This window comes from Homalodisca vitripennis, chromosome 1 (genome assembly GCF_021130785.1).
Source record: "Homalodisca vitripennis isolate AUS2020 chromosome 1, UT_GWSS_2.1, whole genome shotgun sequence".
Lineage (NCBI taxonomy): Eukaryota > Metazoa > Arthropoda > Insecta > Hemiptera > Cicadellidae > Homalodisca > Homalodisca vitripennis.
Genome location: NC_060207.1, coordinates 133,368,112 through 133,438,383, shown reverse-complemented (window position 1 = coordinate 133,438,383; position 70,272 = coordinate 133,368,112). Strand labels below are relative to the sequence as shown.

Genomic DNA, 70,272 nt, shown 5'->3' with positions numbered 1-70,272 from the left:
GGGCTACAGGCAGTTATATAGAGGTATAAAATAACTTTAAAAACTATAAAATAATATTTACAACAAGAATTTTTATTGTTGTTGTAACACACACACACACACACACACACACACACACACAAGCACCCAGTACAAACATGGTTTCCTGAAACTTCCATGAATCTTTATGGCCAATCAAAGCGAATACTATCAGCTAAATAGATTTTTGCTTTGTATTCATCCTTTCCAGAATATAAAAAAAAATATTTGGTCATCAACATTTAAAAAACTAAAATTAATAATATGAACATTTTCACAGAATATACATAAAATAAAGCAAAACACGAGACGTCTTAGCCTTCTGAGGGGTTTTCGGAAAGAAATTATTGTAAAATGCGGTTTACAATAATTACAACGCAACTACCTAATACTATAAATATATATACGAATGCATACGGCAGGTGTAGTAACTATGGCCATTATTCCAGTGTGAAATCGGTGTCCCTCCCATAGAAGCACTACCGTCTATTACTGACTAAGTTATGCTTACTACGTAATACCAACTACGTAACATCAGTACTTCTCTCCTCCTCGATAGCATGAGTTCCCTTCCTAGTCAAAATGTACTTGTTTTCTGATTAATTTTATGATTAAAATTGAGTGTTATTTACTTTGAGGTATATATATATACATTAAATTGTATAAATAGCAATAGCAATATATATATATATATATATATATATATATATTATATATATATATATATATTTATATTGCTACAGTAAACCAATGTAAATCCTGTCTAAAGCACCGTGAAACAATGCATTTAAATTCTTTTGAAATAATCCGCAAATCTCTATCTAAAGTACCACAATTGTGTCTACATATGTAACAAATAAATATCTTTTTGGCCTAAATCTAAATCATTCTAAGCAGTTTTATTAAAATATTATTGTTAAAAGTTTTAAAATCTGTTTGGAATCAATACCAAATCTGCTTGGAATCAATGTAAAATTTGATTGAAATCAATATGAAACCTCTTGGTATATATACAAAATCTGCTTGGAATCAATAAATCTAAATCTATATATCTTTAATCTTTTAAAAAGAAAAATTGTTAAAAAGTGTTAATAAAATAATTGGAAAATTTATGAAAACCGCTAAATCGAAGTGACATCATCTAAAAACCTAATACAAAATAAAAGCGAATTCTTTATTCTGCAAAATTAATTGTAGCCCATTCTTTATATTTAATTATCTTCTTTTCAGTAACAATTAAATGTAAATTTATATTTCCATTCCATATATTTCATCCTAAACATATACATACACATTGATTCCAAGCAGATTTCACATTGATAAATTTTACAGCAACAGTATAAAAAATACCTTATAGTTTTTGTAAACAGTTTTATTACAATTTAAAATACATTCTAGGATTATGATATGGTTTCTGAGGGCATAATCAGAGAAAATTACTATCATAAATTGGCTTGGTCCAATTAACTTCGTGTAGTAACGCCCTAGTTTACTTCAACCTAATCTCTTATAGTTCTTTTATTTCTCAAATCAGGAATATCCATATTAAGAAAATTACTTTGTAAAAAGATTGCAGATTTAAGTTTGATACGGGTTTCCTATTAAACTCGTCTAAATCTTGAAGTAGTCTTATTGCAGAACGAGATTACTGGATGATTGAAGTGAAGATACCTCGCCTTCTTGACGACACGAAAAGAACACGATATTTCCTACCCCACAACATTGCCATTTACTATATTTACGATAGTTGTGATCCTAATACATTTTTGCTTCAACCAAACAGTCTTTTCCATTAAAATGTTGCGCAGTTGAATTCATTCCAAACTCGTCTAAATCTACTAGTGGGCCGTTCACAAAACGAGATTGCTGGCTTGTTGACAGAAAGATAAAATGCATAAGCGTTCAATAGAATAAAATATTCCTTTATTGATTTTATAGCACTTAATGTTTGTATACATTGTGTCAAAAAGCGACAAAATCCCCACACTACATATTACGCACATACACAGCAAGTGGGAGGTGGTTGAGTTTACAACGCGGGAGCCGACCATCCCAACCCCCACTACATATTATAGAATTGCAGGAGAAAGGACTAAGGACCTGCTACCCTTGATGTAGATAGAATACGGGCCTCAGCACCCGGCTGTGGAAGTTCATAAGACGCAGGGGAGGCATATTTTGAGCAGATTGTCATTTATAAAAAAACATACAGCTATAAAAAAATATTTGCACACCAAGCAACAGAAATCAAAACATTTCCATTCTCAGCCATTCAAGCAGTTATCAAATGCCATCATCAACTCTAAAATGGTGTTTAAAGAGACGTAACAGGTGAAACAGTTAATCGTGTATTAATGCCACTTTATAGTAGTCTGTAGAATGAGTAAATGTTAGAAAATGAATTTTAAAAATATACTTAAATTTTAAAAATAGAAACAATTAAAAATAATATTCTTCGTTTATTCGATATAACTAGTTTCTGGTCCTCCAGCCAAGCATATATTCTCAATTCTGCATATTCCTAAAGAATAAATTCACTGATTCTCTAGTGAGTTTAAAGCCCCGCCAAAAAGTGTTGTCTATCTTCCAGTTATGTCAATCCCACTTCGCTGTCTAGCCTGCCTATCTGCCCACCCATAAATAGTATTAATATACAGTTAGAGTTACATCAAATATAACGTATTTCCAGTGGACACCTCGAGAACGAAATGAGCTGCAGACTTTTGATTCAACCTCAACGAAGCCTATTATGTGGTGTGGCGAACTCCTACCTTATACTATAGGCAAATATAGGGCAAATATATGAGATTTATATAGGGGTTTTGAAATTAAATTTCTAACTCATATGTGTAGACCACAGCTGTAATAATTCGACCTAAGTTATAATGTAGAGAGATCAATATATAAGATTCTAACTAGTAGATTCAAAATTTATATACACAATGTGACATAAAAAAACTGAGTAAATATTTTTATGCCATACTTTAGACAATCAGTCCGTCAGTAGTGAGAATAACAGTCTGACATTCGTCGTTAATCGTCCCAAGCAACCTGCAAGACGCTCGGTATTTTTTCAGTTCCGTTTTATCAACCTAATGTATATTTAAAAGAAACCAGAAATATGTACTTAATCTCTGCGAGTACCAAATGCAGAAATTGACGGAAAGATGACGTTATTAGGTCTAGTCTTAAAATTACACATCCTAATTACACATGATTTACTACTTTTATACTTTTATCAACATATTCTCATAATATTTTTTTTTTTTTAAATAAGCCTCGATATGAGGAAACAAACGAAAAAAGTTTCAATGCGATCATGAAATTGACCCTTATGTAATACAACAAACTTTTATTCATTAAACACTGATAGACTGAAAACCCTCTGCTTACTCCAGTATTTCGTCAATCTGTTATGCTACACATAAAAGATACGTATTTAGAAGGAATGACAGTCTAATTTATTGTTAGAGTCTGGATTCTATTATACTAATATAAATACTACACATATAATTAATTTAATGTAAAACGTTTCAAATGGTTGATACAAATGTTTTATCAAGAACTTATTCTTCACTTACCAGCTTGACATTTTCCGACGATTATCGAAACATTTGTGCTTGGTGAGGAACTATGTATATAATAAGTAGATAGGTAAATAAAGCTATTGCTTTAATGAATCTTTAAAACAAACACAGAAACAACATCAGACGAGTTGGAATGTGTAATTAACAAAACAATCTCCATAGCCCCGACAAGCGCTTAGCTGGATTAAGGAAATATGTTGTAATTCCGCCTACTCTAATTACGCCAGAACTAGTTTAACTTTGTGGCATGAGATTGAACTAGACTTTGGCAAGACTCCAACAATTCCACGCTCAGAGATGGAATGAGTCGGAGAATCCAGCATTCTTTGTAGCTGGCCTGACCTTCTATACCGTTGAGGTTGGGTGTAGATTAGGAGTTGATCAGGTTGGTTCAGGTCACGTCTATCCTGGACTTTTCATTGCTTGAACAGTGGACCTGGGGAACATTATGACTTGTGAGATGTTCAACAAGCAACAATAGACAAGTAAGGAATTCCTTATTGATGAGAGAGGTTTGGATGTTTTCGGTTTCAGTGGTAGGATGTACCCAACAATTGATTCCTGGATAGACTGAGAAGGTAGTCGAATAGCTTGAGAGGAGTATTTTTAAACAACAGCTGGCGCGAATTGTCAGACACCTCTAGGAACAGGAGCTTCTAAGTGACAAATGGATTGAGAATCAAGCACCTCTTCTTGACATATCGCATGAAGTAGCAAGTTGCAATATGTTTTAAATAGGTGTAATGAAAAATATAATACTATAGCTTGTCAAACAGTTACAAAATATTGTTGATGTTTAGAAACAATCGTTTCATAATCAGGTGGTTACTTAAAAAAATGTTACTCGTGAGATTTTCAACGATTAAAAACGTAAAATAACACAAAGAACAACACAATATAAATAAGGACACAAGACATACGGACGGTACAGCAGACCGCGCACACACCAACTCTACCGGTGACTACCGTCCTCCCGGAAGGTATACTTTTGTGACAAACAGTGAAGATTTGAATTCAATGCCTTTTATTAAATACTTAACTGGTCAGTTTCTTATAATATTTATTCATATATTCAGTTAATTCATACATACTTTGAATAAATAAATCTAAGATAGAAAACTTGCTAGAATGTCATTCACTATAGAGTGCGTGTTTGATCGTAATTGTTGTGCAATCTACTTTTATTTATCTTTATTTTTATTTTAACTGAAAGTATTGACTTCTACAGGTTACTAACTTAAGCCTACTTCATATATAATGAATAAGCTGTAAAGCGCTCGATGTATACAGGCGATGTTATGAATTTGGCAATGATATTATTATTTTAGAACGTCAAAAGTCAATCCAATTTACATTCATTATTTCAATAATTTTGAAATATTTTCCTCGGTTTCTTTTGTTTTTCGGGAATAAAGATCTGACAAACAAGCTGTAAATTCTTTAAGACTTTAGTTTGAAAAAATTAATGTTTTGTTACCCTGCTAAGTTTTCTCTTCGCAAAGTTACACCACGACAACAAGAAAAGTAAAACTACTTTATTTACCACTATTATATCGAAATGTCTTGGGTAGATCAAAATATTCACTTTTTACACTCTTCTTAACTCTTTATAGGGCAAAACTGTGGGAAGATGAAATTTTTAATTTTTTTTCAGAAATGGCTTCTAGTGGGACAAACTAACATATAAATAATACTTTTAACAATTTTGTGTGTTATCTTATATGATTTATGGGGTGGGAAATAATTATCCCACAACACACTTAATGAATAAGACGTAATGAATAAAAACCAAGCCATCAAAATTATATGGAGTTTATTGTAAAACAAATGTGGAAAACTAAACCTAACGCTTGTGAAATGGTGTAAAGCACAGTTTGCAAAGTGCTACACCACATGTTTCACACAACAAGTTACTCCTTTTTTTCTTTTGCTTTCGTAGAACAAAAAGCACACCTTCTGTATTTGTCAATAATAGTTGGCAAATGATCCCCAACATTGCTCAGGCGTACAGTGTTCTGAACAGGTCCTTGTCGGTTCGGATTACTCCTTTTTTGGCTGTACCCTGCGGCAGGTGGTGGTCCTCTTCTTTTTCTGGATGAGTATGAATCAATCAAGCCATTTACTAATGTAGATCTAAACTGTAAGTGTGAAACCCCTTTCACTTTATTCTTTTTGCAATACTGTTCTTGAAGAATGAAACTGTTCACTACAGCAGTTTCAATAAAATAATAGAACAGTTTTATCCACCATTTTCTAGATTTCCTAGACATGGAATAAGGAGACATATGTTGGTCGAAAAGATCCACTCCGCCCATGTGTCTATTATAATCAGCTACTGCTGCAGGGCATTTAACATTTTCTCTAACGCCTTTAGAGTTGGTCCTGAGGACAACTTCGGTCTTACTAGGGTTGTGCATATTCGAAATAACTGAAACAGCTTTGGTACCTCGGTCCTTCCATTTGACCACACTTATATCTGTGGGGTTTTGGCATTGAGCAAAGTCATGCTCATGTTTTTGCAGCTCATTATTGGCTTTCTGTAATTTAAGAGGATATTCCGCCCTATCCCATCTGATGGTAACACATGCAAAAGTTTTTTTTCTAATAAAGAGTCAAAAAGATGGACAAAACTGAAAAAGTTATCAAAATATAAACACCTGTTTTGTTCAGTGAATGGCCCGGATAAAAAGTTTACAACATTTGCTCCAAGTCCTAATTCTGGGTTGCCATCTTTCCTACCAGTGTATACTTCAAACTTCAGTAAGAAGCCTGAAACAGCACATGCCAGAGCCCATATTTTGAAACCACGTTTTATTGGTTTCTTTGGCATGTACTGTTTCAACGTACTCCTGCCTTTGAAAGCAGCCATACTCTCATCAATCGCTAAGAATCTAAAGGGGGCAAACATCTCAGAATATTTTTTGGAAAGATGGTCAAGCAAAGGTCTTAGTTTGAATAGTTTGTCAAATTCAGGAGAGCCAATTTTTGGCATTTTGTTGTTGTTGATGATGAGAAATTCACTCGAGAAATTCTGTCCACGTGAAAATTTTCATCTTGGGACCAATACAAACGAATCGAAGGCAAATGTTGGAATCCCATAAAAATTAAAATGCCAAGGAAAGCATAAAACTCTTCAACAGTGAGATTAAGTTCAGTTCCGTTTTTTTGGGCATAATTATTTGATTCCTGCACAATCAATTTACAAATATCAGCATCAATTATATTCTGAAAAATCAATGTTGAATTATTGTAGTCTAGATCTAGTATTACACCAAAAGGTTGGTCATAGGAACTGCTTTGAAAATGTATTGGTGTATTTGAAAATTTTGACCAATAGTATTTGGGAGTATTTTCCTGTTTTTTCTTGGCTTTAGTAGCTTTTTCACTTATTGCCTTCCTTTTGTTTTTGTTTTGTGATGGCTTGCCTAACACAGAACATTTCTTAGTAGTAGGCCTAGATGGAACATTTAGAAGTAGGCCAGTACAGCTCTGTTTTATATTAGCCTGAGGTAGATCTGCATTAATTCTCTCTTTATTAGGTCCACTGATACTTGCTGTTGGAGGAGGACTATAGGACGGATCTTCGTCAGTATCATATGAAAACAAGTTCTCAGTCTCCTCAAAGTCTAAAACTAAGCGGGGTTCTCTTGGCCTTAAATTTAAGACAGAAAAATCAGCCTTACTAGTTGTAGGGAGCAATAACATTGGGTCAGCGTTACTTGTTGGAGGTGCGGACATCAGGTCTTCATCTGAGAGTAGGCTAGTTGAAAGGTCGTCTTGTTTTGGAGTAAGAGGAGATGTACTGCTGTCTATATTGTGAGAGTAAGAGTTATCGGACCTGGTAGAAGAAACCGAAGCGGAGTCCACTTGTAAAGTTAAACCATCCTCTGCACCAGAGTCCCCTCCTTCATCTGAGAAAATAGCCTGCTCGTCCGTTATTTCTGCTCGTAATAATAAGATAACAAGATAAAATACACATCGGGGAAATTTGATTGTTAGGGCCAATGAAGAAACCACCCACCTTATGATGTTTATAGATAAAAACTGACAAAATGCCTACTTATTTCCATTAGGCTTGGCATATATTCTTGGGATGATAATTTCGCACTTGAGGTATGAGCATTGTGGTCAGTGGGATAATTATTTCCCACCTCATAAAAAGAGGTATAACATCTTAGCCATAATCAAAATACTAAATCCAAGTATATATACTAAAATATAGACGAACTTATATTGATAACAAGTATTTATTCGACCTAAAGACGAATTTATTCATTTCGTAAAAAAATTCTGAAAATATCAAAACAAACATAACCTAACCATGACTACTTGTAGCGTGTTGATCAACAGTATATTATCTGGTAATAAATCCCAAGTAATATTATAACTTATTCTGATAGTAAAAAACATAGAGAATCTAATACTTACTTCCAAAATATGCTGTATTCTGAAGAACGCAGTCAAAATCCAAACAAAGTAGAGTCGAAGTAAGCAAGCAATTTCATAGTATACGGCAACTGGCAGTGGGATAATAATTTCCCACTTTACTACATGCAGTTCATTCAGACAGAAGTGTCTGCGAACAGACCAAGTAGGAAACCAAGGAACGATAGATGTACATATGTACTATATGAAATACAAGTGGGAAACTATTATCCCAGAATGAGTTTGGAGTAAAATTACTTTCAAAGTACCAAAACATGGTGGGAAATTATTCACCCTATACTCTATAAAGGGTTGTTTATTTGAGTTTTCATTTTTATTACTGAAACTTTCCTCAACCTCTGACCTAGGATAGTTATAGTTATTGTAAAAACAATTAATATAATTCTAAGATCCTGTTGTTATCATCAATATGGTTACTAATAGAAATTAATTCACACACATTGTGTTATATAACAATGTATAACTTAATTTAGTTATTGTTAGGCAGTCCGAGTACTTTTATAGCTCCTCTTGAACCTCATTTTCAGTATTCCTCTAAAATATGGCTTTAAATTTTAATGTATTTAAACAGACTTGTCATGAAATGTGCAATGTACGTCAATGTACATTCACAAAATGGTAATCTTTACAAAACAATGTTGTAGATATTTGAAAATATCTGATTGCTAGATGTTTTAGCAATCGTATTATTTATTTAAAGTACAGTACAATAACTGTAATACAAGAAATTAAACTATTCCGTTCATTGTTTTCCAAATATTGTAAAATGTAGCATCCAGCATTAATATTGTTTCTCACGAGCAATTTTATTATTTTATCTACAGAATATTAATTTACAGTATCGAAAGGATAATACTCGACTATCTAACGGAAAGATCACGCTTTCGATGGAGAGCCCATTAAAAATTAGCAAATGGATTATAATCTTTTCCCATTTAAAACATTTAATGTAACCACACAAAATGTAGTTAGCATATAAAACCCCTAAAATACACGTTATATTGATTCAGTGTTCGTGGCCGTTAAAATCCCATAAACTACTGGATATTACGGTAAATTCGAAACATCGTAGCTTGGACATTCGTATTACATTATAGCTGCTCACTAAGAAAGGCTACGGGCTTCACGTCAAAGCTCCACTTCACCGGCCAAAGATGTCTCACTAGCAAATCTGCAATTATAATACTAATTACTGACAAATGTACTGATCTTTATTACAGGGTACTGAAATCATAAGAACTAAATAATGACATCCCGTAGAGTTTGGTGTTTTGATGTCCAACATTAGGGCTCCACCTTTCTGGTTTTAAATACAGAGTTTGGCTGATTAAGTCAATTTATAAAGCGGTATATACCGTGCAACACCGTGGATGACATCTATAGTTTGTATGTTTGAACATTAACTTTAGTGTCGCCAACGCCTCTGACATTTGATACGAATTATTAAAATTATTCAAATTATCTGTATGGTCGCTTTAACCAAATGAGTTTCGTGCTTCTCTCTGCTGATATAAGCAATTCATGTAAAGGAATATTTTCTCTCAATTGATATTTGTGTCTTTACAACATTTTTTTATACTCTAAAAATCTAAATAAATATATACCGGTACTGTCATTATAAAATATTTATTTATGTAAAATTATTTTGACTGAAGGGATGTACTATATAAAAACATATAAAAACAAACAAAAGTGTGTCAAAAGTTGAAATTTTACACACATTCAAAAAAGCCACCTATTGCCAACTTTAGAACATTTACAAAAGTGTCAAAATTAATCCCAATTTATTATTAAAAGGCACAGATTTTCCACCAAAATATTTATTATTTTATACACTTTTAAACGGTATACATTGATCACATATAAAATAATTAAACATAACAGTTTAGCCACCAAGGTACGTAAAAACATGATACATAATTTGGTTTAAATTATTTATTTCCTTCATTTACCTTAACCTAGAAATACCTGATGATGGATTCTTTTAATCAAAAATGTAAACTGTAACAATATAATCTACAAAAGCGTTAAAAGGTTTATTATTATTATTTATATCAAACACTTTTCGAGGCTTCATTTCTAATAATAAGAAACAAAGACTTCGAAAAAAGTTTAAATTAGAATAATATCTGAGACAGTGACGAGAATAATAGCCACGTCCACCCCGGCCATCTGAAGTTTACTTGTCGGATGAAACTTTTACTAAACTTTTAGTTAGCTTTTACATCATGACCGTGGAAGTGAATAATTAAAGACTTGTGAAGGCTTAGTAAAGTTTCTGTTATGATTTGTTTTAATGTAGAGTTCATTTTTGGTTACTTTATTTATCCTATTGATGAAAATTCTCCTCCAATTGATATTGCAGCTAGGTGTTTAGATGTTAGGTAAGATATAGTTTTAAAATTGAAACACTACGTAAAATCATTAAACCATTCTTATTATATTTCTCATCAAACATATTCATATTCTTAAGCAGCCGATCTTGTGTATATCATCTAAAGTTTCCGGTTCACACTGCGTAAAAACCTTTATACCCAACTAAGTTTTTGACAGTTTTCCCTCTCGCTATAAAGAGGCATCTTCATTAAACAGATGTTAAACAAACTTGCAAAAAACCTCTACCGAAACTGTCAAAAACAAATTTGGGAGAAATTATAGATGACCAAACATTACTCACTTAATCAACCATTAGCTTAATGAACACAAATTCAAGGAAACAAGCGAGTAGAGTGATCCCGCTACCATTGCAAAAATGCTATAAAACAATGCACAAGACACCATAGTGCAATTTTTCGTTTCAGTATGAGGAATTAGCGGGTTCGTTGGAGAACGCACGGTGGAAATATTTAACACAAATCTGCGTATGTTGAACAGAACGTCTGCCCCTTATGGCAGAAATATATTATAAGCACAGACGCTTTTGGACTGTATTATGTTTCTCAGAGCAACGTGTGTACATATTATAAAATAAAATTTGGACATTGAAAGAGCTATTTAATCAGCTGCAGAGAACTTCGATTGGTATTTATAAAAAATTATTCAATCTTAATCGCCCCAAAACACTACTCGTCAAACTGTTCTAAGCGGATCAGGAAATTGGGATAATTTTCACCGGTACTTATGCATGAAGTATTTGGTATGCCATTAAAACGATATGCCTGCACATCACTGTTATTTATGGCGAAATTGTGTACGACGCCGCTGGTACGTGCAAGTACATTTATAAATATAATAAAATTGATGCTCATCGCAAGGGTAAAAGATAGTTCTAACTAGAAAAAAATCATATATCTCAAGGCCTGAATGTTAAAGCTAAGTGTATATCATATCTACTTTATAATCTTAAATAGTATTGTTACTTCACCTCAGAACCTATGCAAACAAATAATAAAAATATAAACCACTTATACGTACTGTAAATTCTTTGTCCACATATAAATCTATGATTCAATACATTTGATATTCTCAAAAGTAAAAGACGTATGGAAAAACTACTGTATACAAGTTGAGGCAAAAATTTAAGCAACTGTCACAAGATACTTCATTTCAATTACCAGATAGCTTTAAGTTTTTATTTTCACACAACAGCTGTTTTAAGGCCTGAAAGTCAATGATTATAATGAAATATAAGTTATGAGAAATTATGTACACACTGTAAACGTCTTAACCACCAACTTCCAGTTAATGCCCAGAGAGCCAGATGACTATCATATGACGGAGTGGAATAATTTCTTTTTATGCCTGTCTACCCGCAAGATATCTCAAGAACTAACTGATATCGAGACTTGAAGTGTTCCTTGAAATATAGTATGTACGCAATACCGAGTTATACAGTATAATCCACAATTTTCATTTCTCTCTGTCTGTCCGCTTGATATCTCAAGAACTAACTGATATCGAGACTTGAAGTGTTCCTTGAAATATAGTATGTACGCAATACCGAGTTATACAGTATAATCCACAATTTTCATTTCTCTCTGTCTGTCCGCTTGATATCTCAAGAACTAACTGATATCGAGACTTGAAGTGTTCCTTGAAATATAGTATGTACGCAATACCGAGTTATACAGTATAATCCACAATTTTCATTTCTCTCTGTCTGTCCGCTTGATATGCCGAAAACGAATTGACCTTTAGCCTTAAAGCTGCATTATATGTGAAACACTGAGTTCGATGATGGTGCACGTCACTCCATGGGATTTGACTGATCTTTTTGACAACCACATCAAATCATCAGAATTTTAGAACTTCAGCTAAGTAGGCTATATCGATCTCTAAGATTATAAATAAACCACTCGGTAATGTTAGATCGTACAATTTGCTCCATGTGGAGGTTTTTTCCGATAATGTTGTAAATAATTTAAAAGAGCTTGACACATTACTATATGCATAATTTCAGGCGAATATCGACGAGGGCATTGGGTACAAAAGAGCAACGAGTGAGTTAGGCGTAATCTTATAGTATGGATAAAGCCTTTTTTAGTTTATTGTTATTAATAAACCAATAATTAATATTTTTTGTTATATTTGTAATCTTAGAGTAATTAATATAAAATAAAAATAATTGAGCGAAGAACAAATAAACAAAAAATATATTGCTCAAGTAAAATTTGTTATTTTGCCTCCTTTGCATTAAATATCTAAAGTACATTCGATAACTTCGGTCAGAGGGAAAGAATGAAGACTTATAAGATGTGCCTTAAAAATAATTTATATGACTGTTTCTAGAATATATATGCTAATAAAATAACTAATAATAATAATACCGATTTAGTTATAATATAACATAACTTACAAGTCTAACATCGAAATAATTTAAAATAAATAAACAGTAGGACTTAATTTAAAAAATATATATATAAAGTACAGTAAAAACGTGCATTTGTTGATTCAGAATGTTATTGCAATAATTCAATCAATGGAGCAGGCTTCAATGTAATAAATGGGGCTTTTAATCCCATCCGTTGGTCTGTAATTAACTGGCTTTTATGGTCATTTAATATTCATTGCGATTCATTAAAACTGCTTAGTTGAACTCTTTGTTTAATCGTTTTCGAGAAAATAAAGGAAGGTTTGGAAGATTGGTGGTATTGTAGCAGACATTGGCCAACGTCAAGTGAAAGTAGAAATATGACTTCCTGAAACCTCCAGTCAGTTTAATAACATGAACAAACGTTTTGTAAATTACATTTTAAAAAAGAAAATTCATAAAAAATGAAAACAGCACGAAATAAGTAATTTACGCAACCAAGTTAACAATTTAGCTTATTCATTATAGCATACAAATTTAATTACGTAACCATAAAAGAATAAATATTTTTTTTAACCAAATTTAAAAATAATAAAAGTTGAATTATAATACTCAGGGTCAATAACCACCAGCTAAAATGTCACGTATAGTGTAATATAAATAATGCTTCAGTGAGGTCCTTTTTCAATGTCATTCAAACGTACGTTGTCTTAACTACAACTTAGAGAGGTCAGCAAGGTTATTAAACATTTTTATGCTATTGTAAATATCCCTTCCGTCTCAAGTCGGAAGAAAGGTAGATTTCAAATTGGCCGTCATCTCGAAATGTCACACTTAAGACGTATTATTGGTTTAAATGTTTGATTTGCGTAACGCTGAGGGACATTAACTGTACATGTTGGTATTTTAATACTTTCAAACATTTACAAACTCCATAACTCTAGATCCTCACATGAGAAAATTTGTATAAGCATATACATGATTTTTGTAAAAGTTTGGACTTATTTTAGTGACAATTAATCAGAATTTATGTATTTAAATGTATTGATGGTTCAATTCCATTCTTCTATAACTTTAAATGGCTGCCATTTTGAAACCCTGTTTAAAAATAAATTAAATTGCTTGTCAATTTTCAAAAAAGAGACACGGTTTTGTTTTGGGCTAAAATGCTAAATAAATATTACATAACCTTTATATTTTATACACATTTTATATTATTTTCCATACTTTAAATAGCCACTATCGTGAAACCTTAACAAATGTCGAAAAATTGAAGGAGTAAAAGTTGTTATACTTGCTTATATAATTAAATCATTGTTCTTTGAGTCTATGCTGGGAGTTTTTTAGGTAAACTCCAGGGTTCTATTTCGAAGTGCAACCCTTATGCCAAGTTTAGTCTTGATCTATCAAAAAGAAGGCAGATATAGTTGTTAACGAGCTTGTGTTATATTGCATGTGAACAGGATGAACCAGACCACCTGGGCTACTGATTGTAGCGGTATTTAAGTGAAGATAGAAACTAAATTTCAACTGTACCCCCTCTCTTTCTTTGGCCAAAGGGTTTAAATCAAATTTGTTTAAACCCCCAAAACAATTTTTAAGATTTAAGTTCGGGGCTGGAGGTTTGTTTACTCGAAATTTGCTAATGAAAAGGTGGGGTGTGTGGTATCACAAATAAAGGGACTCGTGACACAGTCATTTTGAAAAAATTTCTATTTTCCTTGATGTAAATGTACAGTGTATTAAACAATCTATAATAAACAGCCTTAAGAGGTTTTTTTTGTTACGAGATATTTTTTTTATATACAAAACATACGAAGCTAAAGAAAAAACATGTGCATAGAATACAACAGAAACATTGCCATTTTCCGCCAGTCAAGTAGAAAGAACAGTACTGAGCACGTCCGTTATCAGCTCCAATTAGGTGTTTAAAGACACATAGTAAAGCAGGTAAAACGGTTAGTCGTTGTTAACACCACTTTGTAGCAGTTCATAGAAAAAAAACTTAGAGAATGGATATAAAAATACTTAATAAGTGTATTTTATAATACAAAAATATTGTATAATACAAATAAAACATTTAAATCTCATCTTCTTTGTGCAGTCGTTCCAAGCGAGTTTTTTGTTCCTCCAGCCAAGCATGTACTTCTTGGTTTTGGATATTAGTAAATAATGATTGAACTGCTTCTCCAACTATTTTAGTGCTTGCAAGCCCTGCCAAAAAGTGTTGTCCATTTTCCAGGTATGTCAATCCCACTCCGCTGTCCAGCCTGTTTATCTGTCCACCTATAAATAGTGTTAATATACAGTTAGTGTTATATCAAATATACAGGTTACTATAAATTAGCAAGGTTAACATATTTTAATTTATAAATTTGAAACTTAAAATAGTGAGAATAAGCAGGGTTAGAAATTTCCAAATTCAAACAAGTTCTAAAGTTACACAACCTACAATGATTGACCTACTTTTTTATTTCATAAAAACACTATACGGAGTGTTGTAAAAGTCTTGAAATTCCATTATATTTTTCTAAACCATAGCAGATAAAATTTATATTGCACAAGCTTATACAGATTGTTTCCGGTGTTCTAACAAACAACAGAAAGCGAACGCTGTGAGCACATATCACAGCAATAATTAATTCTAATTATAAAATGTGTCTTGTTTTGTTTATTATTATTATGTTCTGAGATGCCCTGATATTGTAAAAAAACATTTTCCACGGCATTTTTTATTGTTTTCTTCCCCACGCTGCCATTTCTTATTCGATCAACCTTTTGAGAAGTGATTTGATGCACTAAGGTATGAATCTACTCTGGCTCACGTTAAAGATTAACACTCTCCACGGTCCGCCCCCTCACCCTAATGTAGGAGTATGATGATTATTGTATAATAATTAGTGAAGTGACCATTTACTACTGTACTACTAATATACTAATACTGCATAACTGTATAAATAATCTCTATATAATTCCTACCATCTTTACTGGCAGCACAAAACTTGTCGTGTGTCAGTAATCTTCGGAAGGCAGGTCGTAGTTGATTTATACAGGCTGAAAACTCAGTTGGGGTCAGTTCAGCAGATAAGAGTACATCACTTATTGTTTCATTTTCCGTAACACCCCAGCCAGCAACCTGAAAATTGATTTACGCACACATTAATTTCAATCGGCTCCACTTCTGTTGTCAGCACTATTCCATTTTTCGAATATCTCAGCCAGCAAACTAAAAGATTATTACGCAATACTTATTTTCAATTGCTCCTAGTTCTGCTATTAGTAGTGTATCAATCGCTGTTCCATTTCTGTCAAAACTCAGTCAATAACCTGAAAGATTTTTTGGACACCTATAACATTTACACTATCCGTAGATGACACTACCCTGAGTTAAATAACTTGTATTGACAATACCACCTCCAGGATATAGAGGCCAGAACAAAGTCAGTACAGTAATCCCAAGCTTCTGACTGCATCTCTGCACAACTCTCTAAATTTTTAATTTCCAATGATTCTGTCTTCTTTTGGAGCCAAATTTTCAATTTCAAAGTTTTTATTTTCCGCAACCAGCCCATCATCTTATTCTTGAGAAAAGTGTGGGTAAACATGCCATAAAAGGCCATTTTCAATACTGTTTTAAAACAAAACTGTAATTTCTAAGTTCTTTTCCCATGAAAGTGATTTTAAATATTTTTTAAAATGAAATATACATAAAACATAAAAATAACATAAAAGGTATAATAGTGTTATTGAGAGTTCCATGTGTGATTAAATATTTTATTTTAAATAGAATACGTCAAATATATCATGTTAAGTTTTATAATTTCTGCAAGTCATCATGGAATGACGATCAAATATGTTTGATTTTTTCTAATATTCAGAAAGGACATCTTAAAGAGTCGTGACTTCTGAAAATCGAAAAAGTTACTCCAACCAAAAACTGATATATCGCGTCAGTAAATACATGGGTAGAACTAAAGCATTGGCACGCCTGAGGCCGTTTTTTTAATATAACTCACGTGTAAAACAAACACGTTAGCTCGCTGTGCTCGTTAGTTTAATATAACGCATGGTATAACGAACATATTAGCTTGCCGTGCTCGTTTGTTTAATATAACGCATGGTATAACGAACGCATTGGCACGCTGAGCTCGTTTGTTTAATATAACACTAGGGTAGAACGAACGCATTGGCACGCTGAGCTTGTTTGTTTAATATAACACTAGGGTAAAACAAAAACATTAGCTCGCTGTGCTCGTTAGTTTAATATAACACATGGGTATAACGAACGCATTGGCATGCTGAGCTCGTTTGTTTAATATAACACTAGGGTAGAACGAACACATTGCCACGCTGAGCTTGTTTGTTTCATACAACACTAGGGTAAAACAAAAACATTAGCTCGCTGTGCTCGTTAGTTTAATATAACACATGGGTATAACGAACGTATTAGCTCGCTTTGCTCGTTTTTATTCTTATCTTTGGCATTACTGTGTTGTAATATAAAGGCCTGGAAACGTTTATATTTGTAAATTCCATTATTACGTGAAAGTACAAGTTTACAGCATTAATTATTGTCTTATATATTTGAATAAACCACAGAATTGCTGGTTTAAAATTTGTTGGATTTAATACGTTCTTACTATTAATACATTTACTAATACAGTAAATTGCAGTTGATAATATGCAGTTACTAATATAGTTATGCAGTTGTTAGTATGAGATTCAGACTACTGTTGAAAATATTAATGTCATCCCTAGACTTTTGAAATGGCCATATGTATTTCATGTTGTTCGGTTAACATTTATTGGGAAAAATATAGCCATAAAATGTATAGTTATGCGTTTTTAATATTCGTTATAGGTTATAGAAAAAATAATCTCATCATAACAGTTATTTTAAAATTGACAACTAATATAACTGTAAACCTAAACGAAATTGTATATTTCTAATTATTAACAAATCCACATTTGTTTCATTGAATTTCCTAAATGATAATATGTATTACAGAGACAGACTTTTATAAATAGTATTACTATTTTGTCTAAATGCCAAATTCATTGTTTCGTATACAAAAATGAATCTTTTCGCAAAATTCCAAGTGTATAGGTCAGTTCGTCCTGGATATATCGTGCGGATAAGCAGATAGACAGAAATTACACTATTCCAGCCTCTCCAGTAATATGGTTCGCTAACGATACTCATTCTTTCATATATAATTTAAATGTTTTAACATTTTTTCCCCTGCTGGTACAACATACTTGCCGCTTATATATAGACACTTCATACATACCGTAATTTCAGGCACGTTTTAAACCACCGTTTGGACTAATGAAGGACTGAAAACGAAATCGTACTTTTTTATGCTTATATGTGAAAAAAAGTCTCACATTTCCAGTGGATCCGAAGAAATTTGCATTCAGTGAATTCCAGTGTACACAAGCGGGCATAACAAAGGCCGTGACAGGAACTCTCTTTTTCAGGTCGAGAATGGCGATGTCCAGAGCATAGTATGCGGCCCTCCCTATGAAGTGTTGAGGCACCACGATCTCTCGCACCTATCAAGCCATAAAAATAAATTATCATAATAGGCTTTACATACGACTATGACTCATATTCTTATAAAGAGCCCAATTTGAATGATAATTGTACACTTATTAAAATAATAATCAATATAAGGGTATTTAGATTGTCGGTTTTTGGGCAGTAGGGTGTCCTGAAACATCACTGAAATCCATGTTAGTTACTTGAACAATATAATAAATCCTGCAGTACAACATCGAGGTATATTACAGTACTTTGTCTCAAAGCAAGTCTTCTATAAAGGAAAGTCTCCCATTATTCTGGATTGGAGACTTATAAATATTAATAAAATGGCAGTCACCAATCTAATTGGGTGAATGAAGCATATATTATAAAATTTTTAATTTGCTTCATACTTTTTAACAAATTTAGAAAATTAGATATAATTCTCGTACTTGCATTTAAATGATCCGTAAGTGAATACATAAATTTAGTTACTGGTAGGTTTTCTATTACAAAATACAACATATTTTAAAATTGTATTTTTTATAATAGCTTCAATACTCTTAATCCAAGATTAAAAAATTAAATTTAATGGATTTACAATTATTTGTAAAAATATACCCATGCCTTTTATTGCAGGGATAATGGACCATATTTAGAGCGTGGTTTTCCTATTACATCATATTACAACAGCTTTGTAACATATAATATGCGTGACTAGACTTCGTTCAGAAATTTGAACATTAAATATATGATCATCAGGCACGCGGTAAGTAGAAGAATAAGTATTTTATTGTTGAGTGAGTCAACTCTCTAGATTTTACATATATACTATTAATATATAACTAATACACATACGTCAGAGATCACAGAAGAAGCTTCCTCTTTGTCGAAATCTCTATAGTATTTCCCCAGCCCAATCTTGATGTTGTCCGGTGCAATAACACCATTATTACTGATTTCATCCACAACACAATGAGCAGCTGGAACAGAATTTTTAATTTAATAAAAATAAACAATTTATTTAAAAAAAAACATTTTATCTAGTATTTAATATAGGATTACAAAGACTAAATGGTTTAAACTGAGAAGTGTCACTTGTTGTACAGTACCATGTTTGAGTTTTTGGAGGTATTTGTGTCACGCCTTGGTATTCTTCTATACTACGTAATAATGATGCAAACCATCAAGTACTGAATATGCCTTTATTTAAGAGGCGGAGTTAGGGCTATTTAGCCCACTCTACCACTCAACCTCAAAATATGCAGAATATCTCATGCAGAAAGATTTATGTTCACTTATTATATTATATTCTTTACGTTTTCCTTGTAATCTTAAGAATCAATCCATTTTGTCCTTGGTAAGACCTTGCACTTCATCTACAGAGTCATTTTTCGAACAGGAAGGTAGGACTCGTTCTTCTTTGACATGCCTTTTTAATTTTCCTTTAAGCACTGCTCTAAACACATATAAATATGAAGACATTGGGACGTTAGTGCTTTACGACCATGGAGCCCTATGCTATCTTCTAATATGGCTTACTCAAAACCAACAATTCATTTAGCAGTTGTTTTAATGGTTTTTCGATTAAATTACAGATCATTTTCAATGTAGAAAATATTCATTTAGTAATAATTGCAATTACATCAGTAGTTTTTTTCTGTAATCCATTAAGCATAGTATCTTGTACTGACCGTGAACCTCCATATCCGTATTCTGTAAATGTATGTTATTATGGAATATTACTGTTAGATTTTTGGAGAATGTGTTTATGAGATTTAGTAATATTACAAGTATTCTCACACTAAGATAACAAACGCTTGCAAAGTGTAGGTCAACTGGTCAACTCTTAGATTGCAATCAAGTGCTTTGTGTGTAAATCAACTTTGCCTTACAACTTTACCAAGTAATCTGAATACGAAACTAACATAACTCACACATTGAGAGACACATATCTCACCTGTAACCACAATATGTGGAGAGATGAGAGTCCCAGCACACAACAGTTCCCACTTCTCGTCTCTCTTTTTGTACAGCCCGGCCACCCAGGGGTACTCTCCTTGGTGAGTTGTCGAGCCATTCACAATTAAAGGAATCAACGTAGATGGACTAGTTGATAAGCCACATTCTGTATAAAGGTGTGCATATTTATAGATTTATGTATATTTACCTGGTAATAATACATTGTATTGTTCACACAAGTCTGCCATTAAAGATTGTAAATCACGTATTCCATAATTTTTGACCCCTAAAAGAATGTAACAGAATGTTTCAGAATTACCTGAAATTTTCGAGCCTTGTAGAGATTTTAGACATTTACCATGTTGCCTAATAGAGTTATCAATTTTAATGTTCGTGGAAGACTATTAACTAACGTGTTTCAAATCATAACTAACCATTAATAGTTCTTTATTAAATTTAAAATGATAATAATATTAAGGACAATTTATTGTTAAGTATCGCGCTACGTAGAAAATGTTTGAGTAATTTTTAACATCGGTCAAGCACTTATCAATGAGCTTACGAGTAAAAGAGAAAAATCATCACACCCATGTTGAATTTTGTAAGAACGGTATTCATGGACATCAAATTAATGTAACTCTGGAAGTTTATTCAGCACTAATGCATCTCACGTAGTATGTAGCTTCAATATACAGTTTTTAAACATTGAAATTTTTTATGTTGGCCGTTCGTATGTTCAAATAAGCTTAAGTTGACGTAATTAAATTACGAATTTAAGCTATTTAAAATATAAGGGTATTTATAACTCGACAATCGTTGTAAAAAATTACTCAATTCTGTGGAATGTGTGTAGTGTGTGTATAATGTATGATTAATAATAAAACAATAATGAATTATATGATCATTCATGTTTTCATGTTTCAATAACCACAGTAAAAATGTAGATCGCTTGGATTTTTTGAACACAAACGTATTCATTAATGATCCCTTATACAGTACATTGTTAACCTCGTATAGTAAATAATACATAGGGAATCTAACTCATTTTATACATTATTTTTATATTACAAAGTATTTAGTATAATTTCTTTAAAATAAGTTTAAGCTCCGTAGGCGATGATGTAAAAAAGTGTATACGAATATAATTTTAAAACTATTTACTTAAATTTCGGTTCATGGTAAGTCCTGGTAAAAATTTAGCAATAAAAATTTAGCAAATCTGGTGAGCATGATATTAGCTTATATGTAATCAAAATTTGACGAAAGTTTTCAAACTTGATCACACTTATTTGTTTGGTTTATGCGTCTGGTGTCATAACTAATGCTTAAGTCACACATAACCAAATATATTATGAAATACTGATGCAAAATCTTCAATTAAGGTAGATCTGTAAATTGCACATAGGTTTTCAAATACAGTCTAAAGTTTCTTTACGTTTAACATCGTAACTGAACACATATGAATAATCAATACCAGCATATTTTACTATAATGATAAAAATACATATTATTATTATTATTAATATTATAGTCTTTGGTATACAAGAAAATAAATAATAATCTAATTCTAAATTTATTTCTTGTTAAAAATAAATAATTCATTTTGGTGTATTTATAAGGATTATGACAGAATGCAGAATCTAGTAATCTTTTTTTAGTAACTGATGAAAGAAGTAAAAATTATAAGACCGTTCTGTAATTCATTGAAAAAGGTCTTCAATGAAACTAATGCAGAAACTTTTTGTACGCTTGCTTTAAATTATATCAAGTTAGTTTAAATAATCATCATCAAATACAACAACATGATTGTGTTAGACAAAAGACAAAGCTTAGAATCATTAAACAAAAACTTACTCGTAGTGCTGATAGAATTGCGGAGACAATGCAATGGGTTCTGCCAAGTGCCGTTGTTGCAGATAGAAAACTCCACTTCAGAGCTAAGACTATAGTTAGGACCGCACGAGTACTTAAGAATCCAGTAGTTGGGGACAGTTGTCCCGGGCAGGTTGCGACACTCGGACGTTTCATCTCCGGACAGGCATTGGGGTGAGGTATACACTCCGTTCTGCGGATGTTCTGGCAGCTGACATCCGCCGGATCTGAAGTCAGTTCGTAAATATGATTCAGTTCCAAATTATTACTATATTTTATAAAGAATTACATATTATCGTTATAGTGAATTACGACATATGATTTGTTGAATATCACTTATTTTACATTCATAACCCTCTAAGGTATGAATTTCCTTTACTCCCTGTGGGAATTGATACAATTTCAATACGTCATATTGGCATATTGTAATCAAGACCGACAAGTAAGTAGCTACAGAGTACAAGGGTGTGATCTTTTATAGTATGTACATGAGTTGTGACTTAAGTGAAACGACGTGTATTTTAATTAAATTGAGAACATTACTTAAGAAAATTACATTAAAATATATATATATTAAAATGAAATTACTATTTTATTGTTATGATTAATTTACAAAATTTTCAGAGACAAACCAATGATTACGTTGAATATGAATCACACTTTTCTTAGAAAGTGTTCAGCATAAACAGCAAAAGGTTGTTCCTATGTTTACTTGTTTGCTTAAGATGTTACTTTTAAACGAATAAATTAATGGTATTTTTGAGTAACGTAAAACCTTTTCAATTCATTATAATATAATTAACTAGCAGTTATCTCCGGCTTTGCACGCGATTTGGCATTGAATAACAGGTACGTTATAAGCACATCCTTTTTAAATGGTATAATATAATACTCTTGCAAATAAACTATTCAGGAAGATATTTAAATCTCCAAATCTATTTCAGAATATTTCAACTATATATTTAAAGAGCAATATGTTTATGAGTACCAATCAAATGCACAAATATCTCTGCAACGTTCTACAATATTTGAACAGATAGCTCCTAGAGTTTCAGAAACACTCAACTATTTTAGGCCGAATGTAGGAATACTAAGTCCGTCCTAATCTTAGTGAGAGCTCTTATAATGTAAAATAATATAGATGTATGGTAATTTTGAATGAGAAATAGAAACGTTTAAGAAATTGACTAAGGCAGACGTACACTAATAATATCCCCGCTATACTAAAGTCTGCACATGTATTGTGTCGCAGTGAAAGTAATAGGGTACATATTGTTCTGATGTTCATTGTTATGAGTTTCAAAAGCCAATCAAAGATACCACTGCCTCTTATTTCAAGTTTAGAGTGTGAAGAAGCATTTTCTATTTCGCATCAATTATATTTCATATACAATAGCAGGGCGTGCCTTGCTTTCACCATCGAAATACATATTCAAAGAAACCAGCTTTAATCAAAAAGTTATTACTTTTTGTCCTTGTAATCTTTCAAGCGTCTAATTATTTCTAGTGACATAGTAACGTTTGCACTATTGTCGCGATCAAGAAAGTATATATATATATATATATATATATATATATATATATATATATATATACAAATATATATATATATATACATATATATATATATATATCTAATTTCAATAAACATTGAATCGCAGAAAGTACTTGCTCTTCCGGCGGAGCAAGTACTTTTTGCGATGCAATGTTTATTGAAATTAAATAAGGCTATTGCCATTTATACAATTTAATATATATATATATATATATATATATATATATATATAAGTTGGTGTGAAAGATATACTTTCGTCAAAAAGAGACTAATTCCGGCAATTTTAATCTATTTTCGGTATAAGTTTTTTGTGGCGCTGTTAGTCTGTTGAAAGCATAAAAAACTAGTGTCGAATTTCAGCTTTATAGGACATTGAGAAATTTAAAAATAAAATTAGGGGTTGCAGCCCCATTTAACCCTTATAAATGGTTCATCTTTATGAAAATGCTTTAGTTTTTTTATTTAAGTCATGAGGCATACGTGTGTCCAATTTCAAGTGCTTGGCTTAAAAGATATTACAAATAATAGGTCAACTGCAGCGAATACATACGACTTTTGTTTCAGTATGCACAACATTTAACCCTAATTTTATATTGAACATGTAGGAATTACTAATTAAGTTTCTCTTCGTACAAATGTAGAGCCTATAAATAATAGTTGTGCCAAGTTTTATAGTCTGAAACCCTTTAACACAATTCTTATATGAATTCCAACCCCATTTCAACCTCTGTGGATAGTTAATCTCCACGTCTTTTTCTATTTAATTATTAGGGCACGTTTATGTACAAATATTACCTTTCTAGAACATTGCGAAACTAAAAACCAAACGAGATAAACTAGAATATACAATCCATTAAAAACTACTATAATAACCATCTTCAAGAAAATGTTTTAATTTTTTTTATTTTTGACTATCTAGGACATCGGGAATTTGAAAACTACAACATATTTATTCTTAGGGTTCCAAACCCTTATGTTCATAAAAACTTTGTAGTTTTGTAGTTTTTGTATTCAAGCCATAATGAACAGGTGTACTAAATTTCAACTTTCTGAGATATCGAGTAGTTAGAGAGTTAGTGATTAGTGAGTAAGTGAGTGAGTGATAGCATATAGAAGATTTGGCTCGCACTGTAATTGTAACACGCTAAGAAATTGAGGTTCCCTTCAAAATTGATGAATGTCAAATTGTCAAACTGAAAGAGTTTCGGAACGAAATATTTTATGCATTTGAATGTATATATTCATTTGATCATGCGTTAAATTTGATGTCCCCTGCCATGCCCAAGTATGGTGTACTTGCTAGCTAAACGGCATGTCATTCAGGATTTTGATGCAAGTACAATTATTTACCAGGAAACTACGCAGCGTATGAGTTCAAGCACGAGAGTACGAGCTCACACTTTACTCCTGTACACAAAACCTTTTACTCTGACACGTTCATAACACTTATCATAAAAAATCTAGTAGTTTTATTTAATATTTTAAAAGGTAATGTTTTAAAAACGTGGTTTATTGTCATTTAGTTTTACATTTAAAAATTTAATGAAATATTCTCTCGTGTTAAATACAATTTACTTTTTCTTTTAAATGTCAATATGAATTACAAATTTAAAAAACTCTTAAAAATAAATTAAAAATATAAAGAAGTTTATGGAGATACAGTAGTTGTAAGGTAAACTTTATGCAAATTTGAAAAAAATCTGACAGTTCATGAGATCTTTTTCATGGTCTCAGTTACATTTTGAAAAAACTAAAAATTACATTATTACTAAGAATTATAAAATTTGTTGTTATAAGTGAAATTTATTAGTGGGGTGCAAGATGCAATTTTATTAGATATGCAGTAAGTTTTAAATCGTGGAAAGTAAAATAAAATTGTTATATCAATTTAAAAAAACTGTAGTGTCTAACAAAAATATGGAAAACCAGTTGTTACAAACATAAAAATAACCACACAACCAAACATACATACACACTGAAGAAAAGTTTCTGAATTTTATTATTTATTTAGTTTTCTTTTTATATATTATTAATCAAATAAATATTGAAATAATATTGTAAAAAACATTTTTAAAGATTTCCTAATTATGTTTTTCTCTATACGTTATAACTGATAAATAATAAAGTATATACTTTTAATTAATGTTACATCAATAAATTACAACACTCTACTTACGGCGTTTCCCTTCGACTTCTTGTATATTCAGCAATCGTTTTATGGTCTAAACTGGCAACAGCGTATAAAAATATTTGAGCTGAAATCAAACAAATCAATGTATAAAAAATGTTCTGTATCTCCGAAATTGGTATTACTGTAATCTGAAAAAACAAATAGCAGTCGAGTTAAAGAACGGATTGTCTACTTAGGCTTTAAATTAAACTTACTTTATTTGCAATAAATTGTTTTAGTGATCATGGAATTTTGTCATATAATCTTTATAATTTTTACGTGTGAAAGAGTCAAAAAAGAAAAACAAAATACAATTACATTTTGATCTACATAATTATATTTTTATTTACAGTTAGAGAGAAAATTAAAAGCAGTTTATGATATAAATTTAGAAACAATAACTATGACAGATGAGAAAATTCCTATATTATTGTTGTATACACACAATTGTATTCAGCGACCCTGGTAGTTGAGCACACTGGTAGTGAGCTGTTATTGGTACATTCGTTCAAAATAACAGTCGAGTGAACTTTTATTTGCATGTTTCTTGACGAGTGCTTCAAAGGAAATCTTCCGTGTCCGATTCTGACCTTCTTATGTTTTAGGGCATTTTGCAAGGTAGATGAGTACTTATCTAATCGCTGAAATATAAAACGGTGTTAAAAATATTTGTTATTTCTTACGGAATGTTCTCACTATAAATGTAAAAAAATTGAAAATAATAAACAATGTTTATACCCAGCAGTTTATTACACTATAAATGTTCTTTAAATTAACATTTCGCAACTTTAGATACCAAGATGGGATTTTATAGCCACTTTAAAAACCAATAGGGCATAGCCGGGATGGATTTTCGAAATAAGGACATGGGTTCATCCCATGTACCCTAAGAATGTCGACGTAAGATTTCAGTACAATCACGCGTTCAACAGTTCACGCGTGAAAACAAAACAAAGAAACAAAGGCAAATTCGCATTTAGAATATTACTAGAATTAGTAGTAGTTACCTGTGGGTTCACACGCAGTTTAGTGTTAAAAATGAGTAACGCTATAGGCATAATCTTTTTAAATTACATTCTAAACAATCAAGAAATAAGTTATGTACAGTGGAAGATATTTCAATATGATTGGTTTTAGGCTTAATTCAGTGTTTTTGGGACCTTATAGTCGGAGAGGGAAAGAGTGAGAAGAAAATTAAGCATAGGTCGAAATTTACATCAAATTAAAGGTCTTTTATTGTAGAAGACAATGCCGAAAACCAAGCCGCCCCCTGATAAAATACCATCCTGACAAATGCATAAAAAATTATATTTTTATGGGTGATATTGATATACTAAGTATTTTAACTTTACAAGAAGTGGTTCAAAATTGTCAAACCGTTCCAGAACTGTTCAAGCACACTGTATATATAGATAGGGTGAACCGTAACCCTCTGGACTAAGGTATACCACGTTATTGCTCAGGTCAAGACAATCATATTTCACCATATTAACATGGGTCTCTGTTACTTATTTTTTCCATCCGTCTGTTTGTATGTGTTTTGTATTAAAAACTTAATATCTTAAAAACTAATAAGTTCAGCTATATCAAATTTGGTTCACATTTTTATAATAACAAAGCCAATCACAGAAACAATTATCACGAAATTATCTTTAGTATTTTCATAATGGCCATAAATCTTTTAGACTTGAATATCTTAAAAACCAGCAGTTACTATCAAGAATTACATGAATATTATCACAAATCTATTGACATAAACGTTATTAAAATCGAATAATAAATAACTGATTTAGAGCAAGTTTACTGTGTTAAAACATGGCCCCCATTACAGCGAATAGGCAGCAATACAAAAACGAAATAAGTTTAAAAAAACTGTTATTCTTGTAGTATATACCTTTGTCCAGAGTGTTACGGGACAGCCTTATACATACATTGGGATCACCTCTACCTTAACTTTAAATATAACTTATTATGCCAAATCAAAAATGTTAGTATCCATCAAAAGTTCAACAGTAAAGACCATTGGTTTGTGCTAAAATTGATGACTTTTCTCCTTTTATGTTTACATCAAACATGTATAACATGTTACTAGAACATTGCCATAGTCGTATTGATATTGTGAATATTGGTTTTAACCGTAATCATTTAAATAAAAATATTGCATTTTTATAGCCATGTGTAGTGCTAAGTATACGAAATTTAGAGTAGGTTATTTAGGAAGTCTTTATGAAATTAAAATACTGAAATGAATTTATAAATCCATTATTTATCAAAATCAGTTGCATAAATAAGATGTAGATTCCAAAAGGACAAAAATATAGAAGTCGGTGAAAATTCAATTTTTGAAAATTAAATCTATCCTTAAAATAATATCTATTGTTAAATCTAAGCTGTTAAATGTGTTGATACATATTAAACATCTTTTTATAGATTGCATAATCCTAATTTGCAGAAAAGGAAAAACCTCATAGTGTATTTGTAGATCAGCTATTTTAATTTGTTATTATGAGTTAAGCAAATCTAATGAATATCAATAGCATTTAAAACATCTAATTCCATGTGTTTGTGATGAAATAGCCATAAACAGTCTAAATATAACCATTAAAGTAAAATCAGAATTCGAAAATTGCTCCTAAGAGGAAACACAAATAATTATGCAATAGACGTTAAAATAAAAACATTAGTGGATTAACCGATATTACATAAGAATCAATGAACACATCACACTGTTAATAAACCTTCACAAACTCAAAATAGATTTACTATCTCTTATTTACTTGTCTCTTATATACAAATATAAAATTTTGGTTTTATACCAAAATAGAAATCTATTGTCACCTTTTAGAACATCTTGGTCTATAAAAATATAAAAAATTATTATACCATATTACTAAATAATAAAGATTTTTAATAAACAATTTACTACTTGGTATACATAAAATTAATAATAATTATACAGAACATATATAGACATTTCATTATACTGTTTCGTATTTTGTTGCTTAATGTATTCATAGAATTTTACGTAAAATTATTTCGTGAACATAAGTTAATTTATTTCAATTTTTTAATACAACCATACGCTGTTTATAAATTGAACTATGTTGAATAGATAGAAATTTAGTATGTATTTTGTCCAAAGGATCAGACATTCCATTATCGGTTTTAATTTGTGAATACTTCCTAGTGAAGACGTCGTTGAGTCCCACAGACCTCCTCTGAACACATACATACCTTGTAGTAGGACAAGGAAAAGAACACCAGCAGATATTCTAGCACACATGACTGGTAGGTTTGACGGTTCTCTCACAACTGAACCGGTCGAGGAGCAATTGGTCAGTAAGAAAGAACATCAGGAAAGTCCGCCGATATAGACGGCCTCTAAACTGGTTAGCTGTCTCATCAACGACCTCAGGGTTGCCGCTATATGAGTTATCAGTGCTTCTATGCCTTTTTTTCTTTATCTTGAAAATACTGTACAAGTTTTCCTCATCACTGTAATGTTTCCTCGATAAACATACTGAATATAACTGATTTTGAACTCCCGATAGATAATTTGTATAACTATTGTTAGTAAAATATTTAACACATTTTTTTATCCAGCCATAAAGCTAAGAGCTATTTTTCAAGTATCTAGATCCAAATTTAAATACAGAGCAAAGAGTATACAAATTGTAAACTTCTTGGTGTATTAGTACAGGCTACTTGTTAAATTATCAGCTTTTCCTTATCAATGTTCAGGTTTCAACGTTCAATTAAAATTATCGTGGATGATGATTAAATGTTTTTTAAGGGATATTGTTTTATCTATATAATAATAACAATCTAATATTTTTCATATTCTGATTCTGGTGTAATTACAATTAACACTAGAGTATTATTAATTTCTATTATATTAACTATTGCAATTATAAATTTAAAAGTTGAAGATTATTTTATATGAAATGCTCCGATGATTACATGTTTGCATGTTTGATACTTAATCACACAATACCTAGTGGGCAGGTTTGGACATAATGTGACATGTATTTTGCTTAGATATAATAAGTAAAAACATAGACATATTTTTATTCCAAAACACTGCTCATATATTTTCTTAAAAGTAAATACATAACATTGGATTCACTGGAAAGATAGTTTATAGCTCATCGAGTCATAGCCCCGACAAGCGCTTAGCTGGATTAAGGAAGTATGTTGTAATCCCACCTAGACTAATTAAGCCAAGGTTTAACTTTGTGGCATGAGATCGAACTAGACTTTGGTAACACTATAAGATTTCCATGCTCAAAGATGGAGTGAATCACGAGAATCCAGAATAAGTTACGACTAGTGTGATCTTGTATACCGTTGATGTTGGGTATGGATTAAGAATTGATAAGGTTGGTTAGTATCATGTATATCCTGGACTTTTCAGCGCTTGATAAGGCTAGAACAGCGGACCTGGGGAACATGATGTCTTGTTAGATGTTCAACGAATAGACAAGCAAGGTATTCTTTATTAATGAAAGAGGTTTAAATATTTTCGGTTTTAATGGTAGTATGCACCCAACAATTGATTCCCAGATGGACTAGGAAGGTAGGTGAAATATAATAACTTGAGAGGAGTATTTCTAGACAACAGCTGGTGCGGAGTGCCAGAAATCTCTAGGGACAGGAGCATCGAAGTGATAAAAGATTTGAGAGGCAAGCACCTCTTCTTAACAGATCGCATGAGGTAGCAAGTTGCAACATGTGTTAATTACCTGTAACTAAAAATATGGTAATATACCTTGTCAAACAGTTGTTTGTATTGTATGTGTTGACTATAATTGAGTTTACAATCAATCGTTACATAATCAGGGGGATAGTTTTAAAAAACGCTACACGTGGGGTTGTCAACGGTTAAAAATTTATAATAACACAAACTACAACGCAAAATAAATAAGGACACACGACATACAGACGATGCAGCACACTAACACTACCGGTGACTGTTGTCCACCCGAAAAGTGTACGCTTTTGTGATTTGTGATCGGTGAAGATGTGAATTCAGTGCCTTTTAAGAAATATTAAACTATACAGTTATTTATAATAATTCATTTATATATATATAAAATGTGTGTGTGTGTATATATATTCAATTAATCTATATATATATATATATATATATATATATATATATATATATATATTCAATTAATAAATCTAAAATAGAAACAAGCTAGAATACATCATTCACTATCGTTGTCTAGTTTGAAGTCTTCAATGCTTTGCAGTCTTCTTTTAATTTTTCTGTATTTTAAATTTTAACTGAATATATTGATTTCCACAGGTTAATAACTTCAACTAACTTTATATATAAAAAATAAGTGGTTACAATATGTTGAAGGCTCTCAAGGTATAAAGCAACGTTAAGAATTTGGCAATGGCATTAATAATTTTAAGCGTCAAAAAGTCAATCCAATTTAAAGATTAGATTCATTATTGCGAAAATTATGAAATGTTTTCCCCAATTTCTTTTGTTTTTTCAGGAATAAGGACCTGACAAACAAGTCGTAAATTATTGAAGACTTTAGTTTGAAAAATTAATGTTTTCTTACTCTGCTAAGTTTTCTCTTCGCCAAGTTACACCGCGGCAACAAGAAAAATAAAATTACTTTATTTACCCCTATTATATCGAAAGGTTTTGGGTATATAACAGTAATCACTTTTTACTCTTTTCTTCAGTTTTCATTTTTATTATTGTAACTTTCCTCAACATCTGACCTAGGATAGTTAAGATTCTCAGAACGTGTTGTGCCCTGTTAGTAAGCAATCTGGTTACTAACAGAAATGAATACAATATACAAGACATATACAAGGTGTCCAAAATAGATTTGTATGTCCAGTAACTTTGTGTAAGGTGTTGTAGCTCTATTTTAAATATTTTGAAAAATATTTAACCGACCCGGGACTTTTTGGACACCTTGTATAAAAGAGTTATATAATAATGCAGAATGTAATTTAATTACAGATAGGCCGTCCAAGTACATTTAAAGCTCCTCTTGAAATTCATTTTATCCTACAGTATCGAAGGGATAATATTCGGATATTCTCATTAAACATTTTTATTGTGTACAATTAAAATATAGTTAGCGTATAAAACCCCTTAAAACACACTTTAAATTGATTCAGTGTTTGTAGTCGTTGAAATACCACTGGGTAATACGGTACATTCGAAACATTGTAACTTGGATAATCGTATTACATTACAGCTGCTCACTAGGAAAGGCTACGAGCTTCACTTCAGAGCTCCACTTCACCGGCCGAAGATATCTCATTAACAAATCTGTAATTATAATACTAATTACTGACAAATGTACTGACCTTTATTACAGGGTACTGAAATCATAAGAGCTTAATGATGAAATCCCGTAGAGTTTGGTGTTTCGATGTGCGACATTAGGGCTCCACCTTTCTGGTTTTAAAATACAGAGTTTGGCCGATTATTTCAGTGCTATAAAGCGGGATATAACGTGCAGCGCCGTGGATGACAACTAGTAATTTGCATGTGTGAACATTAACCGAAAAATAAATAATGGAAGATTAGCGATGGCCGTTGATCAGTATTATTTCAAGTGTTAAAACTGCTACCAACGCATTATGTATTTCAAAATCCAACAATATTAAATATTATTATTTACGTTTATTGTATTGTCAGATAAAATAGTATTATATGTTTAGAATAAGTTGTCTAAGAATACGTAACAGAATTAAAGTTTCACTATATCGCTGGCATAGCAGGCATTTTGACGAAAGGACATGTATCATATAAATAATATAAGATTTCGTAATGCACACGTACAGTGTATATTTAAACATCGTATTTGTCTTTTTTTCGTTAAAAATAGCACAACATGGACAAGTCTTCTACACCAGCTCTCTGTTCACAAATATCTAATAGCTCGGTATAAACCATATTTCTCATCATCGTAGTTCAACAGGCTGTGATATTGGTATCCGCCGCTTATATAGACATCTTCTCTGGTATTTGGATCCTCATTTCCGTTATTGAAGAAGTTCGGTAGTAGAAATGAGTAACATGTTATGTCATCTCTCAGGGGTTTACTCTTAAAGTTCTCCCAGGCTCATATCATTCTATTTTAATATAAAACGACTCCCCCTATTGCACTTAGTAATAGTGCAAACAGACTCAAAAGACATAACACTTTCGTTTAATTTCTTAAGATTTTTATTTGTAATATCCTACATTTTAACCATTTTTTCAACATTCGGAATACCAGTGGCGACATGCCTGTCGTAGTTTTTATAGCATCTAAATCAAATAGATGTGATTACAATCTCTACATTCTATAAATTGATAATATTAAAGTATTACCCAGTTTGGACGAGAGAAACTTTATTAATTTCTTTATGTGAAATATAATTAATAATGATCATGTCCAAGGTAGTTAATTCAAATATTAAGTTAATGTATTGGTTTAGCTGAGAGATATTTTTGGGTTATCTAAATATAGGATAAGTAGCGCTCAGACAATTTCTTTATAAATAACAAACTTGTTCCTCTTACGTGGCAAATGCTCTACGTGGACACTCTATGCTTATCCTTGGAAATCCATATTAACCGTTGATTAGCAGAGTGCAGCCTTGGTATACTATACACCTAGCAGCCACTTTAATTAGAGCATGAATTTTTTTAACTTAGTGAAAGCTATTATAGTTAAATAACGTAACTAAAAATGAACGCTACGTTTCTATCTTACCAGGAGATTTAATTAGGTTGGATGTATTATAGAAAGTAAAGAAGTATATAAAATCATTAGACAATTAGCTTCAAATTCCTCATCCGACATATTCATATGTTTAAGCAGTCGATCTTAAGTATATCATCTAAATTTTCCCATAGAAAACTTGTTCATTAATGTTCATGGCGTAGTAACGTTTTTAATAAAAATACAAATAAAACCCTACCGAAATTATCTACAACAGAAAATTTTCCTTACATCCAAGGAATATTTGTTAAATATTTTGATAAAATTTCTGCAAATACTGTCAAGTCAAAATTTGAAACAATTATTAAATTGTGTCATTAAATTTGAAACAATTATTAAATTGTGTCATTAAATTTCATGAACCTTAATCATACCATTTTTAAGTGACATAAATTGAAACTTGATAATGTTCATAAACTCTTGATGAAGATTACTCATGATCGTCTGATGCCAATGTTAATCTGATTTGATACGATGTTCATTAGTATCATTAAATGTATTGCTAACTTCAAAGACCTTTGTGCTGTATTTCAGACAGCAAGAACGAGTAACAAAACTTAACATGTAATAAACTGAATTAATGAACGAGTAAAATTCAGTTTTAAATTGAAACATGAAGGTCAGTGATTAACCAACCATTTTATAAAGAAGCAATCAACAGTTTATTTAACATTCGTATTTTTTTTTTTAAATCTTCAAAGATTATTTCAGCATGGCAGAACCACAAATTGTTAAAAGAAAATAAACCAATATTAAAAATTGTTAAACTCGGACATGGGCTTTACATTTCTTATGTTTTACACCTTATTATGCATGTACGTTTTTGATACTTCGTAAGGTTTCCATTACAGCATGACATCCATCAGTTCTAGTTTATTCAATGAAATAGAATAATTTCACATTCTTACATTTTTCTATACTATAATATCGTGATCTATGTCGATCAAAGTACATAAAACTTTAAATGTGTATAAACCACTTCTGTGCGTGTATTTTTTTGTAAAGTTTCATAATATTATGACAGTACAAATATTTGAAAAATACATTTAAATACGTCATAGTGATAAAAAAACGTCATAACAACAGGTTAAAAACTACCTTGCATTTACCTTGAATCTGATATTTCAAGATACAGCCGAATATTAATGTCCCCAATGAACAGGAGTTCCTAGGTCTCAATTTGAGATATAAACTCAGTTTGCTTATGTGTTCACAACTGATTACAAAGTGATCAGTTCCTAGTTGATAATAATAAGGATGAAAAAGGTCTGAACAGCTAAGGATAAACTAAAGGTCAGTCATTCATTTAATTGCCTACAGTTTGTCTGGACGTGAAAGAGTTCTAAAGCAAGAGAGAGAGAGAGAGTTGGGTTTGTCTTGCCTGACAGGTAAAATTGAACCTAACTGCATGACAGCTGTAAGAAATTTATTACTCCTGTAAAGAAGTTGTGTTTATATTGAAATGTAACACAAGTAAACGTTACATTTTACCAGAAATATGACATATTATTGCTTATATATTGTTTTGTCACAATATTTGTCTATAAAAGAAATATTTTTTGCATGAAATTAATATTACATCTAGTAAATTCATGATTTATTTATACTTTTTTAATATTTACTTTATAAATTTAACTTATATTACCTATGTATATTGTTATGTAAAATATTATGTTGAATATTATTACGTAAAATGTTCAAAATAATATTCAACGATGAAAAATAAACATCATTATACGTATACATGGTCATTGTATCAGTCATGAGACAACTACTAATCAATCAGTACTAAACTTTAGTTACTTTTCATCATAGTTCCCAGCAACACTTATACACCTGTCTCATCTTTTTGCTAATTTATAAATGCCCTTAGCATGTCTTTGGGTTTATCTCGAAACCACTTTTCGATTTATAATAAATATATAAAAAAATTATAATTTATGGATGACAAATACATTAAATTTCTTACTTCCAGGGAATATAGAAGTTTTACTAAATTTATTAGAAATAATTATAACAAAAAAAATATGTGTGTGTGTGTGTGTGTGTGTGTGTGTGTGTGTGTGTGTGTGTGTGTGTGTGTGTGTGTGTGTGTGTGTGTGTGTGTGTGTGTGTGTGTGTGTGTGTGTGTGTGTGTGTGTGTGTGTGTGTGTGTGTGTGTGTGTGTGTGTGTGTGTGTGTGTGTGTGTGTGTGTGTGTGTGTGTGTGTGTGTGTGTGTGTAGTCACTAAAATAATCAACCTATAAAATTAAGGAAAAATGTTTCTCTAATAGACCCTCTTAAAGGGATCCAAATTGATGAAAGTCCTATGGGGCGAGGGCAGAGCTGTAGGGGGAAAGTGGAATGATCTCTTATCCCAGTTTCTGAAAGTATTCTATTGTCAGCTGAGACGTATGTGGTATTGTAATGAAGCAAAATCACGCCTTCAATCAAGAGCCCGCGGTGGTTCGTTCGAATGACAGGTCTTATTTTATTTTCTAGCATGTAACTGCAGTACTAGCTGCTAGCTATGGATTGGACTTGACGATAAATTGAACCCTGAAAATCCCAAAATATTGTAAGCATTGCTATACCAGCAGATTGACTTGGTCTTGAATTTTTGCGAGTGGCAGGAGTCGAATACTTCTACTTAAGGCTCTGTTGTTTTGTTTTTGCTCATAATGGTTGGTCCATTTTTCATCACACGTTACAATTTATTTAAAAGAAAAACCCTTCTCGTTCATTCGAATGTCGATTTTTGAATTGTTGACTGAAGCCGACTGTTTCTTTGTGAGCGTTCGTGAGTTGTCTGAGCACCCGTTACGCAAAAGTTTTCTTGTATTGCAGCTACAATAATTAATAATTTTCAATAATTGTATGGCCAATTCCTACACTTGCGCTTATTTGAACACTTGTCAGTTCAACAGTCATACGCCTACTGTCCCCATCATTCCGAGATTCGAGATAGGAAGTCCCAATTTTGACCGGTCATCCACTGCGTTGCTCGTCAGAAACTTTTGTACGGCCACTTTGAAACTGTTCTATCTATTTGTAAACGTTCGATTGATTCACACAGTTTTCTGCATTCCATTTCAACATTCTTTCATGGAATTTAGAACCTTTCTCACCTTTCGCGACTACAATCTAATCACGGCACGTAGCTCTTCCACGGTGCTATTCCCGTGCAGACCGCCATTGTTATCTGAATAAATTTGAGGCTATTAAAAAATATATAATTGAACAGCTGATCAGATGTCTTCGCAAGTTGCCAAATGTATGTCCTGACAGTTTCATATGGATTAATTCAGACGTTTTTGAGCAGTAGTAATTTGCCTCGTTACTTGGTCAACATAACTTAGTTTGTTAAACGTGTTTTTTTATATTATAGGGTGCTTATTTTACTAACTATATACAGGGAGTTCAGTAAAAGTATTCCAATACTTTGGGATTTTGTTCTACACATAAAAATGAGAAAATATTTCATATGAAGGTATGTCCTAAAATCTTTATTTTTCCGTCTGTCTGTATGTGTTTTTTTATAAAAAATTATATCTTTTGAACTAGTTAAGATAAAGTTATGAAACTTTAGAAATGTATAATTCTTTGGTAGATCTTTTTTAAAATAAAATATTAACAAAATCCTTTGACCCATTTCAAAATAGCACCTGTTTAAAGTTTTTGAAGTCAAATAACAAAAAATCCGGTATAGTTATAATACATGCAAAGGATACCAACTATTCATTTTTATACCACTTCCAACGGTATCTTTTTCAAAGACACCCGTCAACGCATAAGCGAGCACGGTTACTAAAATTTTTAAAGATGTCAACTATTTTAAAATTTATTTGGCAATTCCAACGGTATTTTTTCCAACGAAATCCGTCGACGCATAAGCGAGCACGGCCACTTAAAGATACGCTTGCCCAAGCCAGGAGCAACAAACAACTGATACCTCTCATGTTTGGTACACCAAGAACATGTTTGGTGCTAAACTTTTTAAATTAATGTAACGCTTATAAAAAGTGTATTTAAAGCACATAAAATATCAGTTTTTCTGTTTGTGAAATGAGCCAACCAAAAGAAGTCCATTTGGGGCTAAGTTCAAGAAGAGAGTTAAAATTAAATCTAAAGAGATCAAAAAGTGCAGTGGAACTTTGAAAAACTGGTTATCACCATAAGAGGAGTAACCTAAAACAGATGAATATGTTCCTTTAATCTGTGCAAGTAGCCTACTAGTGGCATCTCTACTGATGGACTCTCTTCCTCCATTATCAGTGTAAATGAAGGAGAACAACTTGGAACAACTGCGTGATAATATATTCACAAATGGGTTAGGTGAAAATAAAAATGCAGATTTTTCGAAGCAAATAAGATGTATGGAAACCGTTCTTGGCGTTTTAATTAAAATAGTTTTAATAGACAGCGAATGGAGACAAATAAACAAAGCCTGGTTGGTGTTATCTGAAACTAAAAGTGCAAATTTTGTGATCCTTCCCGTATTTTTGATTCAGAAACACAACCTGAGTCGTCTTTTATTAAACGATAAGGTTTTAGTGACTGGGAAAAATGTATCGTCGAGACTCAAGTCGTTGACAAAAAGAATTAAATCTGCCCGTAATGGTAAGTTAAAGGGTTGTCTATAGGTTTGTTTCAACCATTATCTGGATTTCAGTACAGTAAGCAGAGGTTTTATTTTTAGAATGGGTCTGAGTGATGTGGGGGGAGAGGGAGTTGCGGTAAAGGTTGGCTTACAGGGGCGTAATTCACTAGGCGCACGAAAAGGTGTTAATATGGGTCTGAAGTTGATACAAACTTTTTAACTACCAAACACTGATCACGTTAATGATCACTAGGGCCATTTTATCTTAACTATCAACTTACTTCTAAGAATTAATTTAATTATTGTATCTTACCTCTGATTTGGACGCAATACTTTGGAATTGCTTTTTCTGTTACCACGATATACGCAGTGGTATGTAATTCCATAAAACACCATTTAAAATGTGTTTGTTATTCCCCTTTTTTGTCCTGGAATCTTTGATATGTCATTGAATAAACTCATTATTTTCCTTTTTTTGAATAAACATGTTTTAATCTTGAAAGGATTTAAAGTTTACATTCATTTTAACAACACAGCGTAAACACAAAATATCAAGGTTAATTCAAGAATAAATCAATCTTAAACCGTAGTTAATAAATACCATTATGGAGGGTGCTCTCAATTTTGCCACTTTAAAGCTATGAAGTTTTGCTTGACGTCATAAACCCACTGACGTACATCGAAAAACGCACATCTCTGTGATTTTGTAACGCTACCAGTGTTTGCAGTAGTACACTACTGTAGGTTATTAACAACCTAATATCCAATACTTCTTATTAATTATTTGTTTCTCTCAATGCAAAAAATCATCAGCAATACCGGTTTTGAAGATCAAAGAAGAAGTTGAGGCTTTATTGTTAGTGTGGGTTTGGTTTATGTAGTGGGGAGGGGATGTGGTAAAGGTTGGCTTGAAGGTGGCGTAATTCACTAGGCGCAAGTGTAGCGTAGTGCGCAAAAAGGTGATAATCTGCGTCTGAAGTTGATAAACACGTTTTAACCACCAAACGTGAGCTCCAGGCTCCTCCAACCCAAATTTCATACGTCAACCCAAACATCACAACAAAGTAAAAAAAACCTTTTTACTGTTTAGCTCCTTATGAAACAGTTGATAAATGACTGAAAGGTCTTACACTTTATATATATGTAAAGTATATATATATATATACTTTATATATATATATATATATATATATATATATATATATATATACATATAAATTTGCATAAATGGCAATAGCCGAATTAAATTTAATTTCAATACACAATCACAAAAAGTACTTGCACCGCCGGGACTCGAACCCGGATCTCTCACTTCCCGGGTGAATGTGCTACCATTACACCACAGAGCCTTTATTTTTTACGATTCAATTATTTCGTATTTGGCCGTATCTGTCACATATGCGTTTAAATAAGCAAACTAACGTATGATCGGAAGACCAAATACCTCTCAAACTACTTTTATTTACATTAATTAAATTTGTATAAATGGCAATAGCCGAATTTAATATATATATTTATAAAATGAGTTCTTAGTGAAAACATAACTTATGAGTGATTTCAGTGCTTGTGAACAGGAACTAACTCAAATTAACATTATAAGTGATATTTCACATACCGAAACTCCATGCATTACCTGTAGGATTGAAGAAGTAAAGATGACTTTAAGGTAAAAGTAAAACAGGTAAACAGTTGTGGTTGTGTATTGTTGAACCTTTACAGCTGTCCTTGAAAAATGAAAAACTCTTAGAGAATAGGTATAAAAATACATTTATTAAATTATTTAAATACAGAGAGTTACTCTAAGCTTATTTGTGCAGCTGCTCCAAGCGAGCTTTCTGGTCCTCCAGCCAAGCAAGATGTTCCAAGTTTTGGATGTCAGTGAAAAATGACAAATTTGTTTCTTCAACGACTTTTACGCTTACCACCCCTATCAAAAAGTGTCGTCCATTTTCCAAGTGTGTCATTCCAGAGCCGCCGTACACCCTTCTCATCTCCCCATCTAAAAATAGTCATAATATACTGTTAGAATTAAATTAAAATGTACAAATTACTCCTACATTGATTTCCAAACATAGACAGTTAAACAAGATAAGAATATTGGTTATAATGGAATGAACTGAGAAAAAAGAACAACAATACAATTCGGTGGTTAACTAGAAATACAGTATGCAATATGTTCATCATTAAATGTGGGAATCAATACTCTAGGCGCAGTTCACGGCTCTCCAGAGGAACTGGAGAAATTGTAAGTTGGTTGTTAAGGAGAAACTTTGTGTACGTTTCCCCGTAGCTGTGATTATAACATCATCTAGCTCGGGCGAGGGGAGTGATTTCGATCATATGAGGCACCACCTCAACTCCGCGACACGTTTTTAGGTTGTTTATTATTTGTTTCTTTTTTTGAGTCTGCTACGACCCCTGGATTAACCCAGCCATATTAGGCTGAGTAATCCGTGGCCACTCTCTCTTGCGTCAAATTTGTTTGTCTTTTGGCAAACTTGTCACAAATGGACCAGTCAGCTACCGACTCAGATCCATGGGTGTAATTTGCACGGACTACTACTTGTGGGGAAGGTTAAAAGACTTGATTTATGTATCAAGGACGATGGCCCGATAGAACATGATGCAACGAATCAGGGTTCAATCGATAAACGGACAAGAATGCTTTAGAAAACTTCAGTTCTTGGGTATTAAAAACATCGATTACAGTTCAAACATCTGTAAATAAGGTTAGTTAATGTAACTCTGAACCGAAATAAATAGTTATATAGTTATTAATTATTTCAGTTACTAAGCTTCTATGGCAATTAAAGAATTTCAAAACACTGTAATGCAACAAAACGTCAAATATAAATAACTGGAGGCACTATTCTTTATGTACATAGTCAACATGTAAATATATTATGAGTGAAAAAATTACTAAAAAACTCTAATGGAGTTTCGTGAACTGTGGGGAAACTGGTTAACTACGCCTATTCCTATCCCAAGTTAATAGTCCGCAGTCTCAGTTTAAAATGGGGAATCTTCTCTAACTGGGTCAAGAAAGTGGTTATAGTCCCAACTTACAGCGCACCTATTCTACATACCGAGTATACAGGGTGTTTGAAAAGTATGGGTACGGCTTAATATTTTAAAAACCATAGGAGATAACATCTATAAACTTTGCACAGTGTCGTATGGCTATGTAAACTATTTTCCCTTGCTATTACCATGACATGCCAACCATGGGGGGACGGCCACAGAGGAAAACATGGAAATCTTAAATTGAAGCATGGGTCGAGTGATACCTCATTTGAAAGAGCTCACTTAGTAGAGTTGAATTCCGCAAACCGCATCTCAAAAGGTTTATCCAATCAGAAATAGCGGGTTGTTTTAGGTACACATTGTGAAGTACATTATGCGTTGCCATTTCTGACTGGATCGTCGTATTCTGATGCGGTAGGCGGCGTTTCACTCTACTAACCAATGTGTTTTCACTGACTTTTTTTAATTAGCAAATTATGTCATAAATTTATAACACAATAAATAAAACACAATAAATACCGCTGTTTTTTTAGTTTTTTAGTTTTTTAGGAGCAGAAGAAGGCCGATGGCACCTGGCTTCCGGACAGTCAATGGAGGAGGCACACGGGCAAAATGTCGGCCAACGAAAGAAGAAAGGCAAAGAAGCAGAGGAGGCACCGCCGGAGGCAACTGCAGGTGCTCTCTCTACTCCTAGTGGGAACAGAGGGCGCTCGGGCGGTTCTTCGGCGGAAAAACCCCTGCCGAAGAGGCGCCCGACCGCACCTTCTGAGCAAGCAGAGCGTGCGAGGAGCACCAATCCCTTAACGGAGGAGGTATTGGCAGAAACATTCTGGGAGGTTCTGACGGGACATAAGCTTGTCTTGGTCCCTGCGATCTTTTCTGAGAGACGCCTCTCGGAGGAGGAGGCTATGGAGCCGCGGGGGCGCATTCTCGACGAGGTACTCTCAGCAGAGGGTGTGTGCCTGCAGTTTAAGAGGTGCTTCCCGGAAAGGGGGGCTCTCGTCATGCTGTGCGGCAGTGACGAGACTAGAGATTGGCTGCGGGGTTTGGCTCCGGGGCTGGAGATCGGTGGCCCTGTGGGGACTATAAAGAACTCATAAGGTCTTCCTCAGGGATGATGGTCCCATGGCCGAGAAGGACTCTGCGACCATTCTCGGTGCTATAAAGAAGCAGAATGCTGGGATCTCTGTGTAGGACTGGAGGGTTGTCGGAGATGTCCACACGGGAGATTCCAGAACATTAGTAATCTTGGTAGATGAACAATCTTCAGCCACTCTTAAGGGGAGGGGCTGGAGGGTGTTCATTGGTGTGGAGCAGGACCAGCTGAGGGCGCGGGTAGGGCGGCTGATCATGGGGATCAAGGTCCTTCAGATCAACCTGCAGCACAATAAAGCTGCCTTGGCTGTATTCTGCAAACGCTTCCTGACGGAAGATTTTCATTTGGCTCTGATACAGGAACCTTGGATCGTCAAGGGAAAAATATCAGGGCTTTCAATGACAGGGGTGAAAATTGTTAGTGCCCAGGTTGAAAATGCCAGGGCATGTATTGTTGTAAGCAACAAGGTGGACAGCATTCCTTTTCTGGAATTTTGTTGCAGGGATCTCGCCATAGTCAGGCTGATGGTGGCTGGGACTGGACGAGCCCTGCTGGTTGCATCATCATATCTACCGTACGATGATGCGGACGCCCTGCAGGGAACTGGCTGCCGTGGTGGACCATGTTGGGAGGAGTGGATCGGAACTGGTGGTGGGATGCGACGCCAACTCGCACAACGAGGCGTGGGGCAGCACCAACACTAATAACAGAGGTAAGTTGCTTCTGGAATACATAATGTCCCGTAGTCTAATGATTGCAAATGTGGGAAATGTGCCCACGTTTCGCACGAGGACGCGTAGGGAGGTGTTAGATGTGATGATGATGTCGGAGGGTATGGCTGGTGGGATGCATGGCTGGCATGTGTCTGACGAGCCTTCCCTCTCTGATCATGCTCACATCTGTCTTAAGATCGGTGAACAGATGCTGGAAAAAGTTCAGTACAGGAATCCGAGGAACACAAACTTGGTATCATGCAAGGAAAACCTCAGGACACAGCTAGAGTCTGATTCCCACTAATGGGAAACAGTGCGGCGCAGCTTGACGAATCTGCCGACAGTCTTACCTCTGCGATTGTAGGTTCCTTCGATCTCAGCTGCCCGGTTATCAGTAGGAATAGATCAAAGGTAGCCTGGTGGAGCTCTGAACTGGCCTCTTTGAGGAAGAGGGTCAGGGCTCTATTCAGGGGAGCCAAAACTTGGGGCACTTGGGAGACCTACCACGAGGCTCTTGCACTGTACAACCGCAAAGTTCGTACGGCTAAGAGGCTAGCCTGGAAGAAGCTCTGCACCGATATCGATAGTGTGCAGGGTTGTGCAAGGCTACAAAAGCTACTAGCAAAGAATCCCATCTCGCCGCTTGGTAGTCTCAAGGACGATCAAGGTGTTTACATTACTGAATCGGAAGGAGTTCTAAAAGTTATGATAGGAACACAATTCCCGGACTGTACTGTTCATGAGGGTAATCAACCACCCGACAGTGAGGGGAGACATGCGGGCCGCGCCACCCATTTGCAGTGGGGTCTGGCGCACCGTATTGTGATCTTCAGAAGGATTGAATGGGCTATCAACTCTTTCGGTCCTTACAAAGCTCCTGGGGGTGACGAGGTGAGACCGGTTTGCTTGCAGCGGGGGTTGGATATTCTCCTTCCCCAGCTGTGCAGACTATTCAGAGCCTCCGTGGCTCTTAGGTACGTGGCTCTGGGGAGTGTCCAGAGTAGTGTTCATACCGAAGCAGGGGAGGGTGGGCATGGATCGGCCGAAGTCTTCAGGCCAATATGCCTGTCCTCCTTCCTTCTTAAAACCATGGAGAAAATGGTTGCCAGGTTTGTTTGGAAGGGAGCTCTTTTGAAGGGCCTCTACATCCTAACCAGCATGCCTACACCCCAGGAAGGTCATGCAACTCGGCCCTGCATCAATTGGTATGCAGGATTGAGAAGACGCTGGCGACAAAAGAGGTAGTCATAGGTGTCTTTATAGACATCGAAGGAGCCTTTGACAATACGGCCACTCAGGCGATTATCAATGCGGTCTCAAGACGTTGTGTTGATGGTCAGGTGTGTGACTGGATATGGGCCTTGCTCACGGACAGGGTTGTCGTCACAACCCTCATGGGAGCAAGTGTTAGTGCGAAGACTATGAGGGGCTGTCCGCAGGGCGGCGTCCTCTCTCCTCTTCTGTGGAACCTGGTTGTGGATGACCTGCTAAATTCTTTTAATAGGAGCTGTGTTTGCACAGGGGTACGCAGATGATATTGTGATTATTGTGAGTGGCAATTTCAACACAACAATCACGGAACTGACCAATGCTGCTCTGAACATGGTGGTAAATTGGTGCGATGAGGTTGGACTCACTGTCAACCCCACCAAGGCTGCTGTGGTTGCCTTTACCAGGAGGCGACAGATAGAGGGCATTGGTCCCTTTCTATTCAAAGGCTCTCCCGTTGAGCTGAAGTCTGAGGTCAAGTACCTGGGCGTGATCCTAGATAGGGTTCTAAACTGGGGACCTCGTCTAGAAAGGGTCAGTGCCAGGGGGAAGTGGTCTCTAATGCAATGCAGACGTGTGATAGGTGGGCCCTGGGGACTGAAGCCGAGCTCTTGTACTGGCTTTATGTTTCCGTGGTCAGACCTGCACTAATGTACGGAGCTGTCGTCTGTTGGCCAAAAACGGAGGCCAAGACGGTGGTAGCTCGTCTGGCGGGTATCCAAAGGATGGCCTGCCTTGCTATCACTGGGGCTTTTCCTAGAGCGTCAGGCGCGGCTCTAGACTGTTGTCTTAACCTCGCCCCCTGGACATTGTCATCCGGGCTATGGCCAGGAGGAGTGCCTACTGTATTCAGCAGACTCTGGTCGGGCTGCAGCGGTGGGCACTGCAGAATTAGCACTCTGATACAGGAGGATGTTCTGCACATGATCTCTGATCAGATGCCACAAAAACTTTCCTTTGACAAACCCTTTAGGATTATTTTACCCTTTAGGGATGATTGATCAGAGGGAAGGAAACCTCTTCCACCAGCGGAGCTCGAATGGTTCACAGACGGCTCTAAAACAAAAGGCGGCACAGGCGCTAGAATTCTGGGAGTGAGACCATGTAGGGAGCTGGTGGTCCCTGTGGGTCCGTATCCGACAGTCTTTCAAGCGGAGGTCGCAGCTGTTATGGAATGTGCTCGTGAGAATCTTCGTCTGCGATATAGGAGCAAGACAATTAATACTTTCACGGACAGTCAGGCTGATGGCGCTGGATTCTTGCGTGATCAAATCCAAACTGGTTTGGGATTGCTATCAGACCGTTTCCTCCCTTGCCAAAATCAACAATGTAACCATTTGTTGGGTTCCTGGTCATGAGGGGATTCTTGGGAACGAAAGAGCTGATGCCCTGGCCAACCAGGGCTCAGCGACAATTATGACGGGCCCTCAACCGTTCTGCGGTGTTCCAAGGTGTGAATCCTCTAGGGTTGTCTCGAAATGGATTCGCGCGGAGCATGAGAGAAGGTGGAGGTTGCATCCGGGTTTGAGAGTGAGTAGAATGGTATTACAGTCACCTTCCTCCAGGGTGGCTTCGGACCTACTCTCATTAAACAGATCAATGTCTTCTAAGGTCATTGGTCTCATTACGGGACATGGTCACCTGAGGAAGCATCTTCACAGAGTCGGCATCCTTCAGGAGGATCCGCTCTGTGGAAGGTGTAATGGGCAGGAGGAGACTGTTGAGCACCTGGGCTTTGATTGCCCTGCAATAGTAAGAGAGCGATATGCCATCTTTGGTAGTTTGGACAGGGGTGGTAAATTTTCCCAGGAGGACTTGATAGGTTGTTTTCGGCGGTTTGTTGAACTGCTGAAGTTGTAGACTGGTGGGCCTCATGGTGTGTTTCCGGGGTGCGCAAAAAGCCCTTGAGGCTTAAGTACATGGCAGTAGGCCACCCCAAGGGAAAAAAAGTAAATTTAAATTGTCTTAAGTAGGCAATTTTTAACCGAAGTAGTGTAACTTAAGTAGAATCTCCATCCTACGTAAGTGTATATATTTTTCTTCGTAAGAACAACAAGGCAAACTTTACTATGGTACTAGAAATATCTTAAACCTGATATATATGACAAGGACTGTTAAACAAAGAGGATTTTGCCCAATTTTTATAGGAATAATGATTATCGAAACAATTAATTTGATAAAATTTGGTGACATGATTTTGAAACGAAATTACTATTACTTGCTTTGTTAGTATATGTTTGTTTACCTTTAATATAACAGTGATGTTTTGAGTAATTCACATTAACCATTGTTGAGATGATTTTATTTTTAAGAAAAAAAATACAAATGGACAGTCTATACTAAGCATAGCAATATATATACACATACACCTAACAGTAATAAATTACTAAACAATTATAATAATACTTTATAGTTTCATATAATTTTTGTTCCTACCGTTTTTACTTTCAGCACAAAACTTGTCATGTGTCACAAGTTTTTGGAACGCATGACGAACTTTATTGATACAGACTGCATTGTCAATCGGTGTCAGTTCTTCAGTTATTAGTGTATTAACCTCTGTTTCATTTATTGTAGTTCTCCATCCAGCAACCTGAAAGAGTTTTACAAGCACATTATTTCGACCGATACCACTTCTGCTGTCAACAGTTTATCACTCAATGGATGCAAGAGTTCCTTCCGCAGAATTCTGTCTAAGACTGTAGTCCCCGAAGGTTCACTTTTGGCTGGTTTGTGCCTGCCAGTAGACTCTATAATGGGTACAACAAAAACCGGTGTCACGTTAATCTCATCAACACAATGGATAATGGATATCTAGTAGAGGCAAATCACTAACCACAAATTTTGGGGGTAACGAGCAGATGACTGTGAGAATCGGTGAGGCTGTCGCTTAGTGTTAAAGGCTTTTGAAACCTAGGTATGAAGGAGCATTGTCTTCTCCGGCCTCCCAGCCCGCCTTGACTGGAAGAGGTTAGAACACAGCTTTCCTCCCCTTCTTCTAGGGTAACATTACTGAGATAGTGCTCACTGTCCCTCCTTGTGGATCTCGACAGAAAGCGGCCCCTATCCTTGTTACCAATTCCAATTACCTATCCCTCCAGAAGCATGAACAAAATCTTCTTATGACGAAGTGGAATTAGAGGTTTCTTAATCTTCTCCTAAATCAACAAAACAAATGTGAGGCTGCGTTGTGTATCTTTATGAAAAGGCTCTACATAAGACCATACATTAGAAGTAAACAATTCGTTTTATAAAAAAAAACTTATTACCATGCTTTTTAAAAATTTTAAATTTATATTTGCCATGCCATTAAGAGTACCTGAGTCAAAGGTGCTGAAACACTAAACTTGTTTTTAAAATCAAATAATGTCAATAATTCAAATAGTAACAAATTGGAGAGCTTACCCTCATATTCACAAACTTCACACTAACTCAAAATGTTTTTAAATGTTAATTTGGTTACATATGATGCTCAAACATAGACATTTTTCATGCATCCAAAAGCTACTTTTTGTGAATAAAGGGACCAAAACAAATATTTTAAATCCAAACAAAAATTGTATCTATTATTATTATTTATTATAATGTGTTGATGTATGTATGGAAAAACTAATATCGTCTTACAAGTCCAGTGGATCCGAAGAAATTTCCATTGGGCGTATTCCAATGTACACAGGCGGGCATGAAGGAGGACGTGACCGGAACTCTCTTGGTCAGGTCCAGAATGGCGATGTCCAGAGCATAGTATGCGGCTCGTCCTGCGTAGAACTTGGGAACCACGATCTCTCGCACCTGTCAAGGCATAAAATAGTTTGGTATAGAAAAGCTTTATTTGTAAACCTTGCCTTTTCAGTACTGGAACTATTCGTCGAATTAAGATCGTGATATGTTTCGTTCCAAACACATCATTCTCAGAAACTGTTAGTACCACTACGCATGTGTAACGCAAAAAGCGGTACGGCGACGCAGAGTGGGGTAACTCCTTTGTAAATTGGCGGCCGTGTGTCTTGCGTGATGACGTACAGACCGCTGAACAAACGTAACCATCGAAAATGTTACGTAATCTAGAAACCAAACATCATGGACTCAAGGATAAACTTCTGTTTGAGATAAGATCAGAAATGGCGGTTTTTCTTCGGAATGCTAATTCCCACCTTCCAGAAAATTTTACAAGTGAATAGTAATTAATCCAAGTTGCATATTTGGCCAGTAAATGGGTTAGCAAAAAATATCACTTTAGATTGGGTGACAAGTAAAGGAAACAATTTTTTTTACGCTTTAAGTTATAGAATTTGTTCCTAGTGTACAAGATTATTTGCTAGACCTTTTTCTTCACTACTCGTCTCAAACCACCCGGAAGCTTTAAACCCCCAGTTTTTCAACTACATTTCAAATGAGGATACTTCTGGTTCAAAATGAGAGATCCATTTAATAAAAAAGTGGTGGTAAACCAAACTCAGGGCTATGCTACGTAACAAAGTTATCATGAGTTATCAACGGACTAGTAAAAATAGCTGTTGTACAAGAGTGATTGTGCGGAAAAATTATGGTTAGGTAAAAAATTCGAGTATCCGCATTTGGTGTCTCAAGTTTAAAACTATAGATTCCATTTGCAACATCACATTTATGTGAATCTGGGTTTGCAAAAATGTTAATGATTAAAACAAAAACAAAAAACAGGTTATTATGTTATGAAAATTTGAAAACTATGTAATTATTTGCGTAACAAATATTCAATCAGATACTTTAAAAATAGTCAAGATAAGAAAAGCTAGGTTCACATTAAAAGTAGACCTATCAAAATTTTAGTGAAAACTAATGATCAATGTTTAATGTTAGTGTAAAAAAAGAATGTTTGTTTACATTATTAATATGATGTCTAAACTATTTATTTGTACAGCATTTAAACGTGTGTTTAATTATATTAATTTATAAGGATGATCAGCTCAGAGCGGAAGTAGACTTTTGTGGAATTTGGTGCTGGCTGTATTTACAGTTCTTACATCTTGACAAACTGACATGTAATTGTTATAATTGTTGCTAAGTACGGTAGGAATATTTTAGTTTATTTTGAGCGGAAGTGTCGATGGACGAGTCAAGGCGAAAGAGGAGCAGCGCGGCGACGAGATGAGACCGACACTGCAAGCGCGTTGGCGAGTACTTGTTCTTGCTCAGGTCTTTTATCTTCCATGTAAATGTTTATCGATTAATTTAGAGAAATATTATTTGAATTAATAAAAAATTACATAAATCGAAATAACGACACACTTAGATACACATTAGTTTACAAAATTTGGGCCTGATTGAAAAAACGTAGCCTTTTTCTCCTTTCGCGAACCCCCTAAGGACCACGACCCTCAGATTGAGAGCCTGTGGGGGTACATAGATTAGTCACGGTATAGCCCGACTTGCTGAGTAAACATTTTACTCAGAAACGTTATTGTACGTTATTGTTTTTCCAGTGTGTACCTCTGCTTGTTAGGCACAAAACGCTTTCACCTGACATTTTTTTATTTGATTTACCTACCTATTGGTTTTATGTGTTTCTGAACCCACTATAGCCATTCTGACAAAATGTATTATATAATAGTGACCAGTAAATTATATAATACCAGTGGTAATGCGTGGTTTCACAAATTAGTCTAAGGGTTATTGATCTCCACTTCGCATTGTCGCTTCCATGAACTTTTCAATATTAACTGGTATTGGTTCATTATCAGTTGGATGAGATGGATGTTTCGAAATATTCCTTTCACTCTACCGCAATGGGGCTGCATGGAATAAATGATCCCACTGTAGAATTTGTTAAAATATGTGCATAACTTGTAGTGCATAATTGAAATATAAACTATTACCTAATCAGTTTATCTTGTGTCACATACTTATGAGATAGTGTCCTTCAGTAGTTTAGTCCGGTCCTACTCCGTAGACTAATGGATATAGTCTCGGCTCTCTAACCGAGAGATCACGGGTTCAAATCCCGGGGAGGGCCAATCAGGCATAGACACGATAAAGTACTTTGCAAATAAATACCAGTGCTTAATAAATCAGAGTACTTTGCAAATAAAAAAATACCAGTGTAATAATAAAACAGTGTACATCGAAGCCAGCATAGCTTAAAGCTGAGGCTTAAAAGAGAAAAAAAATAGTTTAGTCCGGTTGTGGAACATATATCCTCGGAAAACTACCTTAGAAAATGAACAGCGACCCTCAGACATAAACAGCAAGAAAGAGCGGTAAACCGCGAACCGAATATTTACTGATTTGAGGTAGTGTAGACATGTCGTACACAGGTGGCAGAGACAATTTATTGCCACATATTTTATACTTAAATTTAACTTTTATAAATACACGAATTATTTTATGTACTTCCGAGAACATTAATCTTGTGATCAATTCATGTTCTCGTCACCCGACATCAGTGCTGGTCACACCCTCACATCCACAATCTGAAATAGAACAAAATAATAAACCCATTCTCTTTTGCTATGTTCCTTTAAGACTCAAAGAAGGTATACGGTGTTTGATCAGCTATCAGCTACCCAGCGATAGACATTCTACTCCCGTAACTGATAGGCCCTACAACACTGTTCCAAGTATTCAACAACCTCAAATAAACACATCACACGCCTTGAAAACTGCTACCATAATCATTCTTGAGCAGGGGAAAATTAAGCGGGATGCTTGAAAGGTCATTGAGTGTAGAGTACAGCGTCACATCAGTCGTAAAGTCTGAAGCCCCTGTGGAGTATGTGGTAGAGGACATATGTAACCTAGCGGAAGAGTTTCATGAAGAAGATGTAGTCACGGTACTTTCAAGTAAAATTATGTGGGTAGAGATATTCAATGTACTAGTAATGTTTTTGTAACATAATTTTAAAATGGTTGCTAGACCTGCTATATTTCTGAGTACATTGCCTCATTCTGTTATGACTGTGCGCTACTTAATAATAATAATATCTAATTGCTTAATTAATCCACATTTTATAAAGTTAATAAACCTAATATTACCATCTTCGACATAAATGAAATTGCCTAGTAATGGAATCATTGATTTCGAAAGGCCTTGCAAAAGTAAAATTAATATTGGAAAATTTGCATTCATTTACCAGTGCTTCATTTAAATATAAATTATTAAAAAACGTTGTTTTAAATATTCGTTTAATTTTCTACTCGGGACCGTTTTTGTGTGATGAATATACATTTATGAGTACAGAGTTCTAGTTTTTCGATATAGACATAGACAATAATTTACATACCTCAGAGATCACGGACGAGGCTTCCTGGTTGAAATATTCACTGTAGTATTTTCCAATTCCAACCTTGATACTGTCCAGTGCGATAACATTGCCATTGGTTTCATTCACAACACAGTGGGCAGCTGCAACAGACGATGACATTAGTAAATAAGTTTGAAGAATACGACTTCTTACTATTGAGGCTACTTGTTTCAATTTAATAAGTATCCTTATTGTTTAAGAGAGTTTCTTTTTAAATTAACTTGCAAATATCAAAATCAGGATATCACTGCTCACTTTTCAGGTGTAAATTCGTAAATCTTAATATCTTATGCAATTATCTGCGGTGTAACCAGATTCCAACTGTTAATTTATCAATTGCGTTCTTATTGCTCAACTTAATGAACATAATGTACTTGAAATCCTTGGGGTATTCGCTAAGTAAATATAGATGAGCCGGAGAGGGAGATGTTTGGCTGAGGCCTTAGTTTCGTACTCTGCCCCAAGCAGAATAAGAGGACATTTCTCAATAATTAGTCAAGGTACGTTGTATCTTTTTTGACATTAGCATCATCGGGATTTTTCTTTTCTTTTCTTCCTCCCTACTTTTCCTTCTGCATTCTTTCAGCACTATTTAGTTTGAGTCCTAATATTCAAATATTCTGGAGGAATCTAGTAACAGTACAAAAAAGTCCTCCTTAACAAGAAAAATGTGAGATGTAGCCACTGTAGCAACGGGCCGGTTGCTCCGCTTACACTGTGGTTTTATTTAACCAAATCCTTACATTCTGCCAAACAAATACATTTTTACCTGTAACCACAGTGTGAGGATAGATGAGGATTCCTCCACACCTCATTTCATAGCGACCTCCACCTGTCTTGTAGTAGATCCTGACAACCCAGGAGTACTGCGATTTGTTAAATTTATAATACGAAACTAACATAACTCACAACATTAAGAGACACGTATCTCACATGTGACCACAATATGTGGAGAGATGAGGATTCCTCCACACCTCATTTCATAGCGATCTCCTTCAGTCTTGTAGTAGATCCTGGCCACCCAGGAGTACTGTCCTTGGTGAGTTGTTATATTTATAATACGAAACTAACATAACTCACACATTAAGAGACACGTACCTCACTTGTGACCACACAATGAGGTGAGATGAGGGCCCCTCCACACCTAATTTCTTAGCGACCAGGAGTACTGTCCTTGGTGAATTGTCGAGTTGTTATAATTACAATACGAAAATAACATAACTCACACATTAAGAGACACGTATCTCACCTGTGACCACAATATGTGGAGAGATGAGAGTTCCTCCACACTTCACTTCACAGCAATCTGTCTTGTAGTAGATCCCAGCCACCCAGGGGTACTGCCCCTGGTGAGTTGTCGAGTTTGATGAACCACAGTCTTCAAACAAATGAATGTATATTTTAGAATGTATATATAGAAGTATTTATATATATAAATACTTATATATATATATATATATATATATATATATATATATATATATATATATACTTTTCTACAAAGAAACAAATAGTTGCAAAGCGTAAATTTATATTTCTAAGTAGTTATTGTGTTTCATTATCCCTTCATCAATAATAAACATTCATAATATATTCAAATTAATATGTTTTATATATATATATATATATATATATATATATATATATATATATATATATATACAGGTATATTGCCATTTATACAATTTAATGTAAATAAAAGTCGTTTGAAAGGTATTTGGTCTTACGATCATATGTTAGTTTGCTTATTTAAACGCATATGTGACAGATAGGGCCAAATACAAAATAATTGAATCGGACAAAGTAAGCGCTCTGTGGTGTAATGGTAGCACATTCACCCGGCAAGTGAGAGATCCGGGTTCGACTCCCGGCGGAGCAAGTACTTTTTGATTCAATGTTCATGGGGGTTGTTTGTTTGTTTCTTTATGATTTTGTATGGTTTATCTACATTGTTTCAATGTTTCAAATTTTAAATTGAATTATTTCCTACCATATTAATAGTTAAAATATTTTACAAACCATTTGAGTATATATATATATATATATATATATATATGAATATATTTTAAATGTTGAAAACCCACGAAAACGTTAAAAATTTATGACTTTTGACAGTTTTATTTTATTTGCAGCTATTTCTCTGGCGATTAAAACATGTAGTCATTGCATTTTAAAACCATATACGTTTTCTAATCTTTAAAAGATAACAACAAGATATTTATATGACTATTGCTGAACGTTTACTATAAATTTACTAATGAGATGTACTGTGATAGTTTGAAATTAGTTAACACGCTAAACATATAAACGTCTTAAAGTGTATAACCCGTTAACTTAATAGAAATTTTAAGATTTATAATGTTTAAATATTACTTCCAGTAATGCAATACAACGTTATCCAATGTTGAACTTGGTTTCTCGGGGAAAGTAGGCTACTAAGTGGAACTAAATAAATCCATAAACCCATTAGCATGTATACTGCTATTGAATATATTTAAGTGTATTTAATTTTCTTACATAAAAGTCAAAAACACTATTTTAAGCTATTTTGTTGGTTGCAATGTAAAGTATTGGTAAACTCCTTTGTTTCTTTGAAATATACGGCGAAATGCATGTTGTAAAAGTAATTCTCTAGCCCCTCGGTGGAAGGGCGTTCGTTGATCTCAGAGTGGAAAGTTCAAAACTGTTTACAAAACTGGTGGAGGCTGGTCTTGTTAAAAAAACTGTTTCATGAGGTAAGTTAATAGGGTTTTATTATTTATATAGAACAATATATAAGATACAGTACGTAAGAAAGCAGAAGTTGACAGTGAAAATGTTGAAAGGAATCTGTGTTTCTCAATAGCAGGTAGTGAATGCTCTCCATAAATATTATTACACACTAGTTAATGATAACTATTGCGCAGATTACAGAAGATTTTGAACCTCCTAAAAGTATTTGGTTACTGATAATGATATTGTTTAATACTATTACTCAAAACCCTTTTATGTACTATTTAGGCACGCTTCACGGGAAAGGGATTAATCTATTCACGCAACGAGTTGACTATTGGAAATATGAGGAATCTTTGAACATTTCCATCGTGAAATAAAACAAAAAACACACAAAGTAGTGCATAGTTCAAGTATTTTTATAATTACTGATATGGGAAGTTTATTGCTGTCATTGCAATATTTGCTCTTCTTTAAAACGAGGTTCGGTGATTCTGATAGTGTCTGAAAATATTAAATCTATCAATGTCAAGACTTGCTAGCTATCGGTTTCAGACAAGTTTAAGGATTTCAACCATTTCAATTACCAGAGTTTTAATGAACATATTTTTTCTTAAACAAATGTTATTTAAAAATACTGAGTGGTACTCGCAAGGTGAATTGCAAGAATAAAATTTACTGGCATAAAAGGACACTGGGTTTGTGAATTTTAGGAGGCCAATATATATGGAGGAATTTATAATGATTATGGGTTAATTTTCATCTTATATTATCTGAGCAATTTATTTATTATATCCTTAGAGTGTTCATTAATTTAAGTTCAAAAACATCAGTGGATCATATTTATGTTAAAGTAATTAATTTGTGTTTGAGGGTAAAATCTTTCGTCAATAAAGAATAAATTATTCTTTAAAACGAGTGAATTGCATGGATAAATGTCACAAAATACTAAAAACTAATGACTAGTAAAATTATGTTATATTAATGTGTATTTAAGTCTCATAAAACTCCTTAACAGTGTAAAGGCACACGTAACATGTTGTAATTTCTGATTTACACAAGTATACAACTAGTAATATAACTATTACTAATTGCATACCTGTGTATATTAGTATTTACAACAGGTTTTGATTGATTTAACTTAACATATAAGAAAACTGAGAAAACACAATGAAGTTAAAGAGATTATTCCTCAAAATAAAAATTAAAAACTAGCAATGGCCTCAAAAGTCGTCTACCTTTGTGTTCCTGTTCGTTTCATTTAAAATTTTCATAATGTCCAAAGAACACAGTTACCTTAATATACTGCCACGTTGCAATGCTATCACTAAGAATTTACTCATAGGTTAATTATTTTTTCTTATTGCTTGCGCAATGATTAAATGGGCGTTTCTAAGCAACCATTGTAGCAACCATTGTAACCATTGTAGCAACAACACTAATAGAGGATCCACACTTATTCTACAATTTATTTCCATAGTACAAAAATATTGCCCTACTTCGTAAAAAAACATTTTAAAACTATGCAATGTTTTTCTACAGAGGAATGTTTACACAGAAAACTTAAAAATCATCCTGTTATAAATCCTGTGTAAGGTATATAATAAAAATGTGACAGACTCAAAAAAGTCTGGTATATATTTGATCAGCCCAACATATGAGAAAATTGATGCGTTATACTTGAAATGAAAGGTTAAACTCTGGTCAAGTTTTAATTTCATTAAACTGTTAAAGAATCGGATTCAAATTTATTAATATTTTTATGTTGATTTTTTTTATTTGTTGTATTTTAAGAAAGCCAATCCAATTAAATAAAACAATACGAAAACCAATATTTTCGATTTAGATTTCTGTAAGATTATTGCAGTTTATTACAAAAATCTTGATAATTCTGTGAAATTTCACTCTAAACAATTAGTAAAGTAGCGAGATTATAAAAATCGTACAGTCCAAATTGTGACATAGATCCGAAATTAAATACTTAAACCACTACACACAATGTTGAATCGTTGAGATTTGATTGTATAATATATACCATAAGTTCATACCACGAATCTTTTTTAACTTTATTGCATTAAAAATGTATTATATAGAAAGCTTAATAAACATACGTAATAATTACTCGACAAAAACTTACTCGTGGTGCTGACTGAATTGCGGAGACAATGCAATGGGTTCTGCCAAGTGCCGTTGTTGCAGATAGAAAACTCCACTTCAGAGCTTAGACTATAGTTAGGACTGCAATAGTACTTGAGAAGCCAGTTGTTGGGTACAGTTGTCCCGGGCAGGTTGCGACACTCGGGTCTATCATCTCCGGACAGGCATTGGGGTGAGGTGTACACCCCGTTCTGCGGATGTTGTGGTAGCTGACATCCGCCGGAACTGATGTCAGTTCGTAAGTAAGATTCAGTTCCAACATTATTACTATACTGTATAAAGAATTACATATTATCGTTATAGTAAATTATTACATATTATTGGTACCACTTATTTTAAATTCATAACTCTCTAAGGCATAAAATTTTGTTTTTAATTTTGGTTACTTCCTGTGGAAATTAATACAATTTCAATATGTCATATTGGCATTTTGTAATCAACACAGAAAGTAACACTAATTTTATATTTAACGTATAGCAATTACGGACTGAAATAACAAAAACCTTTCTTAGTACGCAGGTAGAGCCAATATTATTTGTGCCAAGGTTCATGATCCGAAACCTTCTAATTCAATTAGTCTAGGGATTGCAATCCAATTTCAACCCATATAGATGGCTGATATACATGTTTTTTTCTAATTTTTCTATTGAATTAGTGTGATACGTCAAATATTATCTTCATAGAACATTGCGAAGTTGTAAATCAAATACATAGGTCTTCTAGAGTTTTCAATCTTCGAAAAACACTATAGATGGTTAATCTTCATGCAAATATTTTAAATTTTTTATTTATAATTATTTCATTAGGCACACGTATTTTACTTTCCTAGGGCATGAAGAAGTTTAAAAACTAATATATTTCTCCTAGGGGTCGTAACCCCATATTATAAACCCCTATGTATAGTTGATCTCCCTAAAAATATTTTCTAACTTGGTTGAGAGCTTAAGGCACACGTTTGTTAAATATCATCGTTGGAGGAATTTGAAAAACAAAAATATCTATTAGGGTCACGAGACAAATGTGTGTGAAATTTTACTTTTCTAGGACTTTAAAAGTTAAAACCACAGCGTTTTTATTCTAGATACTGTATCCCTGTGGTTGTTTCATCTTCATAATAACATTTCTGTTTTTGTATTCAGGCTATAATGCATACATGTTACAAATTTCAACTGTGTGAGATATCGAGAATTTACAGAATTAGTATTCAAAAAGTGAGTGATATTATATAGAAGATTTGGCTCGCACTATAAGTAAAACACATTAGAAAATGGAGGCCTCTTTCAAAATCGATGAATCGCAAAGTTTCTCAGAAAGAGTTTTGGAACGAATATATTTATGCGTTTGAATAAATATTCATTTAAGTTTACGTTGAATTTGAAGATCTCTACCATGTCAAAGTATGATATAGTCGCTAGGCAACAGGCTTGTCATTCGGATTTTTTATGCAAATTACAATTATTTACCAGGAAACTACGCAGCGTATGAGTGCGACCTCACACTTTACTCCTGTACACAAAACATTTTTCTCCGACACGTTAATGGCAGGGAGTTCATAACACTTATCGTAAAAAAAATCTAGTAGATTTATCTACTATTATAAAGGTTAATGTAAAACGTAGTTTATTATCATTTTCAATCTTTAATTAGTCTTACATTTCAAAATTTAATCAAATAGGCTCTCGTCTTAAATGATATTTTTTATGTAAATTTATGATTTATACTATTAAAACTCTTCAAAATTTTTTTAATTCAAAATAAAGAATATTTTAGAAGATACACTAAAAAAAGTTGTAACGTATACTATTTTATTTTATCAAATGTGACAGTTCATAAAATCGTTGTCATGGACTTTATTTTATGTTATACAAATAAAAATCTACATCATTTTTATAAGAACTATAAATTTTTTTTATTTATCTGCAATTTTATTAACATTCAGTACGCTTTAATTTGTGAAAATTAGTAACATTGTAAACTATTTTTAAAGATTTTCTAATTTTGTTTTTCTCCACTCGTTAAACTAATAAATAATACATTATATATATTTAATTAATATTACATCAATAAACTAGCATTAATACACTCTACTTACGGTGTTTCTCTTCTACTTCTTGTGTATTCAGCACTTTTTATATGGTCTGAACTAGCAACAGCGTATGTAAATTTTTGAGCTGAAATCAGAGAAATCAATGTATAAACATGTTCTGTATCTCTGAATATGCATTGGTATCGCTATAATCTGAACAAAAAAGAGATTATAGCCCCTTATAATTATAAAAAATAATACCATAATTGTTTTAAACCATAGTTGATTTTGCCTTTTTGCGATCAATAATATATGTATATATATATATATTATATATATATATATATTATATATATATATAATATATATATTAATATATATATATATATAATTAATAAAGATTAATATTGAATGAATAAAAATCAATATCAATAAATTGTTTGTTCTTCAACTGTATGTTAGGATTTATCCACACTGGCTGTAAAATGGGTAAATTGTTACTTAACTCGCTAGAGCTATTTAATAAAATATCATGCAGTGTTTGAGATAAATTTGAGTTATTAACGGTTTCCCTCTCTGACTTTAGGATCACAAAACACTGACTTAAACCTAAAATTGAATAGATTTATATTGAGTATCACTTATTTCTGGAGTGTTTAGACTTTTATTTAGACTATGATAAATAAGGACCAAATATAGAATTCGGCAAAATGTTAAATCTTGAAAATTAAATATCTCCTTAATATCAAAACCGTTTTTAAATCTATACGTTTTACGACATTTAAAATTGGTTTTTATAAATTGTATGCTACTAATTTTCAGGAAAGGAAAACCAGAAAGTACTGTGTACCGCGGATATTTGTAGAATAGCCATTTTAATTTGATATTATGAGTTAACAAATATATTGAATATCAATAGCATTCAAAACATCTAAGTCCATGGGCTTGTGATGAAAATTACTATAACCAGCCTAAATATAACCATTGAATTAAAATCAGAATTCGAAAATTGCCCCTAGTCCGAAATGCTAATAATTATGCAGTAGACGTTAAAATCACAATTTTAGCAGACTAACCGATATTTCAAAAAAGATTCAATGAACACATCACACCGTTAATCATCTTAACAATCTCAAAATCTTGAGATTTTACATACATGCCAGAAGAGTAATCTATTGTCGCCTTTTATAACATTTTGATCTATATAAAATAAGAAATAACTACACCATTTTAAAATATACATTAAAATATTAAAGAGTATGATATTCATATTTTAATGTTTAACGTACTCATAGAATTTTACTCTCAAATTAGTTGGTGAACACGAGTAACGTATATCATTTTTTTAATATTCCATCCACTGTATTATAGCTCTTATTTCAGGGACCAAGAACTGTTTTGTAATGTATAAGCACACAACTTGATTTTTCTTGAAATCAAAGATATTTTTCTAAGAAAGACATTGATTGTTATCCTACTAATATGAACTCGGTAACCTAACTCCTTTACTCTTAACCTCTATGTCTCACTAATGCCACACCATGCCCCAAAATGTATAATTTATACCGGTTATTACAGTACCGTGATCCAAACACAAAGTTTTCCACATAGTAAGTTCTTTCTATCGAAAAGTCTCGACTAAAGGTGTCATTTTACTTTGTAAACTACAACAAATGATACGTTATTTAATAAATTGAACTATGTTGAATAAATAGAAACTTTAGTGTGTGTTTTGTCCAAACGATCAGACAATCCATTGTCGGTTTTACTTTGTGAGTTATAACGTACGTTTTCGTGACCCAAGGGATCTCCTCTGAACACATACATACCTTGTAGTAGGAGAAGGAAAAGAACGCCCGCGGATATTCTACCACACATGACTGGTGGGTTTGAAGGTTCCCTCACAACTAAACCGGTAGGCGAGCAATAGTTCAGTAAGAGAGCAGAGCAGGAAAGTCCGTCGATATAGTCGGCGTCTGAACTGGTTAGCCAATAAACCGTCTCTAGCCTCGGGGTTTCGGTGTATGAATTACCAGTACATCTATGCAGTTTTTTATTTATCTCGGAAATACTACACAATTTTTCCTCATCAATGTAAATTTTCCTCGATAAACATACTGAACATAACCTAAATTTATATAAGTAGCTGTTAGTAAAATATTAACATTTTTTTGTCCATCTATAGCGCTAAGAACTATTTTTCAAGTTTCTAGATCCAAATTCAAATATAGAGCAAATAGTATACAAACTGTAAACCCTTGGTGTATTAGGCTACATGTTAACTTATTAGCCTTCCCTTATCAATGTTTAGGTTTCAACATTCAATTAAAATTATCATGGATGATGATTAAATGTTTTTAAGGGAAATTGTTTGATCGATTTCATAATAACAATCTAATTTTTCATATTTCGATTCTAGTGTAATTACAATTAACACTAGTGTATTATTATTTTAGTTTCTATTCACTATTGCAATTATAACGTGACAGCTAAACATGATTTTTATTTGAAATGCTCGGATGATTAGATGTTTGGATGTTTGATACTCAACCATACAATACCTAGTGGATAAATTTGGACGAAATTTTATATGTATTTTGCTTAGGTGTAATAATGAGAACACAATGGACGTGTTTTTATTCCAAAACACCGCCCACAAAGTTTCTTAAAAATAATTTAAAGAACATTTAAGTTGATAGAAAGATAAGCAAAATCTTTGATAGCTCATCGAGCCACAGAACAGAACGTTCCACGCAGTGCCCCAGCATTTTGTATTTATATGTGCAAGTACCAACTGTCTTACAGTTATACAAAAAGCAATGGCATTAGCATTTTGTTACTATTAATGTCAGTAACAACGATTTAAAACCATTTAGTTCACTCTCGATAAAATATTTCTATAAACATCACTACTAAATGCAATTATTGAACAAAATGGTGAATTTCTATTCGTAAGATACACTAAATTAAGTGACTTTGACATTTTGAAACGGTATATTTACATTAGCTGGAGGAATAAAAATGGAGAGATCAAGTACTAACATGACAACCAACTATTTGCTCAGTGGCCACAAATTCAAGGAAACAAGCAAGAACAATAATCAAGGAGTAGAGTGAGCCCACTGACATCGCAAATGTAATTATAAAACAATGAACAGGCACATAGTGAAATTTGGTTCCGCCATAAAACCATAGAGGAGTCAGCGAGTCCGTTGAAAGATGTACAGTGGAGAGATGTAGCAACAATCTGGATATGTTGAAGAGTAAAGTAAAACCGAACAGTTGGGATTTTTCGTTTTCGTTCACCCCTTGGGGTGAAAATATATTACAAGCGCAGACGCTTTTTAACTATTTTATGCTTCTGCTTTGTATCCTTGGTGGAAGTAAGTAGGTTTTAATGGAAAAGACATTTTTTATATAATTTTATGTGGAAGTATATAAAAAATGTCTTTTCTATTTTATGCTTCTAATTCCAACGTGTGCATATTATAAAATAAAAATTTGGCGTTTGAACACTATTCAAACAAATACCGTGTGATGTCGCAGATAAATTTTATTGGTATTTACAAAAACGTAGTCACTCTTAATGGCCCAAAAACACTTCTCTTCAAACTTACAGTCAAATTGCTCTAAATGAATCAGGAAATTGGAATATTTTTTCAGTCAACATTACGTATCTACGAAATATGTGGTATGCTATTTAAAAACGGCATGCCTGGACATCCCTGTTTTTAGGACGAAATTGTATGCAAAGTCGTGTATACATGCTAGTACATTTTATAAATATAATGCAAAACATGCTCATCGCAAGCGTAAAAACTAGTCCGAACTAGCAAACAATATCACATCATACATAAGTAATATTGTTCTGCGTAATATCTGATATTATTTTTTTATTTTCAACTAGTTTTAAGAATATTTTCCACATGACAGTTATGTTAAGGCGCAAAAAACCAATAGTTATATTTATATATAAGGAATAAGGAGTTTTTTAGAAATGTAAAACTATTTGACCATCAACTTTTATGTTCAATAATTTGCTGAGCGTCAGCACAGCCTATCATTTCTGAATGGGATCGGAATAATTTCATCTCTGTCTGTTTACAAAATCTCGCAGATAGATATTTCGAGAGAAAATTATCATGTAGACTTTACATTGACCATGAAGATTAAATTTTATGTATCCAATACCAATTTCTATGATCGTAAATATTTATGAATCACGTGTACGTCCGTCCGCTCGATGTCTCGAGAATGAACTGGCCTGTATACTTTGAAAGGTTACATGAAGCTTAATTTGATATTAGAAACACTGAGTTCGTATTTAAGTTCGTGAGTAAGTGATAATGTATGTCACTTCATGGGATTTTGCGGCTGTGCTTTAATGATAATTTTTACTACTATATCTAATCATTAATAGATTGTACTAGTAGATTATACATTATACATATAATGCATTATATTAATACATTAGTAGATTGTATTAAATTTAAAAGCGTGAGAATAAACTAATAATGGTTTTTTAATATTCAAGTAATTAAAATAAAATAATTGAGAAAATTATAATATATATATAACAATGTATTACATTAGAACAAATTTTAATTCGTCTTCTTTGCATTAAATATCGAAAATACATTACTATAACTACGGTAAAAAGAAGATAAACCAGACTTATTCGGTATGACTTGATTGATTTGATTTCACCATTTGTAGGAAAAAAAACACACACAATATATATAATAAAATAAATACTAGTACCATTTAATTGTCGTATTGTAAAAATATAATTTAATTTTAAATTTTTTCATAACAAAATAATCCTAAATAAATAAACAGTGGGTCTTAATGCAAGAAAAATATAAAGTACGGTAAACACGTATATTTAGTGATTCAGAATGTGAGTGTCATAATTCAGTAGCAGTCAACCGAGCAGACTTCAATATAATAAATTTGTTATTTAATCCCAACCGTTGGTCTGTAATTAACTAGCTTTCGTGTCTTTTAAACTATATTTCAATGATGCTTTGGTTGATTCCAGCTCGTTTAATATTCATTGCGATATATTATAGGCCTTCTATTAGTTTGATTCTTTGTTTAGTAGTTTTTGAGAAAATTGAATAAGGTTTGGTAGATTAATAATATTGTAGCAGACATCGCCCATCGTCAAGTGAAAGCAGAAAGACGATTTTCTGAAACCTCCAGTCAGGTGGGAAATTATTACAGCATTAAAACCTTTTAACAAATACAGTTAGGAAACACAATATGAAGAGTTGTATTCGTACAAACCAACACTTATTCCTGACAACACTATGTAATGAAGTAGTTTACCAACATTTTAATAACATCAAGCACGTGTCGTAAATTACAAGATTTTATAGAGGAAAATGTGTTATTAACACACAGACACATAAAGAATAAAATAAGGAACACAGGCAACTAAATTTTAAAAATAGCTATGTCATTATAGCATATAAAATTAATTACAAAACCATCCAAGAAGACTATTGATAATTACTAAAATAATAGGAATATTTAAAAAATGAAGGAATAATATTCACAGTCAATAACCAACGGCTAAAATGTTATGAATACTGTAATACAACGCGTCAAGGGGTCCTTTACCAATTGTGTTTTATTTCCAACTTAGCTGGTGTAAAGTACAACTTAGTTATGTCAGTAAGGTTGTTAAAAAGGGTTCTGCTATTGTAAGTATCCCTTCCGGCTGTCAGAAGACAGGTAGATTTTACATCTCGAAATGCCGTGTCTGAAACATTTCGAATCTCCATAATCTTAATATCTTACAAGACAAAAACTGTTCTGAGCATATACACGTTTCTATGTAAAGACGTCGACTTGATTTAGTTACAATTAATCCGTAAACATATACACGGCGCAGTGTTATACTATAATTTTAAATGACTATCTTGAACTTTAAGGGATATAACTTATTCACAGATATTTAAAAAAAAAAGTGGAAGAGTAAAATTTATAAAACTAATAAATAAAAATGAAATCGCAAAATGTTCTGTTAAGCACAAAAGGTTGCTAAACACGGTTGCAAGAATTCGGCTGATTCATTTTGTAAATTTGTCGTTGAAATCCCAGGTTTATATAAATAGAGAGGCCTGAAAATGTACCTGAGATATTTTTGAATTCAAAAATTATAATATTTACGTTTGACAATCCTAATTTAACTTACTCTAAACAGCTGTTAAAGCTTTAGTTTGTCAAAGAGACAGAAAATGTTGTTTATATCATGAATTTTAGAACATGCTTGATCAGCCAGTAAAGACAAATTTAATATCTAACGTATACATTTATTTAGTTGCATTATATGTTATATGTATGTATATATATATATATATATATATATATATATATATATATATATATATATATATATATATATGTATATATATATATATATATATATATGTACATATCATTATATTTTTTCTAACTTAAACTTTGTAGCTGAAGATCTTGCTGCGGAGCAATTCCTCGTGCGCCTTATCTATAAGTACAATTTACATTGTCGTATTATTAATCAACCATTTCATGCGAGACATCTATTTTGAATGTAATATAAAGTAAATTTGTAAATAGTAAAGTAACTTACATATGATGATGTTTTATTTTCCATATTAATACAGATATAGTTGAAAGTTATGTCCTTCTGAAGAGAGCTCGTTGTTGTAATTATAGGTTGTCTCGATAATTGCCTCATACCGCAGCGTTATTGTTTTAGGCGAGTTCTTGTTAAACTTTTTGTTCAACTTCGAGTAGAATGATTTTTCTCCAACTTTAATTCTAATCTTTGGTATCCTCATCAGTATTATCTCTCTCGAATAATTGAACAGATTCAAATTAAGTTACTAAGGTTCTTGTACTACAGGGAATTTGGTGTGTATACATTTTTAAAACCTTATTCCCAACTATTGTCACTTTTTGATATGGACAGCCTCCATCAAACGTAGGGATCTGTTTATGCTTATCTTCTTGTATAATTTAATGAATGGGCGTATCGACTGTGGAGAACTTCTACCGGAACTCAGATTCTTTGTGCCTCGGTCCGCGACCAGAGTCCGAGCGTTGTTCAGTTCTCATTTCGCACACACCAGTCTGGGAGATACCGCTCCTTTGTATGTGACGATGCGACTGGGCAGAGGTATACCTGAAAATATTGATTTATATTCTGCCGTAGTCTTCTTTAAATAGAGAAATTAAAATGTATGTACTTGGTTTGAATATTTAATTTATTGTAGGCTGTATAACATAGTGCAAGTGATTTACTGTATTGTAAGTAGATGTTCATTTACTTCTACTTCTTTATCAAAACGTTCGGTTTCTGTTTTTTTTTTTTTTTTTAATTTCCTTGTCAATAGATGTATTTATTACATGTTTTTTTCTGTGTAAGCTAATAGTGTATTAATTTAATAAATATTTGTAACAATTATCATATGTAAAATGATGCAATGTAATTGGAATTTGGAATCAATAAATCAATTGGTATTTGTATTTGTTTCTTCCTTGTTGTGACTAAAACCGCAATTTGAAGCCAAGATGCTGACGCCGCGATGAGTGAGTCGACATCAACCTGAAGGGAAGTCAATATTAACGTTTTTTTAGTAATAAGTTCGTACGCAAAATTCTAAATAACATTGTAACCACCAGGCCCTCGCCCCCCAATATATCATTGTTACTCTTTTTTCCAGCAACGTGGCTAGCCACAATTTCATTTTGACAAAGTGGTGCTTGTAGGTTTTATTTGTCACAATTAAACTCGTATGTAAACTTTGCAACGCCGAGTATTTATTACTACGACTTCAGAGATCTCTAAACCCGTATGTTTTGTCCATTCGCCAGTGGCGAATCAGAAATGCAATCTAAATACTATTTTAACGCTTTATAAAACCAACGCTTTATAAAACCAATCTTAATTTACATAGTTGTGAATGTTTTCACTCAAAGTGCTCGAAACTGGTGGGCTTGCTTGTCATTATGACATGGCATTTTAACAGTAGCTTAAGAAAAAATAGAGAATTGAAATCTAACATGCCTCTACTTTAAATTCTGTCCCACACTACAGTCCTTAAAAACAAGACTTCTATAACAGGAAATCTTATAAACTGTTATTTTGAAATATTGCAAGAACTTAATAAGGATTCCGTTTTATAACTAAAGTAGATAGGGTTTTTCCCTAGACCGTATTTAGGCTTCTCATTCCTACCTATGTATATTATATTTTCTTCGTATGTACAACAAGATAAAAACTGAACTAATCGAACTGGAATGTTTTAGACTGGAATCCAAAGAAGTTTATGACAAGGGTTGGAAGTACACCAAATTAGGTTTCCGAGACCTGTGTATTTTTATTTATTTTTTTTTTTTTTTTTTTTTTTGCAACAAGGCAAACCCAGTTATGGCGTCGGAAATACTGTTTACTTAATACGAATCAGAAATGCTCCTAAATATACAACACGTAATGATGTAAGATTCAGGTATAATATGTACATGAAGTGTGCTAACTTATACGCGAACGCGAACATATGTTATTATTATAACGTATTACACTAAATTAAGATATTATTAAAATATTATTGACGCTAAAATATTTAATTTCAACCCAACAGGACGATGTAGTTGGCTATTTGAGAGAAAGATACCACACAGAAGCAACGAATATTTATTTATTGATTTGACACTACTTAATGTTGTATGCATTACTTTGATATTAAAACAAAACGAAAAACCACCACGCGAAAGCCACTCCTTACGCACATACACAACAAGTGAGAGGGGATTGAATTGATGACGCGGGAGACGACCTTCCCAACACCCATTGCGTTGACTTTTGCTTCACTAGAAGTGCAGGAGAAAGGACCAAGGACCTGAATTCCCTAATAGGGACAGAACACGAGCCCCAGCACCCGGCTGTGTGCGAGGTTCATAGGACGCAGGGAAGGAAGGCTGTTCGGAGCTTGTCTCATACACAAAATATAAAGCTAAAGAAAAAATATGCGCAGAGCATGCAACAGAAACCAAACATTTCCATTTTCTACCAGTCAAGCAGAAATCAAAGGACTGACTACATGCGTCGTCAGCTCCAATTTCGTGTTTAAAGAGACAGAGTATAACAGGTGAAACAGTTAGTCTATGTTAACACCACTTTGTAGCAGTTCATAGAAAATCAGAAACGCTTAGAGAATAGACGTAAAAATACATTTATTAAATTATAACAATATAAACATTTAAATCACATCTTCTTTGTGTAGTCGTTCCAAACGAGATTTCTGTTCCCCCAGCCAAGCATGTATTTCTCGATTCTGGATATTCGTCAATAGTGAAATCACTGTTTCTCTAGTAATTTTAGTGCTTGCAAGTCCTGCCAAAAAGTGTTGTCCATTTTCCAGGTATGTCAATCCCACTCCGCTGTCCAGCCTGTCTATCTGCCCACCTATAAGTAATGTTATAATACAGTTAGAGTTAAATCAAATATACAGGTTACTAAAAATTAATAAGATTAAAATATTTTAATTAATAAATTTGAAACTTACAACTTTTACGAATAGCAGTTATAGAAATTTACAAATTCATGCGAGTTCTAAAGTATAACTTTTAGTTACAACTAACTATACAGAATGTTATAGGTCTGGAAATTCCTTAATAATTTTTTAACCCTAGCAGCTCAAATTTATATTCACAATTTCATACAGATGTTTCCGGTATTCTGCCAAATAACAGAAGGATAACGCTTTGAGCATGTATTATGGTGGTAAGTACATCTACAATAAAATTAGTACTAGATGCCTCTTGCTTTATCTTGTATTATTTTATGTCCTGAGTCAACTTGTTATCTTAAAGAATGTTTTTCAGAATATTTATCGTTAACTATTTTCTTTTCTTTCACACGCCGCCATTTCTCATTGGATCAGCCTATTGAGAAATAGTTTGAAGCATTAAGGTGTGAATCTACTCTTACTTACGTTAAATATATTTCTATAACACTCTCCATTGGCTGTTCCCTTACTTCAATGTAAGAGTATGACAACCGTTTAACAGTGTGTGTAGCTTATATATTTTATCTGCCACGGTTATTAAACTACTATACTAATACTGCATAACTATATAAATAATGTATAAGTCTCAATATAATTCCTACCATCTTTACTAGCAGCACAAAACTTGTCCTGTGTCAGTAATCTTCGGAAGGCAGGTCGTAGTTGATTTATACAGGCTGAAAACTCAGTTGGGGTCAGTTCAGCAGATAAGAGTACATCACTTATTGTTTCATGTTCTGTAAAACCCCAGCCAGCAACCTGAAATGTATTTTACGAAGGCATTAATTTCAATTGGCACCACCTCTTTTGTGATCACTATTCCATTTTTGTCATACCCCAGCCAGTAAACTGAAATATTGTTTCAATTGCGGCCAGTTCTGCTACCAGCACTGTATCAGTCGCTGTTCCATTTTTTGTTAAACCCCAGCCAGCAACCCAAAGACTTTTTCCCATTATTTTCAAATCGGTGCAACCCCTCCTACTTGATTTGTATTACTCATCGTTACATTTTTTGTCCTTTCCCTAGCCAGCAAAATGACTATTTTACATAGTGTTGGTTATATAATTGTTAACCATAATGATAGATGCATTAGGAGCTTTTTACTGAAAGTATAAAGTTAAGAGGAGGTGTTAAGATCAAGTTTTGTTTCGAGAAAAGTACGTTAATTAACTGAACGGATTTCATTATTTTAATGTGGACTGACGGAAAGACACTTTGCGGATTTGGTTTGCAGCGCGGACCCAATACAGTTGTGGGTTGCCTACACAAATGAAAATTTGAAAGAGCCTTTCGGTTCCAAAAGAAGGATGTCAGAATCATTGTAAATTTAAAATTTAGAGAGTCTTGCAGAGATACCTTCAGAAGTATCTTTATTTAACAATGCCTTCCAGGAGTACCTTTAACAAAAACTTTTGTCTGTATCCTGGATGTGCCCTACCAATCCTGTCCACCTCCCTTCGTCTCCCTACTTCTCCGCTTAATCACTTCATGTCGAAACCCGTTCAGCATATAATGAGCACGTCTCGCATCTGCAACCATTAGGATTCTGCGTTGAAGATTACATAGATTAATTTGCAAATTTTAAAATGAAAGAACAAGAAATGAATAACTTTTAAAGAAATTATGTTAGTTACTGAATAACTTGAAAAAAATGTTAAAACTATTTCGAATTATTTCAAATAAGAGAATGTATAACTTATATTATTACAATCTATTATATAAAAATGAAACTGTTCGTGTGTAACAGCATCACTCACAAACGGCTGGACGGATTCGCCTAATTTTTTTTTTTAATTTGTTCGTCTTGATCTGTAGAAGGTTATAGGATACTTTTTATCCCTTTCCCGATTCAGGATTCCGCCCCACTGGTTACAGAAATACCCGTAAGAAATGCATTGCAGCAAACATATGTTATTAAGTGAAAGAGTCTTTTCAAATTTTTAATCAGCTGTTCTTTGTAAACATATATAATGCGACAAAAAATATATTTATATATAATTTAATTACTACACTTATAGTTTTAAAGCATAGAGTAAGCTTAAGAGAAACGACAAATTTTGTTTAAACTGTTTCTGCAATCACTGTTAAACATAGACTTTACTATCCAGATAATACAATTCAAATTTGACGTAAAAATTCACCTTTAACTGCAATATTTATTTAATATAAACCATGCTCATGCTTGATCAGAAGAGCAATGCAGATATCATAATTACT

The 70,272-nt window shown here is 33.4% G+C and overlaps 3 protein-coding genes across 3 annotated transcripts in view; all 3 read right to left on the bottom strand.

The window, feature by feature from the left end:
• Positions 1-14,495: 14,495 nt before the first annotated feature.
• LOC124371570 (clotting factor C-like) lies at positions 14,496-29,263 on the bottom strand. Its single transcript, XM_046829921.1, has 8 exons — positions 29,119-29,263; positions 25,891-25,969; positions 22,142-22,386; positions 20,286-20,453; positions 19,184-19,308; positions 18,190-18,357; positions 15,781-15,937; positions 14,496-15,087 (listed from the first exon to the last, which is right to left on the bottom strand). Exons 1-8 carry the CDS (start codon positions 29,165-29,167, stop codon positions 14,882-14,884), a joined length of 1,197 nt encoding a protein of 398 aa, XP_046685877.1. The 5' UTR covers positions 29,168-29,263; the 3' UTR covers positions 14,496-14,881.
• A 10,702-nt stretch (positions 29,264-39,965) lies between these two features.
• Positions 39,966-60,444, bottom strand: LOC124371585 (clotting factor G beta subunit-like). Its single transcript, XM_046829937.1, has 8 exons — positions 60,321-60,444; positions 58,558-58,636; positions 56,446-56,690; positions 52,846-52,974; positions 51,576-51,697; positions 47,941-48,108; positions 46,753-46,909; positions 39,966-40,213 (listed from the first exon to the last, which is right to left on the bottom strand). Exons 1-8 carry the CDS (start codon positions 60,367-60,369, stop codon positions 40,020-40,022), a joined length of 1,143 nt encoding a protein of 380 aa, XP_046685893.1. The 5' UTR covers positions 60,370-60,444; the 3' UTR covers positions 39,966-40,019.
• A 7,258-nt stretch (positions 60,445-67,702) lies between these two features.
• Positions 67,703-70,272, bottom strand: part of LOC124371578 (clotting factor C-like) — a 19,885-nt gene continuing 17,315 nt past the window's right edge. The window contains exons 7-8 of the mRNA XM_046829930.1: positions 68,657-68,813; positions 67,703-67,951 (exon numbers count right to left, since the gene is read on the bottom strand). Coding sequence (XP_046685886.1) covers positions 67,746-67,951; positions 68,657-68,813 — 363 coding nt within the window. The 3' untranslated portion in view covers positions 67,703-67,745. The remainder of the gene's footprint in view (positions 67,952-68,656; positions 68,814-70,272) is intronic.

Coding starts and splice junctions, on each gene's coding strand:
- LOC124371570 (XM_046829921.1), bottom strand. CDS start 29,167: ATGTGTGCTAGAATATCTGCTGGTGTTCTTTTCCTTGTCCTACTACAA. Junction 20,454..22,141: donor CAATTCTATCAGCACTACGA/GTAAGTTTTTGT, acceptor ACCTTTATACAG/AATGTGGCTTATCAACTAGT. Junction 18,358..19,183: donor CTTCTTCTGTGATCTCTGAC/GTATGTGTATTA, acceptor ATGGCTTGATAG/GTGCGAGAGATCGTGGTGCC.
- LOC124371585 (XM_046829937.1), bottom strand. CDS start 60,369: ATGTGTGGTAGAATATCCGCGGGCGTTCTTTTCCTTCTCCTACTACAA. Junction 58,637..60,320: donor TTTCCTTCTCCTACTACAAG/GTATGTATGTGT, acceptor CTCTGATTTCAG/CTCAAAAATTTACATACGCT. Junction 46,910..47,940: donor TCTTCGGATCCACTGGACTT/GTAAGACGATAT, acceptor AAACTCTTTCAG/GTTGCTGGATGGAGAACTAC.